The sequence below is a fragment of the Mastigoproctus giganteus genome, chromosome 4 (assembly GCF_048544385.1).
Source record: "Mastigoproctus giganteus isolate SK-2022 chromosome 4, ASM4854438v1, whole genome shotgun sequence".
Taxonomy (NCBI): Eukaryota; Metazoa; Arthropoda; class Arachnida; order Uropygi; family Thelyphonidae; genus Mastigoproctus; species Mastigoproctus giganteus.
In genome coordinates, this window is record NC_143578.1 from 8,109,036 (window position 1) to 8,181,124 (window position 72,089).

General features: G+C 38.7%; 1 protein-coding gene across 1 annotated transcript; it reads left to right on the top strand.

Annotated features, from left to right (window-relative positions):
* Positions 1–3,603: 3,603 nt before the first annotated feature.
* Positions 3,604–32,988, top strand: LOC150086366 (uncharacterized). Its single transcript, XM_090371333.1, has 6 exons — positions 3,604–3,804; positions 11,269–11,324; positions 14,775–14,900; positions 19,758–19,841; positions 31,321–31,363; positions 32,916–32,988. Coding segments are annotated over exons 1-6 (456 nt in total). The 5' UTR covers positions 3,604–3,659; the 3' UTR covers positions 32,918–32,988.
* Positions 32,989–72,089: the final 39,101 nt, after the last annotated feature.

A 72,089-nucleotide genomic window follows, 5' to 3' on the forward strand; every position in this document is an offset into this window, starting at 1 on the left:
ATATCTGAATATCCTAAAATTTGTAAATTGCAATACATTTCTAAGACAGCTGTGTCCATCTATATTATTATAGCGAACATATATAAGAGGAACAAGGGCGTAATACTAATATTTCGGCGTTTATAAAGAGTTGTGCAATTTATTGCACAAGATGGCCTACATGCAGTTCTCCCATAACAGGAAGCTGGTACAATTATATATGCATTGAGATGTCTAAGGCAGGAAATGAGATATGGCGATGTGAAATGCAGGAATTGCGAAAATAAAATTTCGGAACCTTCCAGTGAAACTACTTTTCTCTTTTCATCTTCGCTATGATCTCAGCATACTGGTTCTAAGTTGATTTGCCTAGGTTATGTGCAAAAATTCTGAATTTTCGGGTGAAAATAAAAACATAAATCCTCTCCTGAGACCGAATAACTCAGTAACAGTGTGAAACAAGTCCATAAAAATCAGAATAGCAAACAGCCCATAAGAATCCGGTTTGAACCCAGACCTCCAGTGTGCCACACGCCAGGGCATAATAAGATCCTTTAAAAATGAAATGTAACTCAATTGGATGGGTTGCAGAAGTGAGTTGTAAAACAGACGAGACAAGGTTGTGAAAGTTCTCAATATGATCTAAGAAACAACGTTGAACTATTTCTAAATGAGTTGGAATTTCCAGGAACGAGGCTCTTCTAAAGTTAATTAACGCAAAATAAATAATTAAAACTGTGCTATTTAGAAGAACTAAAGTTCGATTCAAGTACCCATTCACGTCCTCAGATTCTAAAACGCAGAGCAGTCCAGTTTTTAATTTTATTTGTTATATTTCAGATGTGTGGTTTTATGTATGAAACAGATAATATTTAGCTGTACATTCTTAAGAGATTGTGATTGATATGAAGTTCGAACCGTGTTTGGGAATTAATATTACAGCGTATTTCCATAGGTTGTAAATATTGGTTTTGCGAAGGTTATCGGAACGTGACAGCAAATATTCCAGGATATTACAAATTTGAGGCTGGCGACTAACTCTTGGTGGCAATGACATGAAAGATCTGATAACAATATCAGTGTTGTTGTTTTTTTTTCTTCTTCGCAAATTGGAGAAATAATTAGATATGGGAAAGAAGATGTTTAGAACAATTCGACTACCTTCACCAGTAGAGACTACTCCGAAACAAGAAGTTAAAATCTTCTTTCAAATAAGTATATAGATCTAATGAATTGAATTTGATTTCTTTCTAATCCAAATCATATCTGTAATCACCTCAAATAAAGCACCTTGGAAGGCCTCTCCAGAGCGAAATCCGGAATGAGGAAATTTTATTGATTTCTGAAAGAAATTGAGTAATCCTACATACCATTAAAGCTCCAAGATATGAAAGGAGGGATATCTGATAGTATGATTTCGGTTTATCATTTGATGCTATGATTTAGGCAATTTATAGGTTTAACGCAATTTTAACGGTGCAAATCCAAAGACGCAAATTTCTTTGGAAATCCAAATTAAAAGTGGGAGATTGCAAGCGTGTATAAGGTATTAAGACTTAATAGAATGTTTAGATGAATAAATTTAATCCGTTTCTGATAAACAGTTATTCAGACTGATCAAACCCTGGCGTTTAACTATTTTAATTGGGGAAATGGCAGCATATGACTCAGCAAACTTAAATAGCAATGTTTGATCAATTGGAAAATAGCAACAGCTAAACCCCAATAAGTCAAACCGACATTAATAAGATTCACAGCAAATATTATCCACAGGAAGACGTCGAACAAGAATTCTGTTGAAATTATCCGCCAAAGTGAGACACTGAATCATTATCAATAATGATATTAAAGATTATTCCAAGGTATACATTATTTCTGCTAATTTTGTACACGATTCACTAAGCGTTATCGTTTCTTTCAGAATTCCGATAATTTTTCATAGTCATCAGGTTATTTTACAGATTTTATTACATACTTCTATTCCCTACTTTGATGTAATTTCGATTAGCTCTGTTTAAGACAAATGGCAATGAATTGCAATTTCGTTGAGATCTTTGAAAAGTCTGAATGCCGAAACTTCAGGTTTGTTATCAGACGTCTAGGCGAGGTTTTTAGTGTTCCTAATCATTTTAATAGATTACCTTGAATATTAAAATTATAATTTCCGCATTAAAATGAACAGGAGCGTATGGATTACCATAAAGGAGTTCGTTCACGGTCGATTTATAATTAACCAACCACAGAGAATCCCATTCATTTTCTACGAAGAAGGAAGAATTGTTTTAAAACTGGAACACATAAAAGATTTCCCATGAGAATGTTTAGAAATCTTAGTAGGTCAATAAGTCTTTATCTTTAAGTAGGTTTCAATTTTCTTGTCCATTTGACGAAGAGTTTTATATGTAAAGTGGGACACTGATTACTAGAGAGAATAAATATTTCTATACATTTAGACTTGTGTAGATGGAGCAATGGAATCCTTGCTCACAGTAATATAAGCCATTGTGAAGGGAAGGAGAGAAGAGGCTTGTGCAATTTCAAACCGTAAATTTCATTCACGATATTTGAAAGATTCAACAATTGTCCTACACCAAGTGATAAAACTTGCAGCCTAAGATGAAAAATCACTGATTAACAGAAATCCTTTTTTAGTAATATTTTCTTCCATATCTAAAAGAAACAGAAACATCAAAAATGCGTCTCTCAAATCTCATAAGGATTCTCATTAGGGCAGCTCAAATGGCACACGATATGAACATTAAAGATAACTATAATCCGATTATCCACTTGAAGTTTAATAAGTTTCCCACATCCACTAGCATTAAATTTGTGTCTAGAAACCTTTTTAACAATTCCCGGATAAGCGAAGTAAATCTCCAGAAGAAGGAGTGCGTTCCCTAACTATCTTTATCCGACTACAATATCCAGTACAATCTAATAGAACAGTCTTCCATTTTTTTATCGTTTATTTTTTTATTTGTGTTTTCAATTTCATTTTTTTTTCTTTTTTTCTTAGTGCAGCAAAAACCTTTGACTTCTTACAACGATGCATAATTGCAACCCTAATACTAATCCTGACAATAAAAATTTAAACCTCAAGTCGATAGCCAATTTGCAGGGAATGGCCGTAAGGTCACTGATAATTTCCTGATACCCACTCGTCCAAACGTCACCAAATATCGACTGCACGTTCCAAAAGCACATTCTGATCAGTTAATCCTTTGGAGAATCTGACTGACCTTGATAATCCAAAGTAATCGAAAAACCCATGACGACAAAACACAGCAATTAAACAAAGAAAAATGAAAACCTCCCTTATGTAAGATGAAACGAATATAATATCTTCTGATATTAAATTATTTTTAAAATATGAGCCTCTGATTGGAAGCAAGAGGAAACCATGCCTGTTGAGCGAGAATAGTGCAAAGATTACGCCACAGACACCATTCGATCAGTTGCGTTAATATGTGGTGGTCCAATGAGAAGAATGCAGCAGCAATTCAATGCTCCTAAAATAGTGCAATTAACTGCATAAGGAAAACCTTAACTGCATTTAAAAGGCAGCACGCTTTGTTCGTTAGAACAGACGGTTGCCTCACTCTGGTGCTTGCAACACGTTGTCTGACGGTGTCTGCTTGTGGTGCTTGTAGAATCAAACGGAAATCTATCTTCGGATCTCCATGAAACGATCAATGCATATCCAATACGTGCTAGCTTTAGCCCTTCTCTGGGGTTGCTGCTGTCAACGCACGGACAGAAAGAGGTGGAGAACCGACAGGCAAAAAGACGAAATGGCAATAAAAGACGAATTATGCCAGCCTTGCAGTAAGTGTTTAAATTTTTTTATTTTATTCACGCTTCATATGTGGTTCCGACAGTTTTAAAACAGATATAATTACACTTAAACGCTATTTCGCAAAACAGATATTTAAAATTCTTTTTGCTGGAGCAACTACGACCAGGGAGCGACAATAGAACTGCTAACGCCTCACGTGCTTAAATGGCACCCTTAATATTTCTGAGTGGAATATGTTTAGGAGGAGGAAGAGAAGAAAGGCAAACCTGAAGTTTTTAACGTAAAATACGAATTTTTTGATTAGTTTTTATTAAAAATATTAATCTAGTAAACATTATTTACTTATCCACTCCATGACTAACAGTAACAACAGTGGCAAATGATGCAAGAAAGCAGCCAAAAAAAAAAAAAAAAAAACATACAGCCGCCAAGAATTTGTCTAGTGCTTCCTTTAATTTTTCCAACCATCTACTTCCACAACAACAGATGGAAGTATGTTATAACAATTAACCTATTGGGGCTAATGATTTCCTGATGGTCTTTGATGGAGACCTTTCGGTCACCTCCCTCGTTGAAGTCGGTGGTAATTTGTGCCACTGTGCTCTCCGGTTAGCTGAAACAATGCAAGACAGATGGCAATGGCCACGATCAACCACCATATTTCTCCGCCAACAGCGCTGTTTACGATGAGATGTTTTCCCGAAAACTGCATACGTCTGATACACTCATGATACTTCCAATGGGGATAGTGCAATTTCTGTACCATCTCCGCGATATATATCTGCCAAGTGGTTGGTTTGCCAGCTACAAGTGTGTTTACAGCGTCACGTTGCTCAGGACCGAGTTATCCCATGAATTCTGTCCTTTCAGTGTAAAACCACAGATAAAGTTACGATGCCAGTCCACGTATGAAAAAGCTCATCAAGAGAGCGAGGATCGGGGAACAGGAATGTAAGCGAACACAAATAAGAAGAAAGCGATTAAATTCGGATCCTTTGCATTGGGGGTGTGATAGTCTTAGATAACTCAGATAATGCTGCTGATCAACTGAACAAGTATTTGGATGGGTCTTACTAACGAAAGTCTCATAATAATGAGGAAAGGCTACTCGCATAAAGTGACATCATCGGACTTGCGGTAGATTCCTTTGGACAGGGAAAGGGCCAAATTATCTCCAGCACCGAAATGTGGCTCTAATTGTGAAATCGATATCTGTAGACTGGTCAATCTGACTTCAGTTGTAAGGGAAAATCTAAGAATGGACATTTAGAAAGAAATTGGCATTCTTAAGGACAAAAAACTTGGTTTTACAATTACATATTTGCTGGACTTAGGGACTATCTTATCCATACTCTAAGAGAATGTGCTAAGTTTATTCTTTTTTGCTTTTTGGATTTATTTCCCTTCCCTTACACTGCTATTGAGACATATAGCAATGCAGTTTCTGATACAAGGTCAGGTGTAGTCTCCTGATGAAATACCTAACCATGTATCACTATTTATTTCAGCTGACATCAGATTTTACATTTTTGCTATCCTTGTTTTCGACTTATACCTACATTTGCCCACACATATCTGATAACAGCTCTCTTAGCTTTTATTTTATTTTACTTTATTTTGTTTAATAATTTCTATTTATTATTTTACTATACAGCTCAATAACCTCTAATTGCCTTTGCAATTCAGTCCATAATTTTCTTAATTCTTCATAACATTTAGGATATTAACATTCTTTCGCCTTTTACAAACCTCTGCTCTGCTCTACTCTACTCTTTTACAAACCTCTGCTCTACTCTATCAAATAGTGACTGGAGTGAGTCCGAGTAGTTTGTATACGAGGAGCATTGTCTAGGCCACGTTATGTCAAGGATCTGGGTATATTCGTAACACGTGTAAACAAAATCCAAAAATTTCATTACTTCATACGGCATGTCCCACTCAATTTTCTTACTATTGAATACACCATGAATTGTCAAACTAATAGAGCAAGCTTATCTGCGAAAAGATCTAAACCTCCCAAGCACTTCCTAATTCTTTTCATAAATATACTTGTGGCAATTCTAATCTCAACGATGTCGATTTCCACTTGCAGTCTGCCAAACCCCATGTACTTTTTCTGACAGAATCTCAGTTATCGGTTGATTCAAACACTGATCATCTCAGATGCACAAATTATTCGCTGTATGATTCCTTTCGCCTCAAATGTGGTATTTGTGCATATGTCCGTTCTGATATTCCCTGTCAGAGACTTGGCAATTTGGAATCTCTTCTCTTTAATCTTCTCTGGCTTAATATCTCTCTACTCCATTGCGTCAAATTCATCTGTTGTCTCTACCGTTCTCCCAACTCCACTAATCACTTGGAGCTCTTTGACTTCCTCTCTTTGCAACTCGAATTTCTCCAGTCCAACTTTCCTAACAGTGAGGTAATTTATCCTTGGTGATTTTAATGTTCACAACTCCAACTGGCTTCCGTTTTCTAGTCACATCGACCCAGCAGGTCGAGATGCTGAGGCTTTTGCAATTACTAATGACCTTGCACAGTTTGTTCGTTTACCTACAAGAATGCCGGACAATCCTAATCATACAGCCAATACGCTTGATATTTTTCTCACAAACAACACTTCTAAGTACACGGTCGAAGTTAGAGGTCCTTTAGGCACTTCAGATCACAACTTGGTGATGGTGTCTTCTCCAATGGAACCTTTATCTCATGGCTATTCCCAACCTCGTGTTGTTTGGCATTACAAGAATGTAAAATGAGATGACCTGTGAGACTTCATTTCTTCCTTTCCTTGGTCGGATTACTGTTTCAAAACTTCTGATGTCAACCTTTGCTCCGATCGTGTCAGTGAAATTATTCTTGCAGGAATGGAATCCTTTATTCCACACTCCACTTTTAAACCTCTTCCTTTATCTAAACCTTGGTTCTCCAATAAATGTGCCAAGACTGTTCAAAAGAAAAATGTTGCATATCGTAATTGGCTTGTTTCTAATTCTTCAGTTTCATTTCTGCCTACACCAAAGCTCGCAACAATTGTAAAGCAGTTATTAATCGGTCCAAACTAGAGTTTGAACAGGCTAAGAGTAGAAAACTTGTTTCTTGCTCTAATGGTAGCCGAGCATTCTTGTCTCTTGCAAAAGCTATTGGCCGCAACCTTTGCCCATTTCTGCTCCCAGCTCTGTCCAAACCAGATGGTTCTGTTGTCACTTCAGCCAAGGATAAAGCTGACCTGCTAGCATCCCATTTTTCTTCCAGCTCACGTATTAATGATCTTGGTAAAACACCTCCCACAATTCTCAACAGGCTCCATTCAATGCCTCCTGCCGTCTTTTGTCTAAATGATATCAGAAGGAATTTGATGAATCTTGATGCTAAGAAAGCTCCAGGTCCTGATAGTATTTCTCCACTGGTTCTCAAAAATTGTGCTCCTGAACTTACGCCTATTCTTGGCCTCCTTTTTTCACTTTCTTATTCCAAAGGTATTTTTCCTTCTGCTTAGAAATATGCCCATATCCAGCCAGTTCCTAAAAAGGATGACAAATCCCTCTCCTCTAATTATCGTCGCATTGCAATTACTTCTACTCTTTCTAAAGTAATGAAGAAATCAATTATCCACCAACTATTAAACTACCTAGAAACCTTCCGTCTGATCAACGATCGCCAGTATGGATTCCGTCAGTGTCGATCCACTGGTGATATTCTGGCTTATGTTACTCATTTATGGGCTAATTCAATGGAAAAATTCGGTAACACACAAGTAGTTGCTCTTGACATATCAAAGGCTTTTGATCGTGTTTGGCATAAAGGTCTTCTAAACATGCTTCCATCTTATGGTTTTCCAACTGTTTTTAGTAATTGGTTATCCAGTTTTCTCTCTGATCGCTCACTGAGGGCGATGGTAGATGGTTCTCTGTCTTCTAACTTCTCCACTAATGCCGGTGTCCCCCGAGGTTTAGTTCTTTCCCCCACTCTTATCCTCTTGTATATTAATGACCTTCTTCCATTGACTGGAAATCCTATCCATAGTTGTGCTGATGATAACACATTGCATTCCACTTTCCATTTTCAGAGACCTTGTCCTGCTCAATCAGCTTCAACTTCTCGAAAATCTGCTACCAATTCCTTAAATGCCGATCATCGGGTAATTCTCCAGTGGGGCAGAGACAACTTAGTTGATTTCAACCCTTCTAAAACTAAGTGTTGTCTTATATCTCGCAAGGATTGTTCTGCTCCTCTGCTTATCTTTAGTGACACTCCGATTTCTAGGCAAAATGATATATCTTTTTGGCGATTACCCTGACTTGTAATCTCTCTTGGCACAAGCATATTACAAATATTGCTTCCTCTGCATCTAAAAAACTTGGTTTTCGTTTTTGCTCTCGGCGTTACTTTTCTTCCAAACAGCTGCTCACTCTGTATAAATCGCAAATCCGCCCTGTCATGGAATATTGTTCCCACATCTGGGGTGGTGCCCCCAAAACCTCTCTCAGGCTTCCTGATTCCATTCAGAAGAGGGCAGTTAGGTTAATTAATGATTCATCTCCAACAGAGTCTCTCCACTCGCTGTCTCAATGACGTACTGTTTCTGCTGCTTGCCTCTTCTACAGATACTTCCATGGCCACTGTTCTTCTGAATTGGCTTCTATAATTCCAGCTCTCTCTTTCAAAACAGTCTGAACGCGTGCTGCCACAAGCCAACATCCATTTATTGTCCAACTTCAAACTCACAGAACCAACTTTTCATCTTCCTCAGTTATTCATTGAACTGCCGTTTTCTGGAACAACCTTCCTTCATACGTATTCCCTGAAAATTACAGTCTACACAAGTTCAAGTCCAATGTCAACAAATATCTTCTTTCATCTTCTCAACCTCCAACCCAAGCATGGTAATAAGTACTATAGTTTCTAATACCTCTCGTGTTTGGGGTTCACATTAAAAACAAAACAAAAAAAAAAAAAAAAAAAAAAGAGAGAAACACACATACAGTCGACCGGGTTAGCCAGGTTGGTAAAGTGCCCACCTGGCAACCTAAAGGTCGCGTGTTCGGATCCTGCCTCGGGCTTGGATCGGAGTAAAAGGCAAACACTCTGTGAGGTCCTTTATGGCCACAGAAGCAGATGAGCTCATAAAAAGACTACAATACTTCTTTTTTTCTGCTATCCTTACCCTTCTAGTCCTTGGCACTTTGTGTATTTTTCACCTCCATATGTGCAAATTTTATCAGACTTATCTATCCTTTCAAACTTATATATAAATAAATAAATAAATAAGATCTTTATTGTACAGTTCACCGGTACACACAGGTACCACGACCATACAATACCCTTCACGGCACCATGCCAGGGGTTAACAAACGGCAGAGATAATAAAGGAATTGTAAAGATTAATTATAAGCAAATTATATAATAAAAATAAAAAAAAAAAGTACTCATAGCAGATAACATTGACTTGAAAGGAAAACTAATACAAAATAACAAAAATAACAAATTGTGATAACAGAAGCTTTTCCTCAAGTCCAGTTTTCTGAGAGTCTCTTGCCCCGCCATAACGATCTGAGATCAGTTGGTAGTTCTGGAGACCACGTGCAGATCTAGGATGATCCGTCTATACTTTTTATCGTCTATGATTTTAAATAAGTCAGCATCCAGGGATTGAACCAGGTGGAGCTTCTGATAAGGGAGGAACCGATCTTTCAAATGTAGTCTCGAAGGAAGAGCAAGAAGCTTGGGAATGGAGCGGAGACCTGGTTGGGGAATCCGCCAGCACACGGTGTCCCAAACGCTGGGTGCTGAGACTCTCCCGGCAATCATTTTTACGGTGAAGATGAGTCTTCTCTCGTGCATTAATGCTGAAAACCTGGTTAAATTTAACGCGTTGGCCATCGGTGTTGTGCGCTGCTGTGGTGGGAGATGACACTTCCAGGTTGCCCACTTCAGGAGCCAGTATTCAGCGGCTTTTAATGGTTTAATTGTGGTGTCTGCAGCTGAGCCCCACAACTCTACTCCATACAGTACACTTCCAAAATCATCATCCTGATATACATTTTTATCAGGTTTCTGTTGTGAATGTGTATCAAGTGCTGCTTGGCAACCCACCGTTTCTTGTTGAATTTAGCACAGAGTTCTTCTATATGGTGATGGAATCGTAATTTTCTGTCGAAGATTACACCCAGATCTCTTTGCTTTTCAACGCAGGGGATCGGGACTCCGTCAATCGCAGGCTGAATTATGGTTGGTATGGGTTTAAGAGAGAATACCATGATGGCAGATTTCTCAGGGTTCACTTGCAGGTCAAAATTCTTGAGGTACTGCTGTACTTCTAATAAGGTCTTGTTGATGGTTACTGTGGCGTTTTTGGCTTCATCGGTCAAATTTATTTTTGTGAAGATCTTTAAATCATCTTCATATGATATCATATCTGTTCTATTGTGTATTAGTGGGTAGATGATAGCAGTGAAAAGAATTCCGGACAGGACTCCTCCTTGTGGAACGCCTGCTTGTATTTGTCTAGTATACCTTTGATTTCCTATGTACATTTGGATGATTCTATTCTGAAGAAGGGATGTCAGAAACTTCAGTACTGGGCCTGTGATGTGATAGTAATTTCGAAGGAGTTTGAGCAAGGCTGGGATGTGAACACTATCGAACGCAGCTTGTAAATCAAGATATGTGATTGCCATTTCTTCTTTCTCCTCAAATGATCCAAGGATTGCATTAGTAGTCATAATCAGGTTACTAACTGTTGATCTGTTTTGCAACGAATAATGAATTTGCTGGGGCCTGTGCGGGAGAATGTGCGTGGTAAGTGTTTTCAGTACTGTTTTTTCAAGTAATTTCAATAGACACGAGGAACGAGAGATGGGTCTAAAGTTCTTGGCTTCAGTTGGCTGGGAAACTTTTGGGAGTGGCCTAACAGAATATAAATTCCATATTGGAGGGAAAAATTCTCCTTTTAATATGCTATTGAAAATTATTAGGAGGGGATCACTTAGAAATGGGCTCAAACATTTAATGATAAATTGTGGTACTTTGTCGATTCCCGCTGTACCAGTTGCAGGCAACTTATTAATCGCAGATAAAAGGTCTTGTCTTGTTAATATATCAGACTTAATGATCCTTACATACTTATATATATCAGACATCTATCCTTACATACTTAATTATACTTTTGCATTCTTTACTGCCGCATTACGCGTTTTGGTGTATCTGTCATACCTTGCTTATTTATTTTTAACCATCAACTGAAACTTTGAGTTTATATTACATATAAAATTTACAATGACTGCCCGATCCTCCAGCAACCGTTATAAACTTTTATTAAATTAAAATAAAATAAATTACAGTTGTTAAAGTAATACTAATAAAATGAAATAAAATAAGTAAAATGAATAGTATAGTTTATAACGGTTGGTGTAGGTTCACGGAGTCATTGTCAACATGAACATTTCCAACCCCAGAAGCCTATTTGAAGAAATTATTTTCTCTTTCAGGAGGTATAGTTGAAAATAATATCGAAGGCTGCATCGTGAACGAAGATGCATTTCGGGTAGGTATTAACTCATTTTTATTATTAATAATAACGATTCTACTATCTCTAGATTGTTATTCTATATTATCTAAACTTCCTAGCTGTATGAAAATAGCTTTAATATTTGATAACATTGAAAGTATTTTCATATAACTACGCAGTGGTCTTTGCTCCTTTAGGTTAATACTCTTCCACCTTTTATGCCTCAATGAGTAACACAATTAATATAATCAACGTCTTTTCTCACCGGGTGTACAATATTTGAATTCGAATCCAGTCCATAGCACGAGGAATTTTTATGGGCCTTTTTCACAAAGTGGCTGAGATAGTTGGTCTCAGGCGAGGAGAGCAGGATTTTTTCTCTGCAACTCGGATCTTTTGTCCAGCAAAAATTGTAAATTGAAAACGAACACTGCGTGTGTTTGTTTTCGACTTTCAATAGGTCTTAGTCGCTAATGCTCCTAAAACCCAGTTACAACACCATCCTATTTCTATTTCTATAAAGAATGTATTTATTAAAACATCCACGTTCAGGATGTAAACAGAAGTTATAGTAAACTTAACTGGTATTAATTTTGAATTCGATAACTGAGTTTAGCAAGTTAAACTGGAAAATAATTTTACTCTCGAAACACTCGATTCTTTTCATCAAATTATAAAGTGGATAACGAATGGGTTGCACCATTTCAGAGGTGTATCGAATCAAATTGTCCATTCTAGTTCATCAAACGATTTTGACAAAAAAAAGGAAAATATATATAGCAGGGATAAGATAAACTGGAAACGAACTGTTTTTATAATAAATATTCTTCTTTGATTGGTCTTCTTCAGCATAAAATAAAATCCTGTTTGACATAAGTAGGACGAACAAAATGGCATTAAAAATTGTATTGCCTTTTCTCAAATTTCTTTAAAATTTTTCTTATGCTTAATCCAAAAGTTGATTAAAGTGTTGTTTTTGAAACCAACCCTTAAATTTCTGTCACAATAAATTTCTAAAAGTTGCTCTTTTTCTTCAGAAGAAAGATAATCTGGTACATAATCTGGAGAAATAATCCGATTCCTGATCCAGCTTTCTTTTTCATAATCTTCTGGGAAATACAATTCGAAGTTATGTTTTAACTGAAAACAATGCCTTTTTATATTTAATAATAATCCTTGTCTCAATTTTAAATTGTTTCCTCCAAGAAAACTTTCTGAAGTTGGTAGGAAACGTAAGACCTTTTTATCCAATTATTTCATGATTATCTCAAGTTTTTATTTGTTGCATTTACTTTTTCACTAACTGTGAAAAGAGCCACCACGTTTGTTCCTTGTGAAGTTAAAGTAAAATTCAGATCATTAAGGTCTTCCAAAAATATTAGCTAAATAGGCTAATCTAGCCAACCATAATTCATCAAAGAAATCATCTTTTAATTCGAATTTTGAATCTAAAAGGAAAACTCGCACTTCGGAATGAAGTTCTAAAAGTCGGTTTAAAGCTTTACTTCTTTACAACCATCTGACTTCGCTATGCAGTAGTAGTTTTTCATGGTCACTCCCCATCTCTTGGCATAAAATTTTGAATATCAGAAAATTTACTGCACGGGATTTAATAAAATTAACAATATTAACCGACTGATTTAAAACAGTTTTCAGTTTTTCTGGTATGGCTTTTGCAACCAATGATTCACGGCGAATACTGCACTGAATTAACTGAGTTCAACAGCGACTTCCTTTATTGCAGCTACACGCTATGCTTTCCTGTTAAAGCCTGAGCTCCATCAGTACACACGCCAATGTTCTTCTAAAGAATATTGTGTACCGTAAAAAAATTTACCAATATTGTAATATTTCATCTGCAGCCCTGAAATCCTCACGCAGACCTTAACTTAATCCTGAACGCAGAGGATTTAGTAAGATTTCATTAATTTAAAAAAGTCAAACGTCCGTTATTCATGTACCACCGGTTGAGAAACGCTGCCATAGAGAATAAGTATATTTATAATATATTAAAAATAAATGAGTGATAAATAAAAATTTTGTTTATTTATCTCTCATTCAGCAATTAACTGTTCCACAAGGAGCAGTGTCAATCGACAACTCTTTGTCTTCTTCCACACAACCGCCCTTATATTAATTAAAATATGGACCAACATTAATCCCAAACTGCTACACTTTTTACAACAGTATTTTATGTGCAACAGTATCAAACGCTTTCTGGAAATCCAAGTATATCATAACAAAATTAAATTTTCCGTTGAATTCCTTTGTCACTGCATCATTGTATTCAATGAAATTGCACACACAAAATCGCCCCTTAAAAAACAATCCGGCTGTGACTGACATATAAGTGTTGCAGCCCTGTCTAGATGCTCCTGCATTACTTCTTCAACCAGTGACTCCATTAGAAGGCAAATTAACAGATCTGCAATTAATCATGTCACTCTTTGATTCCCCTTTGTGAACTGGTACTACATTCGCACATCACTCTTCGGAGCCTGCCCCATGAATCCAAAAATGCTCTCATAATTAGCAAAGTATTTGTTTAGCTCTTCTGTTGGATACCTTAATATAATCGGATAAATCCTATCCACTCGAATTGCCATTCTTAAGTTTCTCATCCACTCTTCTCTTAGTTTCACAAAACCTTTTAACTTCCCATTAGAATTTGATAAACTACTCTCATCTGCGCCCCTAAAAATCCTCATGTTTGAATGTATATAAAAATACTTATTCGGTGTTCAGACGCCGAGACACCTATCAGGACATTGAGTTAATGACAAATTTCCACGTACTGTTTGCACCGAACACCCTGAAAGATATTCAACTTGGTTCCATCATGTTCTGTTCCAGAAGATCCTGCAAACATCGCACAAGTAGCACATTTCATTAGGCCATGATTCATAGAGAAACGGCTCCTTCAGAACTTTCCCTGTTTATTTCCTTATTAAATGGAGCAGCTCTACCCATATTTGAATAATATGAATGGTCCTTGTAATTTAATAAAAGATTTTGATGAATTTCAGATTAGTAGGGAAAGTGAATCAATTATGTGCTCAGAAACACGGCTTGATATCTGAATTTAAGGCTTGCTTTCAAGCGAAAGATATATCTGCATCTTTTAAATTTAATTTTTCATATTCTCTGAAACTCCAAGTTAATGTCCACACCTGTCAACTTTGGGAGATTTAATAGTTTTGATTTGTAACTGTCAAATTCCAAGTTGGTTGCAGGAATTATTTTCCAAAATAAACAATATTTGCTGACGACATAAAAATTTATAAACCTTTATAAAATATCATTGACTATAATATTAAAGGAAGCTCTTCAATAAATAATTTAGAGGTGAAAATTCTAAACATATTTTTGTTATTGATCTATTAAGTTTATCCTTTGATTACATCAATAGTCTATTAATTTTATTAATCTGTTCTTGGCTCAGGGATATTTTAAATGAGTAACTTCCCGATTTCATTTCTCTTACAGTATAATGTTCGCAATTTTACCGATTGCTACAGAGAAAATGTAAACTCTACCATCGAAAATGTCGATGTCGTCAGAGATCTGTGCGAAAAAGTTGTTGATGGACTGGAACGGAGAAAAAGAATCTGGGTAGGCAATTGAACTTTTAACTTTATTTTAACAAATAAACCATCTCCGTTTTCCCTCGGGGGAGCCTGTAACCCCTAGAGGGCGCGTCCCCAGGTGGCGGATCGGGGAATGCCTCCCATTGGGTGGTAGAAGGGAAATCAAATACCTTCCGCGGACCAACAGGTAGAAGTCCAACCTCTCTACGGCAATGGCAACCCTTTTTCCATGAGAAGTCAATTCACAGATTTAGACCATGCTACCGCGTACGGGGCAGCCGACGCGTCAAGCTCTGCAGTCCGGGAACTTGATGGGAAATGTGCTACGAGGACAATCAATATCCTACAGCTAAACATTAATGGAACACAGAGGAAAAGAGACGAACTACAGAGTCTTTTACTTGAAAATGATGTTCACATTGCCTGTCTTCAGGAGACATGGCTGAACGACAAAATACAGCTCAACATTAAAGGTTACACTACGATTCGAAAGAATAGAGAGAATAAACGTGGAGGTGGATTAGCGTTCCTAATTAAAGACTCTGCTGTCAAGTATAAAGTTATCACTGCAGGGCAAGATACTGGCAACACAGAAGTCCAGGCTCTGGAGATCATCTCTCCAGAGCGCTCCTTCATCTTGGTCAATGTGTATCATCCTGATAACTCCTCCATCAGCCCCAATTCATTCAATGAAATAAGCAACATCCCAGACTCTGTTATTATAGACTCTGTTATTATAAAGGGACAACAGGTAGAAGATATCCTAATTGATCTAGGTCTGATCATATTAAATAACAAGCAAAATACCTACTTATCAAGAACTACTGGCACGGAATCTGCCCTTGATCTCACAGCAGTCAGCTATCATATCTCAAGCCTTTGCAGCTGGAGAATCTTGAATAGTGCCATGAGTGATCATCGCCCCATTATAACCACACTTAAATTTCAAGCGGAGGAAGTTGACCAGAAAAAGAGATCATGGAACTTCAGAAAAGCAGATTGGACAGGTTTTACACAGTTACTGGACAAACTATGCTTAAATGAGCCTCGAACTGAATGTCTTGAAGAAAAGACTTCAAACCTTACAAAGAACATCACAATTGCGGCCAAGAGGTTCATACCCAGAGGTAAAAGGAAAAAACAGTGGGTCTCTTATTGGAAAGATCTCAACATTGATTCTCTGATTAAAGAAAGGTACCATTTAAACGAACTAGTAAAGACCAACAACACAAGCCTAAACAGAAACAGGCTTGCCGAAGCTACAAGAAAGGTAGAGGAAGAGATAGCAAAGGGTAAGAGTAAAAAATGGGCAGAATTTTGCAACAGCTTAGACCCAAGGAAAGATGCAAAGTATTGGAAAGTCGTCGGAGCCCTAAATAAATGCTCTTCTAGTACAACAGATCAGAATTCAAACATCATTAACTCTTCTGGTTCTGATGCAGATACAAACAAAGCGGCAGCAAATATGCTAGAAACACACTACTCCAACATCAGTAAATTATCCTTCAATAGGGAAGACAAGAAATTGAATAGAAGAGTTAGAAGACTTCTGACAGAGGCAAGAGGATACAAAAATGATGATATCTTTACTCAGGCTATAACTTGCCAAGAGCTTAAGACAGCGATCAGGAACATTGATGCAAGAAAATCTCCAGGCAGTGATCTAATTTTTGGGGAGATGGTCAAGCGCTTTGGAGAAACCGCTACAAAATGCTTACTGGAAATAATAAACATAACTTGGCAAAAGGGAAAACTCCCCAAGGCATGGAAAACCTCAATCATTGTCCCCTTACTTAAGCCGGGGAAATCGCCCACCGAGTGTAAACATTACAGACCCATTGCACTCACTAGTATTCTCTGCAAAATCACGGAACGTATAATACACTCTAGAATTATGAATGAACTCATAAAAACGAAAATATTAAATTTCTACCAAACAGCTTACAAGAAACAACATGCCACAGAAGATCAACTCTTTTATCTATGTCAGTCAATCATAGACGGCTTGCAAGAAAACCCTTCAAAAAAGACTATTGCTGTCTTCCTCGACATGACATCGGCCTTTGACACAGTCTGGAGAAAGAAATTAATTGAAATAGCATACAAACATGGTATAAAGGGTAACGCCCTAATATGGATTGCAGACTTTCTAAGAGACAGAAAGATCAGAGTAAGATATAATGGGGCCTACTCCAGGGACAGAAGAACATGGCAGGGAGTCCCGCAAGGCTCTGTTCTCAGTCCCCTGCTCTTCCTGCTATACACTAATAACGTCCATCAACATATAGACGAAAACACCAAGATTGCATGCTATGCAGATGACATAGCAATATGGCATACCAGCAGAGACATGGCAAAATCAGAAATATCCATAAACAGATCACTAAAAGGAATTGTGGACTGGGCAAGAGAACTGAAATTACAGATAAATCCCCATAAAATTAACCACACAGTTTTTACCACAGACAGAAGCCGCAGAAACAACTTTAACCCAGCTATCGCTATAGACGGCGTGCCCACTTCAAAAATGGATAACCCAAAATATCTGGGTATAACCCTCGACACAGAACTATGTTTCACCAAACACATTGAAAACAGCTCCAACAGAGCACTGAAGAAGTTAAACATCCTAAAAAGCTTATGTGGTACGAACTGGGGAGCAAATCCGAAAACACTTAAAACAACTTATACCTCACTTATCAGGGCTAATTTGGAATATGCAGCACCAATATGGGCACATGCTTCTGAGTCTGCACTTGGAAAACTGGACAGGATCCAAGCAAGAGCAGCCAAAATAATCATCGGGGCTGTTTCGTCTACAAACAACACCAAAGCAGAGCGGGAATGCGGCCTTCAGACACTCAATCAAAGAAGAAGATATCACACAATTAAATTCACTAATAAGGCTAACAGCAGAGACATTGATCATATCTCCCGTAGGACCTTTATAAATTGGAACTGCAGGTCAAGACTCAAAAGGTCATCCACCATGAAATACGATAAGGAAATCAGAGAAAGTCTTGATCTTGAACTCACAAAATATGACATACTTCAAGAGCCTACCTTACCATCTTGCATCCCCCAAAATACCACAATAAATTTGGATCTCGTGGAACACTGTACAAAAAAAGAAATCGAGACCATTGTCAAAGCTATAGGAATCAAAACAATTGAGACTTATTCGAGGCGTGACTTAGTACAGATGTATACCGATGGATCCTCTGACGAGACTATCCTCAAGGGCGGAGCAGGCATACACACCACCCTGACAAATACTACAAAAATGCAACAAAGCATAGGTGCAGGCAGCATCGCCTCTAACTTTACATGTGAGCTAAGGGCAATCCTTGAGGCCCTAAATAGTTATATTTCACTAAGAGACATAGACAGAGCCAGAGGGCTTGTAATCTTCTGCGACTCAAGAGCGGCCCTGCTGGCAATAAAACATGGACGCACAGGACTCACACAGGACATTCACCGACACTTGGAGACAGTTCATCAATTGGGAAAGAGCTGCACACTACAGTGGATGCCTGCGCATGTGGGTATAGAAGGAAATGAGGCGGCCGATAAACTGCCAAAAGAGGCAAGAAACTTAAATCACAACACCTCAAAAACCATAACTCTAGATGATGCTAATGCCATCGCCAGACACAGACTCAGACAGAAACATATAGAAACTGATCACCAAATCTGTGAGATTAATGCAAATAGGAACATCACTAAGACCATTGCCAGACTGAGAACTCGACACATGGCAGGTATGAAAATTAGTGCGGATGGTACCAGAACTTATAAACTTTGCAGAAACTGCCCGAGAGAACAGCTTACTCCGGAACACATCTTCAGCTGTCCTGCAATTCAGGCGACTTTGCAAAGCATGGACGAATCCCCTTTTCAGGGAGAACTTTACAACGAAAAGATCGTGGACTTAGCTAAAGCAGTGATATCAGCGCATGGTTCAATTTGACTTCAAACGGACACGACACCAACCAACCAACCTCCGTTTTACATTTGTTTCATTTAGTGTGATATTTTTATGCGAATAATTAAATGAACAATCAGTTCACATAATTTTATAATAATAAAAACAAGATGACATTTTTTTAACAGCAGCCGGAAAAACAAATCAGAATCCCCTGATGGAGCTGTATGAAAGTTTCACACATGTGCACTCTGCAAGATTTACATAGGTGAACGATTCCGAGCAATCTATTTGTTCTGAAGTAGGGAACAGTAGAAGATAACTGGACCAGTTCATTTTGTCAAGAAAAGAAGGAGCATGAGGCTATGTGCAAACCCGTGTAGAGCGATGGACCAGAATTTCCACCACCTGCACAGGTCTCCCATGTTCTTGTGTGGGCACGTCGTCGTATGGAACAAACTGCCCTCGTATACGAGTGGTCAAGCTCGAAAGTGGGGCGGTACTTCTGCTTTGAATGACTGTAGTCCCACTTGCCGAATGCTAAATACGATGCCCTTTCTTCTAATCTCTCTCTCTCTCTCTCTCTCTCTCTCTCTGTTGTTAACTTTGCCCAAGTGGTCGCTTCAGAGTCTAAGAGGAAAATGCATTTCCTTAATTTGAACTATTTACACTGAAGACCCTGTCATCTGGAGATTGAATCCAAACCGTATTGACTACCAATTTCTTCTGCCTCCAACACTGAGATTGTAAAACGACTTGTCCAACCGATGTTGCCACATCCCAGGAATGAAAATTTTAAAAAGTGTAAGCTTAATAATTAAATAAAACCGAAATAGAACCTGAGCTGCATTAGTAGCCACATTCCCTAATATTTTTTCAGGGCAGTTTAAATTTTGCTAAGAATAAACTATCGTGTATTTATTTAAAACTACAGCTGCAATTAATTTTATTTTTCAGAAAGTACTGGACGCCTTTTATTGTGCTGTTGTCAGAAGACGACGACTGGACAATTTCTTAAGCCGAATAAGTTTAGAAATATCGGTAAGCATATTTTCTTTTGATCCGCCATTCATTGCTTAATTTCTCGTGAAAATAATTATTTGGAACAAAAACATGACTGAATAGTTAATATTAATAACGGTGATAAATTATAGTACATGAAAATATGAATTGTGATATCTTTGTGGGTGTCAACAGTATCAAAATAACCGTCTTAATACACTTAACAGCAGGGTATATTTATAGGGGTTGAATAAAAATATCCAACAGTTCACATTAAAGAAGTCCACACAATGTGCTCGAAAATATGGTCACCGGACATCAATACGGCATATGATCCCCACCAACAGCTAAACAGGCCTGACATCGCTGAACCAAACTCGTTATAAGAGTGTTCATAAAATTGTATGGCAACAAACTTCATTCTTCCACCTCCGCCGCACACCTTTAGCTTACCAATTGACAGAGAAGTTGTCTGTCGGCATCCAGCACGATGCCCAAGGGCATCGCACACACGTTTGATCGGATTTTCGAACGTGTGTGGCCACGGCATTCGTTGGATATCTTCAGTTTCAAGATATTTCTCCACCACTTAAGCTCTTTGTGCAGTGGCTTTGCCATGCACTAAAAGAAGGATAGATGAAATGATTTAAAGATGATTTTGGACATATTTAATTAGTGAAACTATTATTACATAGTCGTTTTGTTATTAAATACATAGAAAATCAACGATATAATTCATTTCTGCATACTAAGAAATAATTAACAAATCTGAATAAAAATAAATGAAAACCTAGGCCTACTACATCCCTGAAAAAGACGCACACAGGGTTCGATGACCTATTCTCGGTACTTCTCGCCAAGAATAGTTACGGTATGCCTTCCAAAAACCATGAAGAAGGGTGCGACCGTTGGTCATTACTTTTCCCCACGCGAGAATACCCACCGCAAATTTCCCTTTCTGACATGTTGCACGGAACTTGCCGCATTCCTGTTTGTCTCCTGATGAAATAACCTATAGAATCCGTTTGTAGCTAAAAGGGATTCATCAGAGAACTCCTAACACAGTCTGAATTCCTAACACAGTCTCTTTTAAAATGTGTTAACCTGTGGCCATAGCGACCTCAAGAGACAGTTGGTGACAGAATACCGTAATGGTTCTGTCTTTTTGTTGAGCTAGACACCGTTCTGTTCTGGTTGACGTAGCCTTCAGGTGACCTTCCCCAGCTAATTACTATTCTTGTAATGTTTTGTCTCGTGAAACTGCTTCCTTAGTGCCGAGACGTGTGACAATAAGCCCAACTGCCACCTCCCCCTTCGGCTGCCCCCCTTCAAATCGTCTAACGGCCTGCCGTCTCAAAGAATCATTTAAGCTAAGATGCCTTTCCATCCTGAGGACTCGAGATGTGGCAATCCCACCGAGCAAGCTGTTCACGATAAAATATTAATTAAAAACATTTGCTCTTTTTAATTTTGTCGAAATGTGTACTTTTGAACGTAAAAATCCGTTTTTCAAGATAGGAAATACCACATTTTGCAAGATAAAAACACTATATGAAATTGTGGGAGTGGGGTTTTGTGTTTATTATATCTATTTTTATTACTTATTTGTATATTTATTTACTTTATTTATTATTAAGCTCCCTTATCTTAAAAATCCCCTTTCTCATTTATTATTATTTATATTCTTACTATACCCCACTTTGCATCTGACTTGTTATCTCACAGAAGGGACTGGTTCTGAGGGAGTTTCTATATTAGTGTGCTCCTCGTTTGGATTTTGCTGTGTGTTCAGAAATGCAAGATAAAAACACAATAGAAATGACCAAACACCATTTGCATTAAGTTAAATACAATTAGTTTATTATACATATTTAAAAATAAAAAAAATCTAGCAAATCATTACACATTATTCACTTGATATAAGTACATGGCATGGATTACTTTCCTGGTCATTAGGCTCTCCTATCCTCTTCTTCTCTCCCAAGATCAGTTTAACTTAACTCTTTCTTAAATACAATTGACATTTTATTTATTATTCATACTTATCTAGCACAATACTACATTCTTCTTCATGGTTAATACAATTCTTCTTCTGGAATTTAATGTCCTCTTTACAAATTATTCTAGGCTGTCTCACCCTAACACAACCAAATTACCCGTTAATGAAATACATTGGTTTATTTATTTCTTGATTGTCTTAGGTAACTTTCAACATTTAGCGACTAATTGCACCACTTCCAAAAGGTTTTTTATTCTACATTCATTAAAGTTAGGCAGATGAAACGTATCTATGAACTACCCTCTTATTAAACAATCCTTATGACATTTCTGCACTTATCTATAGAATAAGTATTAAATCAACTATATGCATCCCAAAAGAATTCCCTTTAACCATTATCTATCCTTAGCTACAGTGTTTTGTATTACCTAATGGTACATATGCCGTTAAGCACTTACTTCTGGTGAGCTGAATTCCTCACCTAATACAAGGATTGGTCTTTGACTTTCTGCTCTGCATCGGGGTCGACCATCAGTCTGAGATCGCTTTTCTTCAGCTTCGGAACTGCTAACATCTGCCAGGGATACTATTTGCTTCGCCGATCATTCCTGGTGTCATATCTTTCTTCGCTGTGCCAGATCATTCAGTAGGAGTCGCTTCCCTTTACTTTATTTGTTTCTGTAGGCTGCAGGACGGTCCGGTATTCTTCTGTAAGCATTATCTCACTGTCCTCCTAAATATATCTCTTGGTGGCGCTTTCGGACTTCTATGTCCCATCTCGAGAAAGTTCCCTTTACTGTAACGTATCTATACTTTACTAAAGCTATCAGAACTTAATCAACTCACCATAACTGGTTCTATTGGTGGATCAATTCCGGGGACTGTTTCCCGAGCTTATCTCTCCGAAAAAAAACTTTTATCACTCTTCTAATACAAAGGGTACTAGGAAAGTTTTGCAATATGACGCAACAATGAATCACAGGAAGCTGCTTATTGCTGCATGTTGAGACATGTTCATACGTGCATAGTAGCCGCCGCGCCAAGTCGATGGGCTCAGTTATTCATTAGTAGTGAGAGTGTAAAGTGCTTGCGATGGCATCGTGGTCACGAAATGAGATAAGGACAGTTTTGCGGTATAATTTCGTGCGTGGTTTAACCATAGACCAGTGCTTAGAAGAAATGACTCTTGCACTAGATGATGATTGTCCACATCGTACATCGATATTCAGGTGGTATAGAGAATTCCAAAGGGGAAATTTCACTCTGGAGGATTCTGAGAGGCCGGGAAGGCCACGAACGTCAGTTACGGAGGAAAACGTTACTGCTGTGAGGCAAATGCTTGACGAAAACAGGCGAGTGACCTACCAACAGATAGAGGATACTTTGGGCCTAAATGCACCAGCAATTCGTTCGATTCTGCAAGATCATTTGCACGTGAAGAAACTTTGTTCTCTCTGGGTGCCGCATCAACTGACTGAAGAGCAGATGACACGACGTGTGACTTGGTGCCGGGAGATGTTAAAAAAGTTTGATAAGGGACAATCTCGGTATGTGAACAACATCGTGACAGGTGACGAGACTTGGCTGTACTATTACGATCTGCCGACCAAGGCTCAAAACAAAGTTTGGGTCTTTGATGATGACGACACACCCTTAATTGTCAGAAAATCCCGATCTGTAAAGAAGAAAATGATAGCTGTATTTTTCAAATCGAGTGGGATTGTGGAACGTGTCGTTTTGGACACGCAGAAGACAGTCACAGCTAAGTGGTATACTGAACAATGCCTGCCTAAAGTCATTGGATCTATGAAGAACCTGCGGCCAAAGTCAAGAATGGACACCTGGTACCTCCATCACGATAATGCTAAAGCTCACCGCGCCAAAGCCTGCACCGAATATTTGACCACGACAGGACTGAAACTTCTCGAGCACCCTCCCTACAGTCCAGACCTTGCTCCCTGCGACTTTGCACTGTTCCCGCATGTGAAAATGAAGCTAAAAGGGAGGCGGTTTTCCAGTGATGAGGACCTTCTACGGGCTTGGGACAACAAGTGTGCTTTACTCCCTAGTGAAACTTGGCAGAACTGGTTTAAAGATTGGTTTCGGAGGATGGAGAGGTGTATTGAATGTAGAGGAAATTACTTTGAAAAAATTAAATAAACAAAGCTGTATTGCAAAACTTTCCTAGTACCCTTTGTATATAACTCTCCGAAAAACTTTCATCACCCCCTTTCTCGCGCGCTCTTCCCTTTTTATTTCCCAAAATGCTCCTCCTTTTCTCAACCAATCATTTCTATCTCCGCATCATCATCTCCATTCTCATTTGTCTAGTGCTCGTCACATTTACTCGACCCATGACAGGAAGGTCAAGCTCATTTCGGTGTAGAGAGGAGACTTTCGATTTCGAGAAATTTCTCGAACTTTCTAGTAAGGTGACCGGAAATTCCGGCAGCTCAGAATCTTTCCAGAACCACCCAGAAAACATCTGCGTCCATTTTCTTGATTCGTCTCGCCTTATTGTGAAATGACCCGCCCGCTCTGTTAACGGTAAACCAGGACCGCTCCCCGCTGGTACCCCTATTGTAATATCTGGAGCAATTTGTCTCCTGCCCTTCTATCCACTGACCTCCCACTGCTTCGATGTCGCTATCTTCGCTTACCTTTCCGGGTAGTGGGCGCTGAATCTATATCTCATTCTAATGTTTATTTTCATGGTATATTTGCTCTTACATTAACTATAGCTTCCACTTAGTTTAATTCCATTAACGTGAGACCCACTATCTTATATATCTATGACTTTAAGTGTTTTCTTGTAAAGTTTACAATATCACTCTATCTAGCATTCTTCCTTTAATTATATTGATATTTAATTTAACTGGTAAAACTTTGTGTCTTACAAACTCGAATTAAAATTCTCACAATCTAAAGAAACATTCTTAATTTCATTGTCAGTAAAATATTCTTCGGTGAAAATTCAGAGTTTATACCTCCATTACCAAGAAATACCATACAGGCCCAACAACACAACCACACAGACGATCTCATTGCTTAGAAACATAGCGTCCAGTAAACCATTCTAAGGATAGCAATCGTTTGTGACTACAAACGGTCAGCAGCCTTGAACTTGTACATGAGCATCATAAGTAGTAAAAAGTGTTGAAACTCGTAGATTAACGTTTCCCAAATGACATCGGTCTGACCTAAAAAAAAAAGACGCGTCATCATTACCGTTCTAAACTACTTCTAACCCAAAATCTACGGACGATCCATCAGACGAACAGAAATAGAACTACTGTGATATCAGCCCAAGCATAACCCAGAAAGTTAAAAAAATCTGCAAGCAAAGCAAAATAACAGAGCAAGACCACTTTTATCTTTTAAGATTTCAGTGGGAAAGGCCATAAAATTATGAGCTTGTAGAATTTTTCGAAAAGACCACTTTTGAAGAGATAAAAGTAATAACCAAATGATGCATATTTTGTTTTTGAAGTTTCACCTCAGAGATAATATCAGATTCATTTAGCATGTAATTCTAAAAATCAAAGGTTTAGTTTGGTGAGAAAGTGTTTCTTGTTTTAAGGCAGTCCTGCATTCCATTTAAGGATGATGATGGGAACTATGCGCTACCAATTATTTTGGAAGAACAAACAGTGCATATTCAAGCAACCAAAATTATTCATATCTCTTCCCTCAACTTGAATGTGGAGTAACTACTTGTCTCGATACTTCATCTGAAATCCATTTAGGTCTAAGCCTTGAACATACAATGATGTGCAAAGTTTAAGGACCAGTCAGGTTTTCACCTGTAGCTTCTCATAGCAGGGGCCTGGATATCGGAAAGGCATACCAAAGGAACCTCGTGAAGTACAGAAAATAAGGAAACAACACGGACACAACAACGGAAACAAAACGGTACAGAGGGACTTTAATCAAAATGGCAACATAGCACTGAGTGCTATGATACAGACACATCACTGCCAAAGATTGGACAAATGGAATAGGTGGTTTTCAGTAGGAGATGTAGCCACACCTAATGTCGATGCAGGCTTTGCACCGCCCCTTCATACTTAGAACAACGTTGTTGATAAGTTCTTGTAGTAACATTGTCAATTGCTCTGTCAGCGCTATCTTCAGCTGGTGAACATTTTTCTGGTGGGTGTGGACGTGCCTCTAGGCGTCTCCCCAGAGCGTCACATGTGTCTTAGATGGAATTTAGAGTGGTTGAACGGGCAGGTCAATCCATACGAACAATGTCTCCACTTTCTAAAAGCAATCAACAGCAGCTGCAGTGCGATGGGCTGTGGTGCTATCATCCGTAAACACGAACTCCGGGCCAATGGCACCTCAGAACAGAGGCACATGGGGAATGATTACCTCCGTACAGTAGCGTGCACAACATACTTCTCAGAACAGGTCTGCACCCATCAGGAAGGTCACCTGCAGATTGTATCAAAGTGTTTATCATGAGGAACCCTTTCATTCGAGGAAGAAGTAAAACTAAGGCAAATAATTAACAGTTAATTTAGTAGAAAAGGATTGTCCATTAAAATTAAGACAACAGTTTCCTTCTCAGAACATTTTTCTATAATATGAGTTGTCTCTATTTATTCGAAAAGTTTTTCTCTCCATTTAATTCTTACTTATACACCGAAGAGCCAAATCATTATGACCAGCGAGTAGTTATGCAAATCGAAGCAACTGCAGATGAGCTATGGCGCGTGCACTTGTCTGGACACTGTGTAAAACACCTGATACTGAGCTCCGTTAATCACTGTTACTTTTGTTATTCAGGTGGGAAAGGCAGCGGACTTAAGCGAGTTTGACAAAGGCCAAATTGTAATGGTCAGACGACTGGGTCAGAGCATATCCGAAACGGCACGGCTGGTGGGATGCTCATGGTAAGCCATGGTTAGTACTTATTGAAAGTACTCCACGGAGGGGAAATCCACAAACTGCCGGCTAGATGATGAACGACCGTGGTTAATCGATGCTCGAGGTGAGCGAAGGCTCTCCCGGATGGTATGTGGCAACAGAAAGGCGACTGTGACGCAACTCGCCGGTGATTGGAATGCTGTGACCGGCCGGGAGTCCCAACACACAGTACATTGAGAACTCTACTGAAAATGGAGCTGCATAGCCGCATTCCGCTCCGAGAGCCCATACTAACTACGGTTCACAACAACATTGAATCTGGACCTTGAGTGATTGGAAGAAGGTCGTCTAGTCCGATGAATCACGTTTCCTCTTGCACCATATGGACGACCGGGAACGTTTGAGTCGTTTACCTGCAGGTGTGATGCAGCGTGGATGCACCGTGGGACGAAAAGAAGCCGGTGGTTGTGGTGTCATGCTTTGGGCGATGTTTTTGCTGGGAATCCTGGGTCCAGTCATCCTGGGTCCACCTACCTAAACATCTTTGCTGACCAGGTACACCCTTTCATGGCAATAGTCTCTGGCGATGCCGTCTTTCAGCAGGATAATGCGCCAGTCTACACCGCCCGAATTGTTCGAGTCTGGTTCGCAGAACATAAAGACTTCCAGGTATTGCCCAGCCATGGTCGCAAACTGCCGATCTGTGCTTTGGCACAGTGACACACCTGACAGGTCTGCTCATAGGAATGGTGCACGACTCGAAGATTTGTTCCTCACAACAGGACTTCAAGTTATAAACCGCCCTGGTCCTCTCCACACCTACAGCGGCCCCCTTTGGGAAAGCAACATTGACGTTACAGCGGCGACTCCAGATATTTCTGTCAAGCTCGCCAGATGGACTGTAAAAGAATCCTGGACTACATTCGGACCACAGAGCGATTTCATTCTCCCTCGTTCGCTCTCTGGAACGTACCCCTCCAGTCCCCAGAGATGTGATACGTTATAACGTCAAGAAGGCTGACTGGGAGCGCTTTCGAACTGAACTGTCAACGAGACCCCCTGAAGATAATCCACTCTTTGACACACTAACTCCGAATGACTGTGTAAAAAGCATTACCGCTACTATCACAAGCGTCTGCGCCCTTACCATCCCACGCAGAAGGCCCTACAGGTATGCTGTCCCTTGGGGGAACCACCAGCTAGACGATCTCAGAAGAAGGGTCCACCATGCCAGGAAAATGTTCCAGCGGGCAAGGGCGACGATGTCCTCCCAAGAGATTACGGCAGCCAGGGAAGCTTATCGCACAGTCAGAAATGAATATACCAAAGAAATTCGCAAAAACAAAAAGCAATCGTGGCAAACTCTGGACTCTATCTCCGGAAATGAGAACCCCTGGGGCATCGTTTCCAAAATTGTAACAAATAAATTACCACGTGGAGAGGTGCTTGATACAACACTAAAAATAGACGGTATTTCCACCTATACCTGGGAGGACACTATAAATAACATTCTTAATACCATTTACCCTGTTGAAAAAGCACCCTTGACGCAACAGCAACAAGAAATTATCAACCAGAATTTAAAATACCACACAGCAACGGTGGAGCCCCCGTTCACCGGCTTTGAGATGGACCTGGCAATCAACAAGATGAAAGATGGAAAAACACCAGGTGCAGACCTGCTGGAGGTAGAAGTTCTCAAAAAATTCGCTGAGGTCTGCCCAGCTATACTTCTAAGCATACAGAATAATTGCCTGGCAGAGGGCACCTTCCCAGCTTTATGGAAGACTGCAACCTTAAAACTAATTCTGAAAAACTCGGACAAGTCACCACAGAACCCAGCCTCATATCGCCCGATTGCCTTACTCTCCGTGACGGCAAAACTACTGGAGCATCTACTCTTGTTTCGACTTTCTGCCTGCTACGAGGAACACCAACTCTCCTCAGAAAAACAATATGGCTTTAAAAATGGCTGCAGCACTGCTATATTGGTGGACTTTGCTGGAGCTTTCGACCGCCTCTGGTGGCCCAGCGTTTTTCGGAGACTTCGGCAATCAAATGTTTCTAAAAATCTATATAACAGTTTGAAGTCTTATGTAACCAACAGAAAAGTACGAGTTACTAATAAATATCAGACAATTACCTGATTCATCCACTGGGGATGTCCGTAGGGCTCTGTGCTTGGCCCGTTCCTTTGGTCTATTTTCTTAGACGAGTTCCTGGGCTTGGACCTTCGGGGGGCTGAGCCCTTGGCCTTTCCGGACGACCTTGTCCTCTTGGGGCGTGCGGAAACTAGGTCGTCCTTGAAAATTATTGCAAATGCGGCGCTTGTGAAGCTCCAGATCTGGGCAGCCTTGCACAACCTTACCATCTCGGCAGAAAAACAAAATCCATTCTCCTCAAGGGCAGGCTACAAATTAGAAGACCACCTACAATGAAATTAATCTTTACTCCCATCCGACTGTACACAGAGGTTACATTCTTAGGTATTTACATTGACTCGGGTCTTACTTTCCATAACCACCTGAAATATCTAGCCACCAAAATCCGGAAGTATGCCGCTATGATCAAGAGGGTGAGCAGAGCCGACTGGGGCCTGGAGCACAAAGCTCTGACCCTCATATACAAAGCAGTATATGTCCCGATTGTTTGCTATGGTGCCTCCACCTGGTATAGATAAGCTACACTAACAAAAAACAAACAGAAGCTGGATACAATTCAAAGGTTCATGCTGCTATCAATTAGTAGGGCGTGCCACACTGTTAGCACCCCTGCCGTGCAAGTTCTAACAGGTTGTCAACCACTCTACCTAGAAGTAGTCAGACGAGGCCTATATTACCACCTTACGAAAGGAACTCCAGCTGAAATAGTAAATCTCCAGCTGGATCTTGCAAATGACCCCAAGATAGAGAAGAGGAGAATCACCCAACACCTGAAAGCGATATGGCAACAGAGCTGGGAAACCACGCAGAAAGGAGACATCACGAGGCGATCCCCCCCAACTATAAACCATACTCACCCAGAGCCCGCTCCCTGGTTCTCCACTGGTCTGCACATGACGTTTATTATCACTGGACACGGCCCCTTCCGTCAGAAACTCACAGCTATGGGGATTGAAAGAGACCCGTGGGGCCATTGTGGAAAAGAAGAGTCCTGGGGGCATCTCATGTATGAGTTCCCTGCCTATGACAACAGTAGAATAAAGTTTGCTACCGCAATTCAAAGGAATCCACGTAACCAAGAGTCCTCACTGCTGCTCGATGAAAACACATACAGGGCACTAACTGTGTATGCTCAGGAAATCTTCGCACTCAGGCTAGCCAAGATTGCTGAAATGAGAACAACATTAGATCATGCTGCCCAGGGCCTGAATCAGACTGGGGTGTGTTAGCTCCTTCTCTGCTAGAGGACACTGACCTGACAACTTGCTAATCCTTTAAGGGTAGGAACACTGCTGGTACCATTCTGGTGCGGGACCGCTGGCACTCATCGAGTGCAGGACACTGCTGCAAACCCCTTATAGGGTAGGATCAGCCGGCACCGTTCTTGTGCGGGATTGCTGGCACTCAAGAGAACTCCTGAGTGCGGGATACAGAGTCCCCTGGCCTCTGGTGATTATGCAGGGGCACCTGTCCCCTGCTAGTTTAACTCCCACTCCCAGACCTCTATTTTCACCTCACAAAGAGCGGACTGCTCCTCAACTTCAGTCCGTCCGCCTTTTCCCTCTTTCTGTTCCTTCTAACTCGTACTCCTACCCTATGTTTTCTGCCCCCTCCTTTTTTTTTCACTTGACCTTTGTCAGGTAGCCAGGGAACCCTGGCAAAGGCTAGCCAGAGTATAATGGGCAGTCTGGCTCACCTCCCAGTGGTGGTGGCGGGCAACGTGGGGTCACACTAGGGGCTCTGCGGCCAAGCAGCCAGACACACGTCAACAAAACATAACACTACTCTGACAGAAACTAGACATTACACTTTTTCTGGCTTTTACAGAGCATAACCATGGTACTTCTTCACAAAGTACCATGGTGCAGATGTGGGAAACCACAGGTGGCACCTTTCACAAAACACTATCCCACTATGCCACTATTGCCCTGCCGACCAAATGTCCCAGACATGACATAAATTCCATCGAGCATCTGTGGTTTGTGTTGGAACAGCAACTCCGATCTGCGGCTTCTCAACCACGGAAATTACAACAGTTAAAGGAATTGCTGGATACGTGTTGGTAACAGATACCACAAGACATATTTTGAAATCTTGTAGTGTTGATTCCTCGCGGGGAACGAGCTGTTTTAGCTGCATGTGGAAGACCAACATCATATTAGGTAGGTGGTCATAATGTTTTGGCTCATCGGTGTCTATAAATCCACACAGAAATACATTGGTTTACGCTTATTTTTGGATAAGTTTTAGTCCAGCCAGTAGCATGAACTGTGACATTGAAAAACACTAAACGGTAACAAAATGTCTTTTGTTAGATGAGGTACTTAAATATTTCTTTTCCTACGATATGTATTTGTATAACGCATTGTATTTTATAAATCTTTAAAATTGCTTTATTACCAACTTTGCATTTAACTGAAATAAATGGTTTGTTTTTTTTTTAGAATTTTTTTTATTACAACTGCTCTTTCGTTTTGTTTTTCAGAAATGTGTGCCAGACGATTTTGAAGGAGATTGCTTTGAATATTGTGAGTATTAATTAGTTTGAATGAATATTATTTCACTTTGAGAAAGGAAATATTTTTTTTTCAAATACTCTTAAATCAAATCAAATTTATCAAAAGTAATATTAATTTTGTCATACGCTAATCATTCCGTCTTGGAATTTTCATTTTCTGGGGGCTCTTAAGTAGTTCAGCGGCTACGATTGGGTTTTTGTACCTTTATTACGACATGAATTTTAATTAGCTTTTTAGGGTTTGTAGTCGGTCGAAGGACCCTTAAAATGTTTCTCGGTTGTCTGTCTGTCCCACCGTCTGTCACACAATTGTATCTCTGAAACTACTCAAACTACTGACTTCAAATTTTGCATGGGTTTGTACATTGTGTTGACCAACATAACGCCATATCGATCGTTGTTGACAAAAATTTGTCTGAGAAAAGGGGGTAAAATGTCTGAGGCGGACAAAAAGTGTTGTCGACAACCTATAGCTTATTATGCACCGTTGGAAAGAGCTCACACAAATCAAACAATTCACTACCTAATTGTGGTCATTGCGGATTTGAAACAAAAACAAATGTCGAACAATCTCTTAGTCTACTACTCTCAATCAGAGCTCTGTGTATGATATCGGGTCCCAATAAGGTTATGCTCAAAAGAGATGTTTCTTCTTTGAATTGGACGGATGAGCAGGAAATCAGCTATGCAGAAGGACGCAGTGGCCACCCAGTGCGACTGTTTTTTTGTGTGTGTGTTTTTAGCAAAACAAGAAAGCTAAATCTGTGCATCTTCGGTATTTTCTATCATTTTTGTTCATTATTCATTCGATTTGTCTGTTTCCTCGGCGAAAATCCAGTTTCCAGGACTGGAGCGATTTGTCCTTCACTCGAGGCTGCTAAACTCGTCCATAAAGAAGAAACCGCCGATAAAAATTACTTCCGTGTTGATAAGATTCGATGCAAGACTTTTGTTTTTAAAGATGGTTTGGTAGAATGGTTAGCATGATCATCGTCGTAGTACGAGAAGGGCAGAAAGGGTGATAATGTGTTTCCATGTGACCACAACTGAGTTCTCTGCGTCAAAGAGTATCGACCGCTAAAAATCTGGATATATGAAAAGTTCTATCAGCTTAATTTAAACTGGACCACATTCGAAACTGGACTGTCTTGAATTTCCACTTGAACTTAATTTCCGGTTCTTGGTTCTTCCGTAAGGAAGGACCAACTCTTCCACCAAGACAAAAAGGAGATCGAAGAGAGACAATAAGTAAAGTGTTATGCAATGCAAACGTGGTTGCAAACTATTCCCGATCTTAGAAAAAAAAAATTCCTGAATAAATGCTCCAAGAAATAACCATGAACCATTCACACGAGACCAAAATAAGAAGAAAATTTTAATTCTAAGAAATCTGGTGAATCACTTAAATGTTTTATTAATGTAATAAATAAATTATTATAATCACTAAAAAAATTAATGACATAAACAAAATAAACAGTTTTACTCACTTTGTGTAAAATGTTTACGATAACAAATATTGAGTTTAAATCTGAAATGCTAATAAGTATTTAAATATATTTCAGAAATAGTTTTCGAAAATGTTATCCATCGCGGCCGTTCCACTGAAGCAAGAACTGTACCATGTAACCAGCGAACGGGTCTTGGAGTTTTGAAATTTGTTTATTTTTTGTCTTTAAATTTCTTTGTTTTTAAACAGTAAAGAAATGTACCAAAATGTTTCTGATCAAAGTGCCACCAGGGAAGAAATATGCACAATAAAATGCACAATGAGCAATGTTATTTTGTTTCAAAGAAACCATCTACCATGTACAGCAATAGAAGAAAAAAAATACACGATCATGCAATTATACAATAAAAAACAATATATAATATACAATAGCACAATAATAAAAGGAAATTCTAATGTCTAAATTGAGATATTTACAATGAGATATTAATACTGTGTTCTAAGCACATTGACAAAATATTTGGCTTATTCCCAAAGAGGAAATGAAACAGTCATTGTGATTTAAGGTGTAGAGTACCAATTAAAGATATGGAAGGTTCTGATTCGAACAAAGTTGGGCGAGTTTCTGTAGTGCAAGAGCCTGCACGATTCCTTTGAAGATTACAGTCAAATCCATATTGAGTTCATCGGTGAGGGAAGTTGTTTAAGGAAATTGTCGGCTTGTGCCAGCAGCTAAAATGTGGAGAGGAAGCTGTTGGAGGAGGTCTATTACCAGAAACCCTCCAGTGAGGTTCTACGAGCATGCATTCAAGACCATTTAAATCTCTCCGCAAATTTCCAGCGACTCCAAACGATTGTAAAACTGCTTGTAAAAGATCCTTGTTAAAGTCCACTTTCAATAAGATAATTAATGAAATTCCTCTGCTCATGCCAGGAATAAATATCCTGGAATAAATAAATCTAACAACTATTACTCACCTACATATTCTCTGCTATGGATGTTCCACATTTCTCAGAGAACATACAGAGTTTAATGCAATTTTTATATAATTAAAGATGCTTTCTGGGATTTTTTTATAAATGGGATTTTAACATAATGATTACAATTATTTAATAAGCAGAACTAGTTTTACTTTTTACTCATCACAATGGTCATACAGTTAATTATAATTTCTATATGGTTTACATTATTTTAATTCAACTATAAAAGTAAATTTATTTAAACCCGCATTATTCATTTAGAACAGCGATTATAATCGCCAGCCTCACACTTCTGAATCAACATCAGTAGCATGATTGGTATAATCAACGAATTTTTATGGGCCTGTTTCACAACGTGACTGAGTTGGTCAAGGTCACGAGAGGGTTTCACGAATTTTATATCAGAAAACTTGGGTTTTTAATCCAAAAATGCGATCAAAGAGTGCAATGGCATTAACGACATAACACTGTACACTTCGTAGCCATGGTCCTAGAGAAGGAAGGTCCTGTTCGCAGTAGGGTCCTGGATTACACATTTCGTATAATCACCACTTCCCCACAACCAGTGAGAATGACCACAGTTCGAATACCGACAATGACACGAAACATTTATACTGGTAATTTTTCAAGGTGGAAGAGTGGCTCACAGACGAGAGTAGTACGGTTTTTTCTCCCGGAAACTTAAATTTTTCATCCAAAATACAGCAAACAGATCACAGAACACATGCAAATTTACACACTCAATATATATGACGCAAAAAAGGCTGAAGTTGCTGATGCGCCTAAAACCCTATTAAAAACAAAGAAACAAACAAGTCCTAGAGACAAATGAAAATGGAGTTCTCACAACACTCAAGTGACTCGAATTCTAATGACAAGGGACAGGCCAATTGTTTTTTCTCTAGAACAAAGCAGTTAGCTTCATACTGCTCCGGTTCAAAAGGATTTAGTTCCAATGGGAGTTCTACTGTCATAGAAACATTTGTGCAGTATAATAAGATTAGATGGAGTACATCCGGGGTGCCGGGCGGCAGAGATTTAGGATATCACCAACAGATTGTCAGATTTTAAGTGGTATTAAGAGAGCATTATTATACACGTTGTGACAAACAATATTGGACGAACACGACCTGACGATTTGTTGAATGAATATAGGGACATGCTGAATTTAATGAAATTCATCATATCCGAATTTCACGCGAAAAATGACGGGAATTAGGTCAGAATATGTATGCGTCTGTAGAGATGCCCACATACAATAGGAGAATAATATTCTGAAAATTTGTGGATTAACTCACGACTTGAAGGCCTCTGCATGGCGTTTGGTGGTATTTTGGTAAGCTCTAGAAGGAATGTATTTTGAAGAGAAAGGACACACTTCAGCAAAGGAGATGCATGTTTTGTTTTATCAGTATTATTGAGGGTAGGTTAAATGTTATCGATATTGGCAATGTTTTCTCTGGGTAGTAATTTTTCAAATAAGCTGGAAGATAAGGGTAGGGAAAAAAAGCCTAAGGGTTGTGTAAGGATGGCAAAGGGCGTGTTTTAGGAATGCAAAGAGTGTGGGATGATCGCAAGCTATAGCAGTATCCTAATTCTTAATTGTATGTAGAGTATCACGAGGAGTATTGTCAATGAAATCAACGAACTCGAAATCCTGACTAGGTTTTAAGGAAGGCCCTTTTTTGTGTGGACCAGCTGTGTGAGTGAGGCTGCGCAGTACGAAATTAGCGATGCTATAACTACAGGCGATTATTTATCAGAAAACTTTCAGGCCAAAAGCAATTAAGGCTCCTGATGTTGATGGCATATGTCCATTCAGTTTGAAACAGTCGGAGAGTGAATGCATTGAATCATTAAGCGTATTTCTGATAGAATAATTCGATTCCAGAGAGAAATTCCTCTGGACTGGAGAAACCTCACTGTATCCTCAATACCTAAAGGGGTTCTAGACTAAAGTGGTCATTTTATTAAAAGTCGGATCCTCAATGAATTATAGCACTGTTTTATTATATGAGAATCAGCTTGAATTATGGTGGTTAGCTAATTGACATAACTCATGAGCTGGATGTAGCAAATCATTTGGGCATTCTTTAATTGGATATTAGCAAAGCATTTCACTTCCCCTTTCATAACAGGTTACTTTTTATTTGAAACATGTCCTAATCACAGGTAAGATTCTGAATTGACCTCTTTGTGGGTGTAACGCAGGAATGAGACGTTCGTAAGTAATTGTTACTCTTCAGATTGGACTAACTTTAGAAGAGGTTTCCTCTACGTATCGCTTCTGGGAGTTACGATACTGTTGGACATTATGTTCTGCGAATCTAAGTCGGTCGACCTTGTAAAATAGGTTAAAATCTAAATCTACAAACCAAATATTAGACCACACTTTTATTTCTTTGTGTAAATACGGAGAACACATCTGAAACAAAGACATCAAGCTTCTTGAAGGGTGCAAATATGGGAAACTGTCGGAAGTGGGGTTGTTGTTTTATTTTATCTATTTTATTCCTTATTACTTTCTAATACCCCCATTTTCCTTGGAACCATTATAGTAGTTGTTATTAAGTTTCAAATTATACAACTGGAATCGTCACCTCCTCTAAGGCCCACAAAGCTACCTAATTGCAATAAACACTTTGACTCAGACACTTTCGAGCAATGCGGAATTTTTATTCCTCCTTTTTCAGGATAACCCTCAGTGATTTCTATAGGACTCTGTGTAATATCTCTTGAATAACAAGAAATTTTCTATACCAACAAAAAAAAAGTTTATTGCACTATTAAAATAATACGAGAATTACAAAGTACTAAATTAATCATAATTATAAAATCACACAATTATTTCTCTTTCTTAATAATATTATAACAGGTCTTATGCATGGAACACACCACAGAACCTGCTATAAATACACTGGGCTTCGAACCGACAATTGCCAAAGTGGGCGTGCAAGATGACCCATTCAACAGAATTCCCTCAACAGTTCAACAAAATTGATCACCTCAACAAATGCTAGACGCCGATTATAATGGTGTAAGGAGCGCGAATCCTGGATTGTAGAGCACTGGAAAACAGTCCTATGGACAGACGAGTCGAGGTTTGCACTCTGCCAGTCTGATGTCCCGTTCCCAATTCTGACGAATGCCATGGGAACATTTCGTTCCTGATTGTATCCTCAGAAGTATTCATGGTATGGGGCCCCTTTCATGGTTTGGCTTGGGCCCATTAGTGGTTATTGACAAAACCATGAATTCTGTGCAATACGAGGACAATCTGGACAATTATGCACTTACAACATTATGGAAATAGTTCGAGGAAGGTCCATACCTGTATCATCAAGATAACGGGACATGCCATACTGCTCGGGTCGTAACAGAGTTGTTAGTGGTCATGGGTGTTGAAAAGTTGCATTGACCAGCCCAGAGTCATGATCTCAACCCTATCGAGCAGCTTTGGGATGTATTGGATGGTCGGGCACGTGCACATCGAGATCGCCCAATAGAACAAGGCCGAACTGGTGGCTTCCTTAAAGACCGAGTGGATATATATAAACAGTTGGTTGAAAGTATGCCTCGAAGATTGTAGGCCGTCAAAAAGGAGAAGCAAAAGGTTTTTCGTCTAAAGGCAGATATTAATGGTAGGGCACGTTTTTAGACTATATACACAGGGTGTCTCAAAATTACACGGCCTAACTTCAGGAATAAGTTCATTATATTTAGACAATAAAACTCTTTTATATGACATAGTCCCGGAAATGCTTGGTTCCCGAGTTATTAACCGATGTTATCTCCGGCAGGTGATTTCCTTCATCACAACGTATGACAGAATCTGGTGGTTTTCCAATCCGATTCCGACCATGTACTCAAATCAGGAGCAAGCGGATATGTACTTTATGCACGGTTTGGCTGACGACAATGCTCTGGAGGCTCATCGTTTGTACCAGGAAACGTTCCCAGAACGAAGATGTCCAGACAGGAAAACTTTTGAAGGTATCCATCCCCGCCTTTGTGAACATGGGACCTTTACACCTCGTGCTGCCGACAGAGGACGACCAAGATCTACGACTCCTGAAGTAGAGGAGGAGATTTTGGATGCGTGCATGCCACTCCTGGAATTAGCACACGCAGAATAGCAATGCAACTGGCTGTTCAACGTTCGACGTTTTGGAGAGTGTTGCGAGAACACCAACTATATCCTTACCATCAGCATTACGGGGGCAGGCTTTGTCACCAATTTGGCATCGTCTTCGCGAGTCCATGAGACGTCGATGTGAGGCCTGTATTCAGGCAGAAGGTGGACATTTTGAACAATTACTATAACTTGATGTGAACAGTTAAGTGTCAAAGACAGACCTTTAAAACTCGGGAACCAAGCATTTCCAGAACTATGTTGATATAAAATATTTTTATTGTCTACATATGAGGAACTCATTCCTGAAGTTACGCCGTATATTTTTGAGAATATACGGCATAACTTCTGGAATTGAGACACCCTATATATATAGTGAGTTTCATGTAAAATGTTGCCTTTGAATGTATCGGTTGTGACGTCAAAAGTCTGACTTTTTGTGAATATTTTTAATAGTAATTACGTGGGATGGGACTGTGCGTCGTAATTAGGAAGATTCATTCTGGGAATGTTATTTTGGTGTGGTTTCGTGGTGATGTTGGGAGAGGGCGGACCACCGCCATCATTGTGCCGGTTTAAAAACTTTTTTGCTGGGGTTAAACTTGGAATTTCTCTGTTGATAGTGGCATGGTGTTTGTTGACTTTATATAAAACTAACACCGAAAGCTTTCTGCCTGTTCGATCAAAAAACCTTTTTTACTGAATGAAAACCATAAACTTAGAACTTGGTGGTACTAAACTTTGAATTTTTCCTTGACAAATTTTATCTCTATTGTTGGCAGTACCTAAAATAAAATTGTGAGCGCGCGTGTGTGTGGCTGAAACATTTTCAAATGTGTTCTTGCAATCTGTATTTCCTCAATCTAGTGAAATTAATTAATGTTTAGAAAATGCAAAGTTATCAGTAAGTACACAAAAACAAACTTATATAAGATCATTGTCGCTAGGCCTTTTGTTTAGGAATCGCGCAGTAAAACACTAAAATCAAAACTTACCAGGTCGAATCCAATGCAAAATCAGATTATTTTGCTAAACTCCAATTTACGACACAATCTCCAAAACGGCGAGGATGAGACGGGGTAAATCAGTGAATGATGGATTCTGACTCCGCTTACTCACTTCGCCCCCCCCCCTCCACTTCGTTTCAGGCGGATAGTACGTGCTGGTATTGGTAAATACAAAATTCGGTTGTTATCGTGCTAAGCCAGCACTGATGAGGCGAGTTTTATTTGTATTTGAGTAGTTTCTGAAGATTACAAAATCGGGGGTTTTCCAGCAATTCACTTACGTAGACTTGTTCCAGACGTTATTCTATTTGTGTGCTGGTGCATAAAGTGTTGTAAGTAAAGTTTTAACTCTTTAATTTGTTTGATAGGGTTTAAATCTGGTTAATAGTTTCAAACCTTATTTCCTCTTCTTTTTTTTCTCTATGTTTCCATTACTAACTTTTTCTTTGTACGCTTTATTTTCTCTTTGACTTCTCCAATTTTTTCTCCCTTTTCATAACAAGTTGGCATGAGGATATGCTTCCAAGTCTTCCTTATATATTTCCTCGTTATTGTTAGGGGTTCTTTCCTTTAAAACTGTTACCAGAGTCCGGGACATTCTCTAAATCTGCTTTTCCTGGATTATGAATTTTTTCGTCCATATTTAAGTCATTTTGAATCGTTTTGTAATGGGATTTCCCGATTTTAGCGGAAAATCGCCTTGAACAAAGGAAATTATTTTAAAAACTAAAATTATCTGAAATCAATTATGAGATCTAAGTTTCCCATTAAAGACAACCTTGGTATTATTAGTTTTCAGTCTAATATAGTTACGTTTTTCGAGTCAAGGTTCTGACAAGGGTTCTGCATTGCTACCGCTAGCACTGTAGCGATTGCACCTTACAGAAAAATGTATATGAACCATCACTCTTATCTCCAATAAATTACTTCTCTTCATCTACACTACGATCTAAGCCATAAGGTCGAGATGCGATTTCTCTTCATCTGTGGTTACTTTAGGAATCAAGAGATCCAGGTTGAATTCTTGAAGAAAATACACAATCAAGCTTAAGTATCACTGTCCGCCGTATACATCAAGCGGAGCTTCGTGTGGATGCCACCTCATGGGTACCAAAGTAATGTGTGTTACTTGTCTTACGGCACCAGGAGTACCCCCAATCTCCGGGTTGTATGCCGTTTACGTGTGATAACTCTGTGAAGGCCAGATGTTTAAAAGTGTATGGGAAATGAAATTTTGTGTATTGTGATGTACTGTGGGGGTTGCATTTAAAGAATGATTTTGATATTTTTATTTCTTTAATGTTCCCTTATAATGTTGTTTATTGTCCACCTTATTTTAATTTCCCCACTTACACATCTGACGTTACTTTACAGGAGAATTCCAGATTCAAGGGAACTTCTTAATTATTTATAATTCCCCTCGGACAGGCTGAGTGTTCAAGAATGACAAACAACACACACATTAATATACAGGGTGTTTCAGTTAAACGTTTCAGAACTTCTAAGAGGGGTAGGGTACATCCTGACAACTCGAAATCATATAGCAACGTGGGGTCGGAAATGCTTTCCTGAAGCGGTGTTGTACACAGAAGCACCATAAAGAAAAGAGACCGTAAGTGAGAAATCGTTTTAATAATACATGAAAAGAAGCAAAAGGTACATGGATTAAAGTAAGTGTTCGAAGTTTCTTCCACGGGCTACAATGCACGCCTCACATCTCCGACGCATGGACATCCGAACATTCTGGAATACTCCAGGCGAATTTCGAATTTCTTCGGCAGCTACTGCGATTCTTGCAACCAGCTCCTCAGCATTGTCAACAGGGGTGTCATAAACTAGCGATTTCATATGACCCCAGAAATAAAAATCAAGACATGATAGGTCGGGTGACCGAGCAGGCCAACGCACGGGACCACCACGTCCGATCCACTGTTGACCAAATGTGACATCCAGGTAGTTACGAACATCTCCGCTATAATGGGCAGGGGCTCCATCGTGTTGGAACCACATTGTCTGTTGCGTCGATGCAGAAATCTCTCAAAAGTTGTGGCAATACTTGCTGCAGAAAGATCAAGTAGATAGGTCCGGTTAGACGACACGGTAACAGGTAAGGTCCGATGAGGTGATCTCCCATACATTGACCGAAAATCGAATCTATGCTGCACGACGTCGCACGACGACTTCTATGTACAATACCGCTTCAGGAAAGCATTTCCGACCCCACATTGCTATATGATTTCGAGTTGTCAGGATGTACCCTACCTCTCTTAGAAGTTCTGAAACGTTTAACTGAAACACCCTGTATAACATAACATTTTATTTACACTTATATACACAATATAAAAATTAACAACTCTCAATCACATATTATTATTTCTCAAATTTGTCTATGTGTTAAACAATTATATATGGCAATTAAATACAGTGGTTTTACTCTAAACAAGGTTATCCACTTCAATACAACTCACTCAATATCATTACATAAACTTATTTTAGTTTCTTCTTTCTCCACACATGAACAATAATTACTTAAGAGGTTTAGTTCACACTCTTTCTCTTATGTAAATCTTATTCTTACCTTATAAATTGATTTAGGAATTTCACTCTTAATTTCTAATTTAATTAGTGCCCCATTTTGTCTTGGGGAATATAACTTCACAACTTTCTTTAATCAAGACAGATAATACATTTGACATCAATTTCTGGACTAATGCTGGTCCCAAGTGTTAGCTACATTCATAAGGCTATTTCTTTCTCTGTATTTCTCTACCCTTGCCTTCCAAAATATATCATACCTTTAAGATAAACAACAAGTAATATCAAATATCAATTTTCTCTCCTTTGCCTTTCTACATATGTCTAATTATATATTAATCAAAATCCAAAACTATCATCTGACTTATCTCTATATTTATGTATATATTTATATCTTTGTATATCCTTCCCTTAACATCTTTCTAAACGTTATACTAATCTGATATTCGAGTCCCAACAGTCCTTTATTTGCGAGGGAGAATACTATATAACTAGTCACTTACTTAATTTTATTAATCGGATTTCTCCGTTTTGGGTCCTTCAGCTCCTTGTCTGGGAATGGCATCATCGTTTGCTAACTGCATTCATCTCAGAACTTCAAGTTTCTCCATGGCTGTAGTCTACGTCTGGATAGAGCATCATTGTGTCTTTTAGGAAATTATGGGCTCGTCTTCGATACTGCTACTTAACCTTCGGTTCAGCTATTCTGGCGGACTAGGAATTACAACTTTATCTTCTCAGCTCACTTATCTGCGCCTTGCTTTTATCACTGCCTTCAGATGGTCGACTAGGGTTATTTTTCTCCGTACACAACACTTATTTGCATGCTGGCCACTTTCACTACCTTCCGATTACGGACTAGGCTTATTTTCTCCTTACCAAGGCTCCTACTTTCAGCTTCACAAGGCTGCTTCTTTCGGTTTACCAAGGTTCCTCCTTTCACTTATATGTACATGGCCACTTTCACTGCCTTCCGATGACGGACTAGGTTTATTTTCTCCTTACCAAGGCTCCTACTTTCAGCTTCACAAGGCTGCTTCTTTCGGTTTACCAAGGTTCCTCCTTTCACTTATTTTCACTCTGGCCACTTTCACTTCCTTCCGATGACGGACTAGGCTATTTCTCTCTACTATATTTCTTCCATGACCAACTATATGACCAACTACTCGACTATTCTCTTCTATCATGGCACTTATCTAACTTTTCTTAACTTAATGACTGCACTTAAACTTATCTAACCCTACAAAACTTACTACTCCATCTTAACTTTGTCAGAACTTTCTCAACTGGCTGACAGGACAGGACTTATATAACCCCACACAACTTATTACTCAATTTTTCCACTAACACTGTCAAAAAACTCACGTCTGTCTTTCCTAACTCATCTCCACAAACCGCCAACAAAAGCCCAACTCTGTGTTCGTTTTAACCCATTTTCACAAACACTAACAAAAGCTCAACTGTGTCACTTTCCTAATTCATCTTCACAAAAACACCAACGAAATCTCAACTGTGTGCTCCCTCTGTTTAACTCACATTTTCATAACCACCCACATAACGCTCAACTCAGGGAACTGTGTTTTACTCACATTTTCACAAACACCAACGAAATCTCAACTGTGTGTCTCTTACTCACCCCGTTCACTCACTTTTGTCATCTCAATCACGTACCGCCTCCTTATGTCGGGCCTGCCTATTTTCTCAGATTTTACCCAATCTTCTCATTTTGTCCAACTTTCATCATTTCCTATTCGTCTTTTAAAATTTCTCAGGCTGTATATTCAGAGCTCATTTTAATAAATTTCCAAATTTTTCCCAGGCAATCCGCTGCTTTGAAGTTCGCCGTCACCTTCGCCACCCCCCGTTAAACTTAGCAGATTTATTTTACATTGCTCTAACAACTTTGCCATCGCCGACAGTCAGACGCAAATAGATTGCTAGCCGGAGTAATTTGACCCGTATTTACTAGCTAGCCGATATTTTAGGTGTCCCCGGACAAAGGGATGTCCGACAATGTTCAGTCTACAGCCCTTTTGTTCCTCAGAGCCATAGATATTCGCACCTGCACACTGGCGCTGTCACCATTCCCGTTGTTATTGTTTGTTCCTTGCCATGGTGGGAACTGAAATGCACCCCTGATTGCTAATAGCTTACCGCTCCCTTCTCTAATTCAACCTTGTCTAATTTTTAATTCCTTGTGAGTGACCTAGAATAATATTTGTGACTGGTAATGTTTACTGTCTTATTTTTGCTATTTCCTAAGCATATTTTAAATAAATCTCACCTTTTTCTAAAATATTAAACATGTAAGATTTTTCATCTTACAGTACCGTTGTATCTCTGACCATTTAGCAGTTGGTCCCCTTGTGGGACGCCATGTTGTCCACATCTTGTCACGGGAAGGCAAATCAGGCATTCAGTAAATTTTTAAGGATGTTCTCGCAGGCCTTGCCACCTACTTTCCATAGATTTCAGTGGCCAAAGCCTAGCATAGTAACAGGAATTAAAACTGAGGTCGTTTCCAACCCAGACTGGGTAAAAATATCTGAATTTTAAAAATTCCTGACGTCACTAACGAATGACGCCTCCATTTTTTTTTTAAATTAAAAAAATAATTGTCTAAATAAAAAAAATAAATTTGATATAAATAAATTTTTATTTGCAAATTTGATTTTAGAAAAATAAATTTATTTTAAAATTTCCTCGACCCCTTTAATTTATCCCGCCACCCCTCTGAGTGGTCGCGCTCCACAGTTTTCTCGCCAGTGGTCTATTTTAACAACTAAGCTCATAAAGCTGGAATAACCCTGGCAATAATGGCTATTGAAATTACTGTAGTACTGGAGGAATTATTATTCCAAGACATCTTAAAATTTTTAGATTGCCATACATTTCTAGATCGGCAAGAGAGGTGTGTCCATCTATATTATTATAACGAACGCAAATAACAAAAGAATGGTGCAATACTAATATTTCGACTTTTGTTTTAATTTATTGCACAAGATGGCCTACATACAGTTCTCGCATAACAGGATGCAAGTATAATATTATATATGCCCATTAAGATGACTAAGGCATGAAATGAGATATGGCATTTTGAAATGCGATCATAACATTTCTGAACAGTCCACTGGAGCTAATGTCGCTTTTCCTCTTCGCTATTAGGTCAATATATTGGCTCTAAGTCGATTTGCTGATTTATGGAGAAAAATTCTGAATTTTCTTGTGAAAAAACAACATAAATTCCCTTGTGAGATAACTAGTTTTCAGTCTAATATAGTTAAGATTTTTGGGCCCTTGAGTTGCAGGCAACTCATGGGTTCTGACAGTAAAATCACTACCGCTAGCGCTGTAGCGATCCCACCTTACAGAAATACGCTCAAAAACACAAAATTGTATATGAACCATCAGGAACAAAACTCTTACCTCAAATAAATTACTTCGTTTCTTCTGTATGCATGTAGTATCACTGATTGCTCCTAGCCATTGGCCCATCTCCACCTTGTCCATCTCTGGTGGTGCAGAGCGTGCCAGAAAAGTGTTGGGGCTTGTGTGTCAGTCTGATGTTCCGATCTGTCGTGCTCTGTAGTGCATCATCTGTAGTGCTGAAACACAGAAATTCCCGCACCCACCAGAGATAGTGCAATACCAGTGGAGACCAGCAATCCCGCTTCCAAGTTGCTCAAACCAGGAACAAGCAAAAAAAAAAAAAAAAAGTATAAAATAACCAAGTAATTATTTTACTCAGCAATTTTAGTATTTTACCTTACTTGGATTTAACTTTTAGATATTACAACGCAAGGAAATTTAAAACTTTTAACTATATACAAAAACATTTAAAAACGATCAATATCATCATCATCAGTCATTTTCCATCCACTGCACGATGAATGCCCGTCCAGCAATTTTACAGATACTTCTGTTTTGAGCACTGGCCATACATTTACTACCCACAAATTCATGAATTTCATCTGTCCATCTCCGCCGTTGTCTTCCAGATTTTCCTGTTGTCCCTCTTCGGTACCATTCTGTTATTTTCTTAGTCCATCTGTCATCATGTCTTCGAGCTAGGTGTCCTACTCAAACCCATTTTAGTTCGTTAGTTTTGATAAGAATCTCCTTTACTTCAGTTTGCTGCCTAATCGATGTGTTTGTCTTCTTATCTACAGTCTGATTCCCAATATAATTCGTTCCATTCTTCGCCCTGTAGTTCTCAGCTTCTCTTCCATTCTTTTGGTGAGTGCCCAAGTTTCACTTCCATAAGTCGTGGTGGGGAGTATACACTGGTTCATTATTTTTCGTTTCAGACAACTTCGGATATTGCTCCTCAGTATGTGACTATATTTCCTCAATGGTATCCATCCAAAATTTATTCTTCTCTAGGCTTCCAGCCATCTTTCATTATTACAGCTAATGACTTGTCCCAGATAAGTATATGACTCCAGCTTTTCAATTACTGCTCCTTCAATCATTATTTCCCTTTCCGTGGCATACTTGTTCATCATTACTTTTGTTTTAGCCATATTCATCTTTAGTCCAAAATCCTTACTAACACTGCATAACAGATTAAGGTTTTCCTCTAATTCTTTGGGATCGTTTCTTATGAGCAGAATGCTATCTGCAAATCGTAAATGGTTTAAGAACACTCCATTGATATTGACTCCTATCTGCGACCAGTCTAATCTTCTGAAAGCTTCCTCAAGGCAGCAGTAAACAGCTTCGGAGATATTGTGTCTCCTTTTCGAATTCCTTTCTCAATTTTAAATTCATTACTGTCTTTGTCTAGTCTAAAAAAAGGAGGTGGCATTCTCATGTATTTTCTTCAAAATCATAAACTGGAGGTATCCATGCCTTATCTTTCCAGTGCCCGATAAAAAATGCCTCATGCTGTATACAGTCAAATGCCTTTTCATAATCGACAAATGCCAGGCGTAATTGTGTTTTATATTCATTCGCTTTCTCCATTAGCTGAGACATTACGTGAAGGTGATCCATAGTTGAGAATCCTGTCCTAAAGCCAGCTTGCTCTTTCGGTTGATTCTCATCAAGTATTCTTTCTAATCTGTTAGCAACGACACTTGTGAACAATTTGTAGATGTGGGATAATAAGCTAATTGGTCTATAATTTCTCATTTCTGATTAATCTCCTTCCTTATGCAGCAAAACTAAGATTGCATTATTTCACTCCTTAGGCGTCACACCTTTCCTAATGAATTTTGTGAATAGTCTTGCCATTTTCTCTGTCATGTCTCTTCCTCACAATTTTAACAACTCTACAGTAACTTCTTCTTCCCCTGGGGCTTTCTGGGTCTTCATTTTCTTCAACGCATATTCTACCTAATCAGGAAGGATATCAGGTATGTGGTATGTGTTGCTAATTTCCGATTCATCTTCTCTACTGCTGGCATCATTCCCTCGCTCCTTGTATAATCCTCTATAATAGGCTTGTGCTATTTGATTTATGCCTTCTCTGTTATTTATAAACACACCATCGCTATTTTTCAGTTTCAGTATCATTTCGCTCTCTCTCTCTGTTACTGCTCATGGCTGATGATTTAAGTAATTTGTTTTCCCTTAATGCTTGTTCTACTTTTCTTGTGTTAAATGTTCTTATTTTCTTTTTTCCTTTCTTTCCTTACATCTATATCAAGTGTGCATCTTACCATTCTGTGATCACTTCCAACATTTACCTTGTTCAGGACAGTAGCATCATTCACAATATATCTTCTGTTAGTGAGGATAAAGTCGATTTCATTAGTTGTTAATCCATTTGGGCTGTTCCATATCCACTTTATTTTCGCCCTTTACTTGAAAAACGTTTTCATTACTGACATTCTTCGGGTTTCTGCAAATTCCAAAAGTCTTTCATTTCTTTCACCAAATCCAAAATTTCATATAGCTCCCCATTTTGCGCTGTTTAGTCTCTTTCCAACCTTAGCATTAAATCCTCCATAATGATAGCGTAGTTAGTTTTTCTGTTCATCTAGAAGACTCTCAATTTCAGTGTACATTTCTTCAACCTCTTCATTCTCGTGGCTCGATGTTCGTGCACAAATCATTTATGATATAAGCACGAACATCGAGCCACGATGATGAATTTAACCTTTAACTTGTACCTCTTAGAAATCCTGAGTAGCAGTCTGGAAGCCCTTGACGATGTACTTTTTAATTCCAAAATGTTGCTTTTTATATCTTTCTAGACCAGAAATCCACCAAAGCCGTCTCTCCTTTCACCGTTTCCATTGGTGCAGCAGATTGCCACTTGATAAACTTATAAGTGATTCATTTATTCTTCTTATTTCAGCCAAACCAATGGTATTCCAATCCACATTTTCTAATTCCTTTTCCAGCTCTAATATCCTGTCTTCACCGATGAGCGATTTTACGTTTACAAATGAGAGTCGGTAGCAAGTAGTGACGATGAGACTACTGCCACAGGAAGCATGTTGATAAACGTCACTTCCGCTCCAAGATACACAGCAATGAAATACATCTTTACAATCTTCTACGTGAAGAGGCGTCCTGGAAGCAGATGGTAAAGAAAGCAGCGTCAGCAGGGAAAGAACCGCATTGAGACTTTGATTAAAATTTCGTGAAGGTTGTGATTGCTATGAACAGCCAAAATGAGATTGTCACAGCCCATTGACATTGCCTGGTCCAAAACGGGGTTACTCAACTTGGACTATCAACTTCACAAGAGACCACTGCCACGAAAAGCATAATGATCCTCGTCATCCTCCAAATCAATGGTACTCAACAATTAGATATCTTGCTTTTTAATCTTCCACAGAAGAGATATATTGGATGCAGATGACAGAATCCTCTAGCGTCAGGAAGGAGGTCAACATCTACAATGAGACAGTGCCTCTATAATACATTATTTCACAATTCATCATTTCCCATGTAGTCCAAGAAATCATTTTATCAGAAATTTAGAAGTGGTGAAATTTGCTTTGAACAGCCGCAATGAGATTGTCACGGCACAGTTTATATTATCTAATCCAAAAGTGGAATTTTTCAGAATGTTGTTTGATTTTTTTTATATTGGGCTGTGTGTCGTCGGATCTGTATGATATAAATTTCCAGGTTCGAACAAGCGGAAGGTTACAAGATTCAAATAATGAACTTCAGAGTTTTATTTTTTATTTTTTTTTGTCCCGAAGTATTCAAAATAGGTCTTCCCTTCTAGTATTAATATTTTTTTATTATTTACATTGTTTACTTGATTTACAAGTGTAACCAGGTTTCCAATAAATCACAGTAGGCTGTTTTCTTCATTAAAATGCAGCTCATGCAACTTGCACACCAATTTGATTTCAAATTAATTAACCAAGTTGATTCCTAAGTTCAGTTCTCTTCTGTAAATATGACACTGAAACCTGTTGGGGGGTAAAATTTAGTTCATTTTCTAGAAGGATATGAACATTATCCACCGATAAGCTAGGGAGCCAATTTACGAGACCTCGTCTCTGTTCCGAATACAGTTGGCCTATTAACAGGACATGATCCCAATCTCGTTCTGACTACAAGTGCAGAACTGATCTGACTCCAGCCCCATCTCATGGAGCTTAGCCCGGAGAGAACCATGACCCGTTAATAAATATGCTGTAGTCATAGCAGGTGAGAACCATGAACAGATTCCCAGAGAAATCAGAAAGGTCACTTGTGAAATAATTTTTTTGTTACCAGTCCAGACACAGATTCGTCCCATCTTGACTACCAAATAGCTGTTATCTCAATCCAGATTCTTTTCTTTCCTGCTTTAATGTCATTTGCTGTGCCTGATGTAATGCCCAAAAACGTTGTTGCTATCCCTTTCTTTAACATGTATATTCCAGAGGAGAAGTCCCAAACCCGACCCTGAAGACATCGTCTGGAGATTTCGGCGTTGTCAGTAAGATATTTGGTGCAAACGTTTACAAATCTTTTAAAGGTTTAAAAAGGTGATCAATATTCATTGATCACCTTTTTAAACCTAAATTGAGAGTTGAAATTTAGACGTTTGTTCTCAAGAATGCTCTGAATCGTAAGAGCCAGCATTCGCTCGAAAAGCTGCGTCAAATACGCCAGCAACGTAATAGGTCGATAAGCACGAGGGCTCGATGATAATTTCCACGTCTTCTGAAGGATTTTTAAGAGGGCAATCTTTCATTGAAGAAGAAAAACTGACTCCAAAGGGCACTTATTCATCATATTCAATAACACCTAGAGTTAAAGATAAAAAAAACTTAACAATAATGGTGTTTTCCACTAAATCCAGTGCTGGACATTTTTTTACTGGTCAGTTTTATCATGGCTGAGGCTAGATCTAAGATTGTAAAGGGCAAGATATCTGAATGACCCCAGTAGGATGCACTTTCCTTACGAATCCTAGCTTGTTCAGGAGAATCGAGCTCAGGTATATCTCTTGGAAACAGGTTTTCAATAGTGACAAATGGGCCTGGAGTACTGGGGTCCATTGTTTCAAATACAGATATATACGGTTATACCCAGATATTTATTAACAAATAAAGTACAAATAAAATAAAATATAAGTACAAAAACCAGTAGCTTTCGGAACACGTGTCCCTTTATCAACTGATAAGTTAATATAAAATTTTGAATACACTACAAGCAAAGTGTGGCACGTTAATCATGCGTCATTGTTGTAGCACGGACGTGTGCTGCCTTACGCCATCAATAAAACGGTTGTCTCTAGGATGGGATGCAGACGCATGCCTTTCTGGCGATTTAATGCCTTAGGGTTGTTTATGATGTTTAGTGACTCTAGCCATAGGCGGTGGCGAAAGTGTCGCGCGTGGTCCACTATCTCAAAGTCGCGCTTGGGATCAAGATCGTGGTTGGTAGCCCAAAAATGTTCTGCGAGCACGGACTGGTCAGTTTCGGCAAGCCGGATTGCTCTGTCGTGTTCCGTGAGGCGATCCTGGAGACGTCTCGATGTCTCACCTACGTAGCAACTGTTACAGGCCCTACAGGTGTGACAGGGGTCTTCACACTGCAGACAAGTGAACGTAGGTTCCTACCGGGTAATTGCACACATTTGATGTTGTAACTTCTAAGGATCTTCGAGATACGTCCTGACACTCCTGGATAGTACGGAATGTAGGCGGACGATATGCCGACTTGCTTCGGAGGTCTTGGGTTGGAAGTAAGCTCTTGTGCCTGTAACAAGCATCTGTTTAGTACATGGGATGGATAACCGCATCTGGTTAGGTCCGCCTTCACACGGGAGATCTCGTTACGTCTAATTGTGTCGGTGCTGGAATGGCTCCAGGCCCTGGAGAATAGAATAGAATAGGCCCTGAGGTTTTCAATAATTGATTTGACCGTAGAAGTCCAGTCCTGGGATTCCTGTCCGTTGTCAATAACTGTGTTACATATTTCATTAGAAATCATTTTATTCCTAGTAATTCTATAAACGAGTCCCCACGGCTTGGAATTACCTATTTCTTGAACAAATTCTTGCAAGCATGATCTTTTTGGCATGTGATATGGCCTTGTGATAAGAATTCCGAAGAGACCTAAAGTTATCTTTATATATCTGGACATCATTTTCTAAACCAGTTAAAATGTAAATTATATCGCTTTCGCACGAATCGTGTGGTTAAACCTTCCTTCATTATTGATTATTATTATATTGGAAACTCTTTAATTGCAAATGATGATACGGTCAAGGATTTAGGTGTCTTGTTTCTATCTAACTTACATCCCTCTTCCCACTTCGATCACGTAATATCTCAAACTTCTAAACTTTTTGGGTCAATCAAGCGTTCGTGCTCAGTTTTCAAGACCAACAAAGTTATAATTCTTCTCTACAAGCAGCTTATACTTCCCATTTTTTATTTTTGTGATATTATCAGGTCCTCACAACAGGAATATCTTTCTCACAGACTTGAGAGAATTCAAATTAAATTCATTAAATTCTTACGCTATCGAAATCGCATTGCTTTTCACCATCGAAATTATGGAACTCTTTGTGGTCGCTTCAGAATCATTCCTCTTCACTATAGACTACAACTCCATGGGTCTCTTTTTGTCTACAATATCGTAAACTCTGTTATCGATTCTCCATAACTTCTTGAACAAATACCTTTCGCTATACCCCGTTTGAATTCTCGTTATAAAACTAAATCTCACTGCCTCTCCGTCTCTCGTCCTTATCACTGTAGTGTCCTGTTTCGTTTCCTTCAGGTAATGAATAACTACAATATTGATTTTACTCTTAGTCCATCTATCTATAAGAATTTGCCTCTTCGTCTGTTTTCTTAATGTAAATTTTGTATATGTTTTAATTCTAGTTCTGTATTGATTATTTCTTTTTTGTATTTTCTATAACTCCTAGCGTTCTCACCTTTATTCAGGGTGTGTGTGCCCTGTATGAGAAACGTGTAGGTATATAAATAAAAAATCTCTATGACGTTGAAAGTCTCTTCTTGCGTGCAATATCTGCGATCTAAGATAAATTAGGTCAGTGTTCCACCAAGGAACTGAGGGTCTATTGGATCGTTTCCTTTTTGCCGCATGCGCCATTGCAATAATTTTTTGTTTCCTGGATACTCGCGTTTTTTGTCCACCAAACAGTAAATCGACCATAGAACACACGCAATTTACAGATATTTTATTTATGGGGCAATGCAACCAGAGCTTCAGGTTACCCTAATATGCTACAACAAGAACAACAACAACCAGAGAAGCTCTACCACTCTATTTTAACAACTAGGCTCATAAAGCTGAAATAACACTGACAATAATAGAGATTGAAATTACTGTGTTACTGGAGGAAATATTATTCCAAGACATATCTGAATATCCTAAAATTTTTAAATTGCAATACATTTCTAAATTTTTAGATTGCAACAATACATTTCTAAGACAGGTCTGTCCATCTATATTATTATAGCGAATATATATAAGAGGAACAAGGGCGTAATACTAATATTTGGGCTTTTATAAATCGTTGTGCAATTTATTGCACAAGATGGCCTACATGCAGTTCTCGCATAACAGGAAGCAGGTATTATTATATAGGCATTGAGATGTCTAAGGCAGGAAATGAGATATGGCAATGTGAAATGCAGGAAATGCGAAAATAAAATTTCGGAACATCCCAGTGGAACTAATGTCTCTTTTCATCTTCGCTATGAGATCAGTATATTGGCTCTAAGTCGATTTGTCTGAGTTATGGGCTAAATTTATGAATTTTCGGGTGAAAATAAAAACATATCTCCTCTCCTGAGACCGAATAACTCAGTAACAGTGTGAAACAAGTCCATAAAAATCAGAATATGGAACAGGCCATAAGAATCCGATTTGAACCCAGACCTCCAGTGTGCAACCCGCGAGGACAAAGTAAGATCCTTTAAAAATGAAATGAACTCAAGTGGATAACTTGCAGAAGTGATTTGTAAAACAGACGAGACAAGTTTTTAAAAGTTCTCAATATGATCCGCAAGAAACAACGTTGAACTATTTCTAAATGAGTTGGAATTGCCAGGAACGAGTCTCTTCTAAAGTTAATTAACATAATACAACTAATTAAACTGTGCTATTTAGAAAAATTAAAGTTCGGTTCAAGTCCCCATTCTCGTCCTCAGATTCTAAAAAGCAGAGCAGTCCAGTTTTTAATTTTATTTGTTATATTTCAGATGTGTGGTTTTATGTAAGAAATAGTTAATATTTAGCTGTACATTCTTAAGAGATTGTAATGAAATTCGAACCGTGTTTGGGAATTAATATTACAGCGTATCTCCATAGGTTGTAATATTGGTTTTGCGGAGGTCATCGGAACGTGAATATGAAAAGGATGATTTCCGCATTAAAATGAACAGGCGCGTATGGGTTACAATAAAGGAGTTCGTTAACGCTCGATTTATAATTAACCAAGCCCAGAGTATCCCATTAATTTTCTGCGAAGAAGGAAGATTTGTTTTAAACCTGGAACACAGGAAAGTGGTTCAGAGTATTTTAACATTCGACTGATTTCCTATGAGAATGGTTCGAAATCTTAGTAGGTCAATAAGTCTTCAATCTTCGGAAATATTTAATATTTATAGAGTTCAATTGCTCACCAAGTATGATCCAGGATAGAATATCTTACATTAAGTTTTCACTGTTCAAGCAATGACACTTTCGTGAATCTTCTTTATTCAGACATAATACACACACACACACATCCAGGGTAGGTCAATGTAAGAACACCTTGTTTACATGAGTTAGAGGTCCGACCACAGGACAAACAGCAAGACCGTGGATCTTATGTGAAGATTAACCAATAACTAACCTGTCCATAGAACTCTTGATTGAGAAAATGCTAGTAGAAACACCGAGTACACTATTTGAAGAACTTTACATCGCAATTTGTCCCGAACCCAAAGATAATTCTTCGTCTACGTTTTTACAAAAAAATATCAGAATCTTTTACGTTTTCATAATAAAATCATCCAAAATAATTTTTTTAGGTTATTTTCTTTATTTTCTATAACAAAGTTGTTCTAGGTCTCTGCGACTTTCAATTGAAATATTGAGTTAAACGCGTAGATGAAATTAACGTACTGATGCCGTGACTCTTTGAATGAGCTTCATAAGTGTTCCCATAAATGTCACAACCCACTGTTTCACGTCTTTTCTGTAGAGGGCACATATTCCTTTTGTATCTTAAGTAGATTTCAATTTTCTTGTCCCTTTGACGAACAGTTTTATATGTAAATTGGGACACTCATTATGAGAGAGAATAAATATTTCTATAGATTTAAACTTGTGTAGAAGGAGCAATGGAATCCTTGCTTACAGTAATATAAGCCATTTGTCAAGGGAGGGAGAGAAGAGGCTTGTGCAATTCCCCACCGTAAATTTTATTCACGATATTTGAAAGATTCAACAATTGTCCTACACCAAGTGATAAACCTTGCAGCCTAAGCTGAAAAATCACTGATTAACAAAAATCTTTTATTAATAATATTTTTTCCATGTCTAAAAGAAACAGAAACAGAAACATCAAAAATGTCTCTCTCAAGTCTCGTAAGAATCCCCATTAGGGCAGCTCAAAGGGCACACGATATGAACATTAAAAATAACTATAATCCGATTATCCACTTGAAGTTTAATAAGTTTCAGACAACCGCTAGCATTGAATTTCCTGTAGAAACTTTTTTAACAATTCCCGGATAAGCGAAGTAAATCTCCAGAAGAAGGAGTGCATTCCCTAACTATCTTCATCCAACTAGAATATGCAATACATTCAAATAGAACAATTCTCCAATTTTTATCATTTATTTTTTGTTTGTGTTTTCAATTTCATTTTTTTTCTTTTTTCTTAGTGCAGCAAAAACCTTTGACTTCTTACAACGATGCACAATTGCAACCCTAATACTAATCCTGACAATAAAAATTTAAACTGAAGTCGACAGCCAATTTGAAGGAAATGGCCGAAAGATCACTGCTAATTTCCTGATACCCACTTGTCCAAACGTCACCAAATATTGACTGCACGTTCCAAAAGCACTTTCTGATCAACTAATCCTTTGGAGAATCTGACTGACCTTGATAATCCTAAGTAATTGAAAAATCCATGACGACAAAATACAGCCATTAAACAAAGAAAAGTGAAAACCTCCCTTATGCAAGACGAAACGAATAATAATATCTTCTGATATTAAATTATTTTTAAAATATGAGCCTGCGATTGGAAGCAAGAGGAAACCATGCCTGTTGAGCGAAAATAGTGCAAATATTACGCCACAGACACCATTCGATCAGTTGCGTTAATATGTGGTGGTCCAATCAGAAGAATGCAGCAGCAATTCAATGCTCCTAAAATAGTGCAATTAACTGCATAAGGAAAACCTTAACTGCATTTAAAAGGCAGCACGCTTTGTTCGTTAGAACAGACGGTTGCCTCACTCTGGTGCTTGCAACACGTTGTCTGACGGAGTCTGGCTTGTGGTGCTTGTAGAATCAAACGGAAATCTATTATCTTCGGATCTCCATGAAACGATCAATGCATATCCAATACGTGCTAGCTTTAGCCCTTCTCTGGGGTTGCTGCTGTCAACGCACGGACAGAAAGAGGTGGAGAACCGACAGGCAAAAAGACGAAATGGCAATAAAAGACGAATTATGCCAGGCTTGCAGTAAGTGTTTAATTTTTTATATTTTATTCACGCTTCCATATGTGGTTTCTACAGTTTTAGAACAGATATAATTATATGCTTAAACGCTATTTCGGAAACAGTTATTTAACTTTTTTTTTTTGCTGAAGCAATTAAGACCATGGAGCGATAGAAGAACTACTAACTAATCACGTGCTTAAATGGTACCCTTAATACTTCTGATCGGAAAATATTTTGGAGGAGGTAGAGCAGAACACAAACCTGAAGTTTTTAACGTAAAATACGCATTTTTTGATTATTTGTTATTAAAAATATTAATCTGGTAAATATTATTTACTCATACACTCCATGATTAATAATAACAGCAGTGGCAATTGATGCAAGAAAGCAGCCAAGGAAAACACACTTCACCAATGTATAGCCGCCAAGAATTTGTCTAGTGCTTCATTGAATTTATTCCAACCATCTACTTCCACAACAACAGATGGAAGTATGTTTTAACAATTAACCTATTGGGGCTAATGATTTCCTGATGGCCTTTGGTGGAGACCTTTCGGTGACCTCCCTCGTTGAAGTCGGTGGTAATTTGTGCCGCTGTGCTCTCCGGTTAGCTGAAACAATGCAAGATAGATGACAACGGCCAGGTTCATCCACCACATTTCTCCGCCAACAGCGGAGAAATGTGGTGGATGAACCTGGCCGTTGGTGGATGAACCTGGTGGATGGAGAAATGTGGTGGATGAACCGTCTACGATGAGATGTTTTCCGAAAAGAGCATATTTCCGATACACTCCTGATACTCAGATTGGGGATAGTGCAATTTCTGTACCATCTCCGCGATATAGTACTATATACCTGCCAAGCGGTGGGTTAGCCAGCTACAAGTGGAGTTACAGCGTCGCGTTTCTCAGGACCGAGGTATCCCATGAATTCTGTCCTTTCAGTGTAAAACTACAGATAGAGTTACGAAGGCCAGTCTACGTATGAAAAAGTTCACGAAGAGAGCGAGGAACGGGGAAAAGGAATGTAAGGGAATACACACAAGAAGAAAGCGATTCAATTCGGACCCTTTGCAGTGAGTGCGGAACAGCCTTAGATAACTCAGCTAATGCTGTTGATCATCTGAACAAGTATTTTGCATCGGTCTTTACTGATGAAAGTCGCATAATAATGAGGAAAGGCTGCGCGCGTCAAGTGGCATCATCGGACTTGTGGTAGATTCTTTGGAGGGGAAAGGGCCAAATTATCTCCAATACCTAAAGGTGGCTTTAATAGTGAAATCGATATCTGTAGACTGGTCAACCTGACTTCAGTTGTAAGGGGAAATCTAAGAATGGACGTTTAGAAAGAAATTGGCATTCTTAAGGACACGAAACTTGGTTTTACAGTTACACATGTGCTGGAGTTAAAGTACAATTTCGACATACGCATTTGACTCAGCCCGTCATGAGAGGTTACTGTATAAACTGGAACAAGTTGAGATTACCGAAAAGATTCTAAGATAAATTACAAGTTCGCTGCTGAGGGAAAGCAGAGGGCTGTGATTAATGCATATTCTTCATATTAATATAACATCAGAAGTGGAGTCCATTGTTTTTGATGATTTTTAAAGAAGACATCGACGAAGGTATCCTTCAAGCAGCGCCTGAAGGATAACTTCAAGAGGAAAATTGGCAGCCATGTTTTCCTGCAGCAAATACAAAATGTTACACTTCAGAAAATTTCTATATATCAGACAAATCTCCATGACCTGCTCGGTAGCCCCTCTGCACTGCTCAGAGAACTTCATGTCTGACTGCACAATTACCCCAGGTCTTTTTTATTCTCCACCTCCCCTGAGTGTAGTACCACACAGTTGGTAGTTTCTCTTGAGATACTGCTAACCATATGCAGTACTTTGCATTTGTCAATGTTAAACTTCAGTTGCCACTTCTCAACCCATCTTCCTAACTTTACTTGATCTTGTTGCAGTAGCACACTGCCATTAATGTGATTAACAATTCTGCAAACTTGGATATTAAGCCTGATATACCTTCAACGATATCATTAGTAAAAATACAAAACGATAATGTACCCAAGACTGAAGCCTGGGGGACTCCACTAATAACATTAGTCCACGAAGAGCAGTGTCCATTTACTACTACTCTCAGCCGTCTCCTACTCAACCATCCCTTTATCCATTGCAGAAACTTGCCCTTAATGCCACCTGCTCCAATTTCTACAGTAGTCTTTCATGCTCAACAGTGTCAAAAGCTTTCCTGAAATCCAAATATATGATATCAAAATTATTTTTTGCATCCAGTTCCTTCGAAACCACATCATTGTATCCAATAAAATTGGTCAGACAAGGCTTCCCCTTAATAAACCCATGCTATGTCTGAACTATTACTACAGTCTTGTCTAGGTGATCCTGCATCACTTGTTTTACTAGTGACTCCATTATTTTCCCGGAACACAAATTCAACTAACAGTTCTATAATTATTTGTTTCACTCTTTAAACTCCCTTTTTGAAGTGTGGATACATTTTCTTATAGTAAAGAACACAGAAGAAAGACAGAATGCTTAATGAAAGGTTAGGCTTTACATCCGCAGCTAGCCCAGTATGTTTAATTACTTTTTCTATACTTTTAGCGAACATTTCAAGTATCCTCATTTTATCGCTATTTTCGTCTTTATTTAACTACTTCTTTATCCCTTCTCCGTCCTCAACCAAATACCTGACCATGTACCATGTACTTGTTCTTAATAATTTTAGTTCTTCTAATTTCCACGAAATTCCAACACCAATATTTTTTTTCCAAATTTACTTAAAAAACTACATATAATTCAATATATTTTTTCTCACTCTGAAAACACTTAATTATATGTCTATTTATTAGCCTTATCCTTATTTTTACCTTAATAATTTTCATAAAATTGACACTGCGTTGGGACTACCTTCTCCATACTCTAAGAGAATGTGCTAATTTTATTCTTTTTGCTTTTTGGATTATTTCCCCTTTCTTACACTGTTATGGACACATATAGAAACGCAGTTCCTAATACATGGTCAAGTGTAGTCCCCTGAGGAAATACCTAACCATGTATCAATATTTATTTCAGCTGAAATCAGATTTTGCATTTTTGCTATCCTTGTTTTCGACTTATACCTACATTTGCCCACACACATCTGATAACAGCTCTCTCAACTTTTATTTTATTTTACTTTGTTTTGTTTAATAATTTGTATTTATCATTTTACTTTACAGCTCCCTCTCCTCTAATTGTCTTTGCAATTCAGTCCATAATTTTCTTAATTCTTCATAATATTTAGGATATTAACATTCTTTCGCAAACCTACAGCCGACCCGGCTAGCCAGGTGGGTAAATTTCCCAACCTGGCGACCTAAAGGTCGCGGGTTTGAATCGTGCCTCGGGCTTGGATCAGATTAAAATGCAGAAACTTTGGGAAGTGCATTATGGCCACAGAAGCCGATGAGCTAACAAAAGAAAAAAAATTACAATACTTCTTTTTTTCTGCTATCCTTACCCTTCTAGTCCTTGGCACTTTGTGTATACAGGGTGATTCACTACCAGTGCGACAAACTTGCAGGATGTGTATGGGGCACAAAGACGAATCGGAATCATATAGCGTTGCAGGGTCCGAAGTGCCATCATCATGCGGTAGAGGACGTTGAACGGGAGGTCGCGTGAACAGCGATCCCGCTGCAAGTCAGCATTTGCGAACCGGTTCCCGAGGCAGTAGGATGGACGAGTATTCAAACGTTGAACTGGCCGATATGCACCTCGCGTATGGAGCTGCGGACTGTAACGGGCGCGCAGCTCTGCGCTTGTACTAGGAACGTTTCCCGCACAGGCGTGCTCCTCATCATACGATTTTAGCACGTTGCACAGAAGGTTCCGTGAGACTGGTTGTTTCACGACAGGTACCATGAATCGAGAGCGAACGACGAGGATGCCAGACAATGAGGAGAATGTCCTACGTCTTGCAGAAGGCAATCCGAGTACGAGTACTCGAGCGATAGACCAACGATTGGGTATTTCCCAATCCACTGTATGGAGGATACTGTCAACAAACCATATGAGTTCATACCATCTGCAACGCGTCCAATCATTGGAGCCTGCGGATTATCCGCTCCGGAGGACTTTGCTACTTGGTTTCTTCAACAGAAACGATTCGCAAATGCTGACTTCCAGCGGGATCGCTGTTCACGCGACCTCCCGTTCAACGTCCTCTACCGCATGACGAAGGCATTTCGGACCCTGCAATCCTATGTGATTCCGATTCGTCTTTGTGCCCCCCTACACCTTCTGCAAGTTTGTCGCACTGGTAGTGAATCACCCTGTATTTCACCTCCATATGTGCAAATTTTTTCAGACTTAATTATCCTCGCATGCTTATATATATCAAACATCTATCCTTACATACTTATATATACTTTTGCATCCTTTACTGCCGCATTGCGCGCTTTGGTGTATCTGTCATAATTTGCTTATTTATTTTTATCCATCAACTGAAACTTTGAGTTTATATTACATTTAAAATTTACAATGAATGCAAGATCCTACACCAACGGTTATAAACTTTTATTAAATTAAAATAAAAAAAATTGCAGTTGTTAAGATAATACTAATAAAATTAAATAAAATGAGTAAAATGAATAGTATAGTTTATAACGGTTCGTGCAGTCATTGTGAACATGAACATTTCCAACCACAGAAGCTTATTTGAAGAAATTAATTTCTCTTTCAGGAGGTATAGTTGAAAATAATATCGAAGGCTGCATCGTGAACGAAGATGCATTTCGGGTAGGTATTAACTCATTTTTATTATTAATAATAACGATTCTACTATCTCTAGATTGTTATTCTATATTATCTAAACTTCCTAGCTGTATGAAAATAGCTTTAATGTTTGATAACTTTGAAAGTATTTTCATATAACTATGCAGTCTTTGATCCTATTATGTTAATACTCTTCCAACTTCTATGCCTCAATGAGTAACACAATTATTATAATCATCGTCTTCTGTCACCGGGTGTATAATATTTGAATTCGAATCCAGTCCAAAACACGAGGGATTTTTATGGGCCTTCTTTACAAAGTGGCTGAGATAGTTGGCCTCAGGCGAGGACAGCGTGATTTTGTCTTCCTGCAACTCGGATTTTTTGACCAGAAAAACTGTAAATTGAAAACTAACACTCTCTGGGATTGTTTCCGACTGTCAATAGGTCCTAGTCGCTAATGCTCCTAAAACCCAGTTACAACACAATCCTATTTCTATTTCTATAAAGAAGTTATTTATTAAAACATCCACGTTCAGTATATAAACAGAAGTTATAGTAAAATTAACTGGCATTAATTTTGAATTCGATAACTGATTTTAGCAAGTTAAATTGAAAATTAATTTTACTCTCGAAACACTCGATTATTTTCATCAAATTATAAAGTGGATAACGAATGGGTTGCACCATTCCAGAGGTGTATCGAATCAAATTGTCCATTCTAGTTCATCAAACGATTTTGACAAAAAAAAGGAAAATATATATAGCAGAGATAAGATAAAGAAGAAATGAACTGTTTTTATAATAAATATTCTTCTTTGATTGGTCGTCTTCAGGATAAAATAAAATCCTGTTTGACATAAATATTATATCAAAATTATTTTTTCCGTTTAATTCCTTTGTGACTGCATAATTGTATTCAATGAAATTGTACACACAAAATCGCCCCTTAAAAAACAATCCGGCTGTGACAGAAATATAAGTGTTGTAGTCCTGCCTAGATGCTCCTGCATTACTTCTTCAAAGAGCGACTCCACTAGAATTTAAACTAACAGATCTACAATTAATCATGTCCCTCTTTGTTTTCCACTTTGTGAACTTGTAGTACATTCGCACATCTCTCCTCGGAGACTGACCCATGAATCCAAAAATGCTCTCATAATTAGCAAAGTATTTGTTTAGCTCCTTTATTGGATACCTTAATATAATCGGATAAATTCTATCCACCCGAATTGCCGTTCTTACGTTTCTCATCAACTCTTCTCTTAGTTTCACAAAATCTTTTAACGTCCCATTAGAATTTGATAAACTTCTGTCGCCTGCGCCTCTAAAAAATCGTTATGTGTGAATGTAGATGAAAATACTTATTCGGTGTTCAGAAATTTGGGACGCCGAGACGGCTATCAGGACATTGAGTTGACGACCAATTTCCATGTACTGTTTGCACCGAATACCCTAAAAGAAATTCAACTTGGTTCCATCATGTTCTGTTCCAGATTACTTTGCACACATCCCACAATTAGCACATTTCAGTAGGCCGTGATTCATAGAGAAACGACTCCTTCAGAACTTTCCCTGTTTATTTCCTTATTAAATGGAGCAGCTGTACCCATATTTAAATAATATGAATGGTCGATGTAATTTAATAAAAGATTTTGATGAATTTCAGATTAGTAGGGAAAGTGAATCAATTATGTGCTCAGAGACACGGTTTCGTATGTGATTTCAAGGCTTGCTTTGAAGCGAAAGAAATATCTGCATCTTTTAAATTTTTTATTCTCTGAAACTCCAAGTTAATGTCCACACCTGTCAACTTTGGGAGATTTAATAGTTTTGATTTGTAACTGTCAAATTCCAAGTTGGTTGCAGGAATTATTTTACAAAATAAACAATATTTACTGACGACATAAAAATTTATAAACCATTAAAAATACCATTGACTATAATATAAAAATAAGCTCTTCAATCAATAATTTAGAGGTGGAAAATCTAAATATATTTTTGGTATTGATTTATTAAGTTTATCCTTTGATGAAATCAATAGTCTATTAATTTTATTAATCTGTTCTTGGCTCAGAGATGCTTTAAAGGAGTTACTTCCCGATTTCATTTCTTTTACAGTATAATGTTCGCAATTTTACCGATTGCTACAGAGAAAATGTAAACCCTACCATCGAAGATGTCGACGTCGTCAGAGATCTGTGCGAAAAAGCTATTGATGGACTGGAACGGAGAAAAAGAATCTGGGTAGGCAATTGAACCGGAAAAACAAATGAGAATCCCCTGATGGAGCTGTATGACAGTTTCACACATGTGCAGTCAGCACGATTTACATACGTGAACGGTTCCGAGCAATCTATTTGTTCTGAAGTAGGGAACAGTAGCAGACAATTGGACCAGTTCACTTTGTCTACAAAAGAAGGAGCATGAGGCTGTGTGCAAACCCGTGTAGAGCGATGGACCAGAATTCCCATCACCTGCGCAGGTCCTCCATGTTCTTGTATGGACACTTCGTCGTATGGAACAAACTGCCCTCGTATACGCATGGTCAAGCGCGAAGGTGCGAAGGTACATCTGCTTTGAATAATAGTTCCAGTCTCCGAATGCTAAATACGGTGTCCTTTCTTCTAATCTCTCTCTCTCTCTCTGTTGTTAACTTTGCCCAAGTGGTCGCTTCAGAGTCTAAGCGGAAAATGCATTTCGTTATTTTGATCTCTTTTCACTGAAGACCCTGTCATCTGGAGATTGAATCTAAACCGTATTGACTACCAATTTCTTCTGCCTTCCACACGTAGATTGTACAAAGATTGGTCCAATCGATGTTGCCACATCCCAGGAATGAGAAATTTAAAAAATTGTAAGCTTAATAACTAAATAAAATCCAAATAGAATCTGAGCTGCATTAGTAGCCACATTCCCTAATATTTTTTCAGGGCAGTTTATATTTTGCTAAGAATAAACTACCGTGTATTTATTTAAAACTACTGCTGCGATTAATTTTACTTTCAGAAAGTACTGGACGCCTTCTATTGTACTGTTGACAGAAGACGACGACTGGACACTGTCTTAGGCGAATCAAAAGAAAATATGTTTACCGATATTTCTAAACTTATTTGGCCTAAGTTTAGAAATATCGGTAAGCATATTTTCTTTTGATTCGCCACTCATTGCTTAATTTCTCGTGAAAATAATTATTTCGAACAAAAACATGACTGAATAATTAATATTCATAACAGTGATAAATGATAGTACTTGAAAATATGATATCTTTGTGGATGTCAACAGTATCAAAATAGCCGTCTTAATACATTTAACAGCAAGGTACATTTGTGGGGTTTGAATAACAATATCCAACAGGTCGCATTAAAGAAGTCCACACAAGGTGCTCGAAAATATTTTCACCGGACATCAATACTGCATATGATCCCCATGAACAGGTAAACAGGCCCGACATCGCTGAACCATACTCGATATAAGAGTGTTCATAAGATTATATGGCAACAAACATTTGTGTACAAAAGTTTCGGTTTCATTGTGAGTTACTCTATTCCTGTGAACATGAAGCCCGAAAAGTTCTAGTCCGACTTAAGGAATGTAGAGAATAATCAGTCCCACCTCACCCCCCACATATCCAATTTTATTAGACCCCTAAATTTAACTCAAAAGTCCAGCTATAGGACCAAAAGAAATAAGATATCCCACCGGGTTTATACAATAGATATCGCCATCCTCAAGAATTATTAGCGAGTTGGACTAGGAGATTTGAAAAAGAAGCTTCCTATATCCAAAATAAAGGTAATCACTGTTGATTTATACAATAATACAATATAGGAATTATCGAGCACTTAATAGCTCTCAATTATCAAAACTAATTCTTAATTGTATGTACTGTATCACGAGGAGTATCGTCAATGAAATGAGCGAACTCGAAATCCTGACAAGGTTTTAAGGAAGGCCCTTCATTGTGAGGACCAGCTGTGTGAGTGAGGCTGCGCAGAACGAAATTAGTGATGTTATAACTAAAGGCGAATATTTATCAAAACTATTTTCAGGTCAAAAGGAATTAAGGCTCCTGATGTTGATGGCATATGTCCATTCATTTTGAAACAGGCGGAAAGTGAATGCATTGGATCATTAAGGTTAATTCTAATAGAATAATTCGATTCCAGAGAGAGATTCCTCTGGACTGGAGAAACGTCACTGTATCATCAATACCTAAAGGGGTTCGAGACAGAAGTGGTCATTTTATTAAAAGTCGGATCCTCAACGAATTATTGCACTCTTTTATTATAGGAGATTCAGGTTTAATTATAGTCGTTAGCTAATTGACATAACTCATGAGCTGGATGTAGGAAATCATTTGGGCATTGTTTAGTTGGATATTAGCAAAGCATTTCACTTCCCCTTTCATGACAGGTTACATTTTTATTTGAAACATGTCCTAATCACAGGTAAGATTCTGAATTGACCTCTTTGTGGATGTAACGCAGGAATGAGACGTTCGTAAGTAATTGTTACTCTTCAGATTGGACTAACATTAAAAGTGATTTCCTCTACGTATCGCTTCTGGGAGTTACGATACTGTGGGACATTATGTTCTGCGAATCTAAGTCGATCTTGTAAAAATAGGCTAAAATCGAAATCTATAAACCAAATATAACACCGCACATTTATTTCTTTGTTTAAATACGGAGAGCACATCTAAAACAAAGACATGAAGCTTCTTGAAGGGTGCAAATATCGGAAACTGTAGGAAGTGGGGTTGTTTGTTTATTTTATCTATTCCTTATTACTTTATAATACCCCTATTTACCTTGGAACCACTATAGTAGTTTTTATTAGATTTCAAATTAAACTGGAATCGACACCTCCTCCAAGGCCCAAAAAGCTACCTAATTGCAATAAACTCTTTCACTCAGAAAATTTCGGGCAATGCAGGTTTTTTATTCCTCCTTTTTCAGGATAACCCTCAGTGATTTCTATAGGGCTCTGTGTAATATCTCTTGAATAACAAGAAATTTTCTTTACTAACAAAAAATAAAGTTTATTGCACTGTTAAAATAATACGAGAATTACAAAGTACTAAATTAAACTTAAATATAAAATCACACAATTATTTCTCCTTCTTAATAACATTATAACAGGTCCTATGCATAGAACACAACACAGAACCTGCTATAAATACACTGCGCTTCGATCTGACAACTGCCAAAGTGGGCATGCAAGATGACCCGTTCAACAGAATTTCCTCAACAGTTCAACAAAATTGATCACCTCAACAAATGCTAAGATTATCGTGGTGTAAGGAGCGCGAATCCTGGATTGTAGAGCATTGGAAAACAGTCCTATGGACAGAAGAGTCGAGGTTCGCAATCTACCAGTCTGATGGCCCATTCCTGATTGTGGCGAATGCCATGGGAACAGTTCCTTCCTGATTGTATCCTCCCAAGATTTCATGGTATGGGGCTCCTTTCATGGTTTGGCTTGGGCCCATTAGTTGTTATCGACAAACCCATGAATGCTGTGCAGTACCAGGACCATCTGGACAATTATGCACTTACAACATTATGGCAATAATTCGAGGAAGGTACCTGTATCATCAAGACAACGCACCATGCCATACTGCACGGGTCGTAACAGAGTGGTTTGAGGTAATGGGTGTAGAAAAGTTGGATTCGCCAGCCCAGAATCGTGATCTGATCTCTATCGAGAGAGAGACGTGCACATCGAGATCGCTCAAAGAACAAGGCGGAACAGGTGGCTGCGTTAAAGGCCAAGTGGAGGAATATATCACCTGACATTTATAAAAAGTTGGTTGAGAGTATGCCGCGAAGATTGAAGACCGTTATAAAAGCAAAAGCAAAAGGTTTTTTGTCTAAAGGCAGGTGTCCAGATATTAATGGTAGGGCACGTGTATAGACTGTATACACAGGGTGTATCAAAAATACACGGCGTAACTTCAGGAATGAGTTCCCCATATGTAGAAAATAAAAATATCCTATATCAACATCGGTTAATAACTCGGGGATATTTTATTCCCGAGTTATTAACCACGAAATCCCGCAGGTAATTTCCTTCATCACAAGGTACTGACAGAATCTGGTGGTTGTCCGTTCCGATTCCGACCATGTACTCAAATCCGGAGTAAGCGGATATGCACTTATGTACGATTTGGCGGGCGACAATGCTCTAGAGGGTCGTCGTTTGTACCACGAAAGGTTCCCAGAACGAAGATGTCCAGACAGGAAAACTTTTGAAGATATCCATCGCCGCCTTTGTGAACATGGAACCTTTACACCTCGTGCTGCCGACAGAGGACTACCAAGATCTACAACTCCTGAAGTAGAGGAGGAGATTTTGGATGCTGTGCATGGCACTTCTGGAATTAGCACACTCAGAATAGTAATGCAACTGGCTGTTCAACGTTCGACTATTTGGAGTGTGTTGCGAGAACACCAACTGTATCTTTACCATCTGCAACGGGTACAGGCCTTGTTACAAATTTGGCATCGTCTTCGCGAGTCCTTTAGACGTCGATGTGAGACCTGTGTTCAGGCAGAAGGTGGACATTTTGAACAATTACTATAAGTTGATTTGAACGTTTAAGTGTCATAGACAAACTTTCAAACTCGGGAACCAAGCATTTCCGGAACTATGTTGGTATAAAATATTTTTATTATCTACATAAGAGAACCTCATTCCTCAAGTTATGCCGTATATTTTTGAGACACCCTGTATATATAGTTAGTTTTATATAAGATGTTGCCTTTGAATATCGGTTGTGACGTCAAAAGGTCTGAATTTTTGTGAATATTTTTAATATTAATTAGGAGGCATTGCACTGTGGCTCGTAATTAGGAAGATTCCTTCTGGGAATGTTATTTTGGTGTGGTTTCGTGGCCATGTTGGGAGTGGGCGGACTGCCGCCATCATTGTGCTGGTTTAAAAACGTTTTTGCTGGGGTTAAACTTAGACTTCTCTGTTGATAGTGGCATGGTGTTTGTTGACTTTATTTTAAGCTAACACGGAAAGCTTTTTGCCTGCTCGATCAAAAAACCTTTTTTGCTGAATGAAAACCATAAACTTAAAACTTGGTGGTACTAAACTTTGATTTTTTCCTTCACAAAGTTTATCTCTGTTGTTGGCAGTACCTAAAATATAAATTGTTAAGTTCCTGTCTGAAATCTAAAAATAAAATTGTGTGCGTGTGTGTGTGGCTGATATATTTTCAAATGTGTTCTTGCAATCTGTGTTTTCTCAATCTCCTGAATATTCTTGTTTAGAAAACACAAAGTTATCAGTAAGCACACAATGAACAAACTTATATAAGATCATTGTCTATAAGAATATAAGACGGACATTCTCTATATCTGCGTTTCCTGGATTATGAATTTTTTCGTCCAAATTTAAGCATTTTCAGTCGATTTGTACTGGGATTTCCCGATTTTAGCGAAAATCGCCTTTAACAAAGGAAATTATTTTAAAAACTAAAATTATCTGAAATAAATTCCGAGATCTAAGTTCCCCATTAAAGACAATCTTAGTATTACTAGTTTTCAGTCTAATATAGTTAAGTTTTTCGAGTCAAGGGTTATGCATTGCTACCGCTAGCACTGTAGCGATCGCACCTTACAGAAAAATGTATACGGACCATCACTCTTATCTCAAATAATTTACTTCTCTTCATCTACACTGCGATCTAAGCCATAAAGACGAGAAGCGATTTCTCTTCTTGTGAAATCAAGAGATCCAGGGTGTATACCTCAAGCTGAGCTTCGTGTGGATGCCACCTCATGGGTACAACAGTAATGTGTGTTACTTGTCTTGCGGCACCAGGAGTTTCCCCAATGTCCGGGTTGTATTCCGTGTACATGTGATAACTCTGTGAAGGCCAGTTGTTTAAAAGTGTATAGGAAGAGAAATTTTGTGAAGTGTGATGTACCGTTGTATCTCTGACCATTTAGCCGTTGGACACAATGTGGTCCACACATTATCACGGGCAGGCGAATTGGGCAATCAGTAAATTTTAAGGGGATTCTGGCAGGCCTTGCCACCTACTTTCCAAAGATTTCAGTGGCCAAAACCTAGCATAATAACAGGAATTAAAACTCAGTTCGTTTCCAACCGAGACTAGGTAATTTTTTTTTTTTTTTTTTTATTATTTATATGAACCCCAAACAGGAGAGGTTTAGAACCTATAGTACTTAGTATCATTCTTGGGTTGGAAGTTGAGAAGACGAAAGAAGATATTTGTTGACACTGGACTTGAACTTCTGTAGATTGTAATTTTCAGGAAATACGTATGAAGAAAGGTTGTTGTTCCAGAAAACGGCAGTTGAATGAATAAATGAGGAAGATGAAAAGTTGGTTCTGTGAGTTTGAAGTTGGACAGTAAATGGATGTAGGCTGGTGGCGGCACGTGTTCGGACTGTTTTGAAAGAGAGAGCGGGAATTATAGAAGCCAATTCAGAAGAACAGGGCCCATGGATGTATCTGTAGAAGAGGCATGCAGCAGAAACAGTACGTCTATGAGAAAGCGAGTGGAGAGACTCTGTTAGAGATGAATCATTAATTAACCTAACTGCCCTCTTCTGAATGGAATCAAGAAGCCTGAGAGAGATTTTGGGGGCACCACCCCAGATGTGGGAACAATATTCCATAGCAGGGCGGATTTTCGATTTATACAGAGTGAGCAGCTGTTTGGAAGAAAAGTAACGCCGAGAGCGAAAGAGAAAACCAAGTTTTTTAGATGCAGAGGAAGCAATATTTGTAATGTGCTTGTACCAAGAGAGATTAGAAGTCAGGGTAATCGTCAAAAGAGATATATCATTTTGCCTAGAAATCGGAGTGTCACTATAGATAAGCATAGAAGCAGAAGAATCCTTTTTGCGAGATATAAGAGAAGACTGAGTTTTAGAAGGGTTGAAATCAACTAAGTTGTCTTTGCCCCACTGGAGAATTACCTGAAGATCGGCATTTAAGGAATTGGTAGCAGATTTTCGAGAAGTTGAAGTTGATTGAGCAGGAAAAGGTTTCTCAAAATGGAAAGTGGAATGCAATGTGCTACTATCATCGGAAAAACTATAGATAGGATTTCCAGTCAATGGAAGAAGGTCATTAATATACAAGAGGAAAAGATTGGGAGAAAGAACTGAGCCTTGGGGTACACCAGCATTAGTGGAGATGTTAGAAGACAGAGAACCATTTTCCATCACCCTCAGTGAGCGATCAGAGAGAAAACTGGAAAACCAACTAATAAAAACAGTTGGCAAACCATAAGATGGAAGCTTGTTTAGAAGACCTTTATGCCAAACACGATCAAAAGCCTTTGAGATGTCAAGAGCAACTACATGTGTTTCACCGAACCTTTCCATTGAATTAGTCCATAAATGGGTAACATAAGCCAGAATATCTCCAGTGGATCGATATTGACGGAATCCATACTGGAGATTGTTGACCAGACGGAAAGTTTCCAGGTAGTTTAAGAGTTGGCGGTTAATTGATTTCTCCATTACTTTAGAAAGAGTAGAAGTAATTGCAATGGGACGATAATTGGATGGGAGGGATTTGTCGCCCTTTTTAGGAACTGGCTGGATATGAGAAAATTTCAAAGCAGAAGGAAAAACACCTTTGGAATAAGAAAGTGAAAAAATGCGGCAAAGAATAGGAGTAAGTTCAGGAGCACACGTTTTGAGAACAAATGGAGAAATTCCATCGGGACCTGGAGCTTTCTTACCATCGGCATTCATCAAAATCCTTCTGATTTCCTTTTGACGGAAGGCCACAGGAGCCATTGATTGGAGCGTGTTGGGAATGGTGGTAGGTGTTTTACAAAGATCAGTAACACATGAGCTGGAATAAAAATGGGATGCTAGCAGGTCAGCTTTATCCTTGGATGAAGTGACAACAGAACCATCTGGTTTGGATTCAGGTGGGAGCAGAGATGAGCAAACATTCCGACCAATAGCTTTGACAAGAGACCAGAATGCCCGATTACCATTAGGGCAAGAAGCATGTTTTCTACTCTTAGCCTGTTCAAACTCTAGTTTAGACTGATTAATAACTGCTTTACAATTGTTGCGAACGTTGGTGTAGGCAGAAAATGAAACTGAAGTATTAGAAACAAGCCAATTACGATATGCAACATTCTTCTCTTGAACAGCCTTACCACATTTATTAGAAAACCAAGGTTTAGATAAAGGTCGAGATTTTAAAGTGGAGTGTGGGATAAAGGATTCCATTCCTGCAAGAATAATTTCACTGCCACGATCTGAGCAAACTTTGACATCAGAAGTTTTGAAACAGTAATCCGACCAAGGAAAAGAAGAAAAGAAGTCTCGCAGGTCATTCCATTTTGCATTTTGTAATGCCAAACAACACGAGGTTGGGAATACCCATGAGATAAAGGTTCCATTGGAGAAGAGACAATCACCAAGTTGTGATCTGAATTGCGTAAAGGACCTCTCACTTCGACCGTGTACTTAGAAGGGTTGTTTGTGAGAAAAAGATCAAGCGTATTGGCTGTATGATTAGGATTGTCCGGTATTCTTGTAGGTAAATGAACAATCTGTGCTAGGTCATTAGTAATTGCAAAAGCCTCCGCATCTCGACCTGCTTGGTCGGTGTGACTAGAAAACGGAAGCCAGCTGGAGTTGTGGACATTAAAATCACCAAGGAAAATTACCTCACTGTTAGGAAAGTTGGACTGGAGAAAGTCAAGTTGCAAAGAGAGGAAGTCAAAGAGCTCCAAGTGATTAGTGGAGTTGGGAGAACGGTAGAGACAACAGATGAATTTTACACAATGAGGTAGAGAGATTTTAAGCCAGAGAAGATCAAAGAGAGGAGATTCCAAATTGCCAAGTCTCTGACACGGAATATCAGAACGGACATATGCATAAGTACCACCTTTGAGGCGAAAGGAGTCATACAGCGTATAATTTGGACAGCTGAGATGAGCAGTAATTGAATCAACCGATAACTGAGATTCTGTCAGAAAAAGTACATGGGGTTTGGAAGACTGCAAGTGGAAATGGACATCGTTGAGATTAGAATCGAAACCACGTATATTTGTGAAATGAATTAGAAAGTGCTTTGGAGGTTTAGATCTTTTCGCAGATATGCTTCTTCTATTAGTTTGACAATTCATGGTGTATCCTGTAGTAATAAAAAGTGGGTGGGACATGCTGTATGAAGTAATGAAATTTTCGGATATGGCGTACTCGTTGTAAGAATATACCCAGATCCTTGACATAAGGTGGCTCGACAATGCTCCCCGCATACACACTACTCGGACTCCCTCCAGTCACTATCTGGCAGAGTAGAGGTAGCAACATTATACACTAGCTGATCAGGAAGCCTCCTAGAGAGTTACCACTAGGTTCGGTCCGGTGTACTAACTAGCGGCCGGCCTGGGAACACCGTTTTAGAGCTGGACTCTCGAAATGTAAACAATATTGGATCTCGCCACGACGTTCATCGTAACCTCAAAAGTCATCAATCATAATGCATGATGGAAGAGATAGGGAAGGGTTGATCGAAACTTTGCTCTAGAGATTAAAGATGTCTTCCACCACTTCAAGCCAAAAGAATGACGCCAGGAATTTTTTTTCTAAATTTATTTATTTTAAATTTATTTTTAAAATATAAATTTAAAATAAATAAATTTTTATTTGCAAATAAATCCCGACACCCCTCTGGGTGGCTCGTAAAGCTGAAATAAATAAATTTTCTGTTTATACTC

Coding starts and splice junctions, on each gene's coding strand:
- LOC150086366 (XM_090371333.1), top strand. CDS start 3,660: ATGAAACGATCAATGCATATCCAATACGTGCTAGCTTTAGCCCTTCTC. Junction 11,325..14,774: donor TGAACGAAGATGCATTTCGG/GTAGGTATTAAC, acceptor TTTCTCTTACAG/TATAATGTTCGCAATTTTAC. Junction 14,901..19,757: donor AACGGAGAAAAAGAATCTGG/GTAGGCAATTGA, acceptor TTTATTTTTCAG/AAAGTACTGGACGCCTTTTA.